Here is a 72,089-nt window from a genome sequence, read left to right on the forward strand (position 1 = left end):
GCTAACTCCCATTAGCGCGCACTAAGCAGAAAAACAATTTTTTACTAAAAATAAAATGCCGATCTGCAGGAAAATGAGATTTTCCCACGGCCAGACAAACCCGAAAGCGCAAACAATCGGGTACCCGATGCACATCCCTAATAGAGGTATGGGCAATGGTGGTCATGGTTGTTTCCCATAGACAACTGAGAATGGTGATGTTCCAGTAGCAGTGGCGATGTGAGAGTTGTGAGATAACTCTGCCCAGGATAGGAGGTCAGACCAATTGTCTTGTCTGCCATTGATGTAAGCACGCAGGAAGGCCTTTAAGGAGCAGTTCATTTTCTCAGCTTGCCCGTTGGCTTGGGGATGATAGGCAGTCATTAAGCTAATGTTAGTACTGAATTTTCGGCAGAGGGCGCACCAGGTCCGGGCAACAAATTGAAGACCTCTGTCTCAAACAATGTCCTTGGGTGGTCAGTGCAGTCTAAAAATATGGTGGAAGAATAAACGTGCTAGCTCTGGAGCCGATGGTAGGCCTGGTGACAAGTGAGTCCACGGTTCTTCGGGTGCTGGAAGTGTTTGTAGAAGAACCCAAGATTGACCAACCGGGTGTTTTTGCTGTGCACAGATGTTACAGGATTTGACATACGCTTTCACATCAAAGACCATAGTGGGCCACCAGAAGAACCGCTGGAGCAGTGCTAACATTCATGCTCATCCTGGGTGACCAGCGAATTTGGAATCATGTGCCCATGGAGAACTCTTTCTCAGAGTTGTCGGGGCACGACTGTCTTTCCAGCAGGAACTGGATGAGTGGCAGATAAACAAATACAGGCTGGGTCTATTATATGAGTAGGTTCTTTCGGAGTGTCTTCAGGCTCGAAGGATCATGATAGGGCATCTGCCCGGAGATTTTTGTCGGCTAGGCAATAGCGGTTCAAAATCGAATCTGGAGAAAAACAAGGCCCATCGAGCTTGACGGGTGTTGAGGCGTTGTGCTTGACTCAAACTCCTATGATCGGTGAACACAGTGAATTTGTGTTGTGTGCCCTCTAGCCACGGACGCCATTCTTCGAGAGCCAGTTTTATGGCTAGCTGCTCACGATCCCCGATGGTGTAATTTTCCTCTGCAGATGAAAATTTATGGGAATAAAAAGAACAGGGAACCATGGTACCAGAAGTGGTGTGTTGACTCAGAACTGCCCCAGTCCCAATAGCGGACTGGGGCATTTGGATCAGGATTTGGATCAGGATGGTGCAGACAGGACCCTTTCTGGAAGGCTTCCTTCAGATGATGGAAGGCTGTAATGGCCTCAGCGGGCCAATTTTGTGTGACTTGACCTTTACGAGTCAAGGCCGTCAATGGAGCAGCCAGGGTAGAATAATGTGTGATGAAGTGACGATAGTAGTTGAGGAATCCCAAAAAGTGCCGGAGTGCCTTGAGGCCCACCGGCTGTGGCCAATCCCAAATTCCCTTTAGTTTAGCTGGATCCATGGAGAATCCTTGCCAGGAGATGATATAACCCAGGAAAGGTAGGCTGGATTTCTCAAACAAGCATTTGTCCAATTTTGTGCTGAAGAACAGTTCAGACATCGGCACAATGGGTATCAAGGTCTTTGGAAAAGACGAGGATATCGTCCAGGTAAGCCACGACTTTGGTGTACAGAAGAACTCTGAAGATTTCGTTCATCATTTGTTGAAATACAGCGGGCGCATTACAGAGGCCAAAGGGCATCACCAGGTATTCGTAGTGCCCGTCCCGTGTGTTAAAGGCAGTTTTCCAAATGTCATCGGGACAGATTCTTACCAGGATATATGCTCCACATAGATCCAATTTTGTAAATATGGAAGCACCCTAGAGGCAATCAAATAATTCGTAAATTAATGGCAAGGGGTATTTATCCTTACAGGTGATGGCATTTAGGCCGCAGTAGTCAATACACGTCCTAAGTGACCCATATTTCTTGGTCACAAAAAAGGATCCCACCCCAGTGGGAGAAGTAGATGGACAATAGAATCCTTTCGCAAGATTTTCTTGGATATAGGCCGTCAACGCCTTTGTCTCGGGCAGAGACAGAGGGTAGGTGCGTCCTCGAGGAGGCATGGTTCCTGGAAAGAGATAGATTGGACAATCAAACCTTTGAAGAGGCGGAAGGAGGTCGGCCTTTTGCTTGGAGAACACGTCCTCAAAGGCTGCATAAGGAGCAGGTATGCCTGAGGATATGGTAGTCAGAGGAACCATGGATGGTGGAATCACTTTCTGGAGACAGGACTGGTGGCAGGCGGGACCCCATTCCATCAGTTGCAATGAACCCCAGTTGAATTGGGAGAATGCTTCTGTCGCCAAGGGAATCCAAGAACTATGAGATGGATGGATTAATCCAAAACTAGCAATTCGAGTTCCTCGGTGTGTAAGGCGCAAGTGTGTAACTGGTCAGGTTCCGTAGTCAGGGAAATTTGGCCGGGTAAAGGCTCTCCGTAGATAGAAGCAGTACATAGAGAAGTTTCAAGCGAGTGGGTCTTTATGCTCAAAAGCTGAACAAGGTCCTTGAGAATGAAATTACCTCCTGCTCCGGAATCTACCAGAGCAAGAACTGGAAAGGACCGGGAATCCCAGATCAAGGTAATGGATACAGATTACTGAGGGGCCGGAGAGGTTGCGCCCAAGTTCAGTACCGCTACTGAACTTTGGCCAAGGAGTTTCCCGGATGGATAGGGCAAGTCTGTAGATGGTGGCCAGTTGCTCCACAATACAGACACAGACCGGTTTGTCTCTGCCGGAGGCATTCTTCTGGTGTCAGCCACCCATGACCCAACTGCCTAGGTTCTTCCATCTTGACCACCTTAGTATCACTACTGAGAGCAGGGTGGGTAATAGGTGGTGAACGGGAGTGAACCTGCGAAGGCTTCTTGGGCATCCAACTCTCCTGGTGATGCTCTTGGAGACAATGGTCGATTTGCCCTGCCAGGTCTATAAGGGCTTCAAGAGAGAAAGGGAGTTCCTGTGCAGCCAACTCATCTTTCAGCTGCGAGACCATCCAGGTAGATAACTCAGAGGCAGTCTTCCTGCCAAGCAAGCTCAGAAGCCAAAATCCAAAACTCGATGGTATAGTCGAAGAGACTTCTTTGACCTTGACAGAGATGTAAGCTGGTGCTTTCCATGGCATGTCGCCCAGGATCATCGAAGGTCCGTCAAAACACGGAGTCAGTTCTTTCAACAAGGAAGCCCAAGCCAGCACCTTCCCCTCAAGGTGGGTTAAGATGAAGGTGACCTTCATCAATTCGTTTGGAAGACAGAGAGCTGTAGAGTAAATTGCATATAACATTGGTTAATAAACCCTCTGCAGAGTCCGGAGTCACCATTGAAGCACGGGGGTGCTGGGAGTCCCAAGGCTCATGGCATTGATAGAGGTGGATGAGGAGGAGCCAGAAGAGGAACTGGATTATTAGTGAGGGCATCAAGCCGGGCACAAAGACTATCCATAGAGGAGGCTAAAGCCTCAATAAACTGCTGCTGTTCTTGTACCTTGGATGCCAGGCCTGGTATGACCTGGAGGGCACGCGGCTCCACCAAGTCCATGGCCATTGCAACCTGTTGCATCGGAGGTGTACCCTTGGGCCAAGGTGGGGTTGACACAACCCGTAGTTGAGGACCTACGGGTCCCCACCATCGGCAGGTGAAGTGAGCTGAAGGTAGAGGCCACTGGAGCTTCACCTATACCAGCCCTCGTTCCCCGCGGGTTGAGCCTTTGGGTGCCGGGGCTGGCAGGACTTAGGTGGGCCTCGAGGTTGGTTAACGAGAAAGGTTGGTTCAGCCCAGAGACAGCAGATGATAGGTGGCGTAGTCCTATCCTGGACTGGGTACAGTACTAGAACTCAGGTGCCAGTGGAACGGAGATTAGCTGGGGGCGCTGGAGCAAAGGTAGGTCGGAGCCTAATAAGTTCATGTCCAGGGAGTAGGCTAGAGGAGTCATCAATGTCAGGCTTGGATCAGGGCTGGCGGTAAAGCGGAGGTCGTGGCAAGCAATGCTGAGTTCATATCTCTGAGAAAGTCAATAGCGTTAGTCAGTCAAGGCAATGGTCTGATCACGGGGAAGTAGATAGCGTTAGGCAATCAAGGCAAGAAATCATTATCATTAGTCAGGCATAGCAGAGGTCTGGCTCTGGAGATAGGCTGTAGCATAGTCAGGCGTAACGGAGGTCTGGGTCTGGAGATAGGCTGAAATGTAGTCAAACAAAGCAAAGTCGATAACTGTAGAGTCAGTCCAACACATAGACAAGGCAGGAACAAAGAAGACAGGATCCGGGAACAAGGGACATCAGGAACGAGGAGTAGAGAGGATTCTCTAGCAGCCAGCAAGCCTTTGCAACAGGTCTCCTCTGATAGCGAGGAGACCTGTTGCAAAGGCTATGCTATGGAGCAAGGCCTGAGTTTAAATACACTGAAGAGTTTGACGTCATCATCGTGGCTGCGGCCAGGTTCCCGCCGTGGGCTCTTCATAAGGATCAGAGATGTGTGCTGTACCCTTAGGGAGGAGCGCAGCGTGGGTAGTGGCTTCTCTTCTCAGACCATACGGAGAGGCCCGACGAGCAATGGCATCTTGAGTACTGGGGACCAAGGCAGAGCCAGAGGTACCAGGGGAGACCCGAGGTCGAAGCTGGCGGCCCACCGCTGCTAGTGAGAAGGAACCAGGAGCTGGAGTCTGTGTGAGAAGATGAGGGGACCGCGCCACGGGTCTGCCGCGGATGGTATGCGTAACAATTCAGATCTTCAGATATCTGAAAGGCTTTAATGATGCACAAAAAGAAAGGAAGCAATAGAACTAGGGGTCATGAAATGAAACTCCAGGAAGGATGACTCAGAACCAACATCAGGAAATATTTCTTTTCAGAGAGAATGGTGGATGCTTGCAATGCCCTTCCGGAAGACATGGTGAAGACAAAAACAGTAAATTAATTCAAAAGGTCATAGGATAAACACTATGGATCCCTAAAGGCTAGAAGCTTAAAATGAAATAAAAGATGCATAAGATTAACCTACACCAAGCGCCAGTTACTATCCTTAATAGAAAGCATGGGGATTACTATCCTTAACCAATTAGCTTTGAAGCTTTTAATGCAACTGCAATATAGCTCTCCGCTTCAATGGTGGGAGGAAAAAGGGGAATTGTATTCAGATGACAGCCAACACTGAGCCCCGACTTTTACAGTCCAGGTTTTGATACACAGATATTAAGGAAAAAGCACAAGACTTCTTCAATGGCCAAGTCCAAAAGTAAAGCATGTCCATGCAGCATTGTCTGAATTATGAAGAAGGCTTCTCACCCCGCAAAATAGTTGCTAACAATTTTCTGATGGGTTTGAGAGTTCCTTGGTTTTGATTGTAGATATTACTACCCTTAACATAAGGCTTGGAGGTAACTGGCACAGAGAGACAGTTACTACCCTTGGCAGAAACAAGGGGTTAACTTGCACAGAGCGGCAAGTACTAACATAAGAAACTTGATGGGCAGACTTGATGGACTATTTGGTCTTTTTCTGCCATCCTTACTATGTTTCCAACTGATCCCACTTTTGAGACCCCTACTAACTGATCCAACTCTCAAACTTCTCCTGAATCTAATCCTTTAAAAAAAAAAAAATTAAAAAAACCCCCCTCCAAATTTCTCCCTGTTCAGGCTCAGTGGTAACATTTTCTTTTGGGCTTCTGGCCAATGGTAGATGATAACTGATAGGAGTTTAGGACAGATTGATAACAGGGACAGCATTTTTCTCTTTGGTAGGTTCAGTAGTTTGTAAGGAGAGAGGAGCAGTGGCAATCTCTACTTGCCCATGCACATGTAACCTTCTTTTCCCCTCATGGCTGGTCCAGAGCACAACAGTGATCTGCAATGGCATTAATAATAAAAGTTAGTATGGGGCCTGTGAGCTAGTTCCAACTAACACGGTTTTCAGCATCCCCAATTAATCCTCATGCTGGATTTTCTGTTGCCAAAGAAACAGATGTAAGGGCAAGGCCACTGCAGGGCCTGTGAGTGTATGTTGTTGGCACAAAGGCCTGAATGCAGGCTTTCACTACTAATGCTGCTGCTGCTGGTACCTGAAGAGCACTATTATTTGAGGCATTTGTGACCCTATCTGAAAGTTTTGGGACCCTTTTTGGGCAGGCCTGTTCTAGATGTTTTTTCCCTATTCATACATATGCATCTGAGGTGTGATTTGCATATCATGACTGCTACAAAACCTTATCCAGGGTTTTCTACTTCAGATCACAGTTTGAGATGATTTTCCCCTCAAATGATGATTTGAAAGTTTTAGCAGGGGATCACAGCTCTTCATATCACCTTGACTAAAAAAAAGAGGTACTTCTTCTCTTTAGAGAAGGTCATCTTCTTTGACTGAGTGCTCAGCTTCCAGAGGGACAAGCATGGAGCAGTGAGGGAGGAAGAGGCCACCACTCACCTACTCAGCCAGATCAACTGAATCAAGCTTAGTGATCAATGTGGTGACAGGTATTACAGGCAAAATACCCTCACTTTCCTCTCATGTTGACTTGGTCCATTCAAGCCACACTTGTTGGTACCCTTTGCCCTTCTTTTGGAGCCTTGGGGTGTTCTTGCCAATCTTGGTGCTGGTTTGCTCCTCTCATGGAGTCTTGGAGTATTGATGCCTCTGTGTGGTATTCTTTGACCTGTTGCCATGCTTTGGGCAATGTATGGCACTTTCGGTGTCCCTTTTCCTTAGTCTTTGGTGTCTTGGAGTGCTCTTTCCTTTGCTGCTATCTGCCTGAAAATTTCATTGAACCTGAATAGAAAACCCCAATTTTGGAGCCCCAAAAGGATACATTTCAATTCCAATTTACTTTCATGAGATACAAATGAAAAAAAAAATATTTTTTTTTTTCATTTCAAATGAACAAAACAAATTATGGTGGCAAATGAAAGAAATTAATGATCCAAAATCAAAATTTTTTCCTTGCACATCCCTCTTCTGAGCATAAGTCCACAGGTAAAAGTACCCATAGACTTTAGCCCTATATGTGGGGTTATAAAATTACCCTATAAGATCTTATTTTTTTGCTATGATCATTGATTTGTATTTCTTTCTTGAGTAGATATTAAGGGTTTACATATTTTGAAAGCTCTTTAACAAAGCCACTCTCATCAATGTGAATTTAAATAAATCATGATACTGCTGTGCTGATTCTTACCAAACCCCACTGAGGTGTTACACTGATTTGTGAATAAGACAGCATAAATAATATGTAGGCTCAAGGAATAAGAATATTGAGAAAGACTATCCATACATTTTATTTTTTTAAAAGCCATAAAATATATTACTATAGAAAATAAAGATGACTTAGGAATAAAACCAACAAGGGAAGCTAGAGAGCTAAGAAATAGGGAATTTGATATTTTGAGAAATCTTACTGCACTGCAGCTTTAACCAGCAGCTGTAGAATTAGTATTTTATCTAGAAAAAAATAAGTAAATAAAAATTATATATATATTCTTTCATATTATGTCACAGTTACACAGTCAAACCTGATGTATCTAATGGAAGTTTAGAAGCTTAGAGACATCTTAACATTTCATTAAAATATGCAATCTTAGCAAAATGCTTATTACTGACAAACATCTTGAACTTTCGCGATAATAAGAAAGAATGTCCCCCTGAGGAAGCTGATAATGGTGAAACAATTGGGCTGAGAACCATTTGGTTCTGCTACATAAGAAGAATGTTTCAGTCCAATGATTTGCCACTTTACTGGATTTGTTTAGAAAAATGAACACTCCAGCTTTCAAATAGTTTGAATAAAATCGATATGAACCCATGGGCACGAAAGCATTAATGTTTGAGGAATCTTTTTGAAGTGTTTTATGCAGTATATCGACAAAAAAGAATATTCATGGTGCTGTTTCTAATAAGTGAACAATTTTTAAGAACTTTGTTTTGCACTATTGAAATTTATAGTAGTAATGAAAAATATTTGCCTTGCGTCAAATATAAATATTTCTATTTTTATTATAAGAATTGTTTATATACTGGTAAATAAAAATTTTTTCATATAGTTTTAGATAGATGATATTGTTCCTTTTTGTTTCATTATATATATATATATATATATGAAATAGTCACTGTTCATGAGACAAATACCACATCCTGTAAATTATCTGACAGTCTACTCATATCTGAATAAGCTTCGTTAGACTAGATTTTATGCTTTGGCTAGCAGAAGCATTTAATAAAGACACAAACACATAAAGAATCTACTTCAGGCTTTAGCAAATGGATATTAAAATCATTCAAGTGAAAGTCTATTCTCAAAGCAACAAATAAATTATGCCTAAAGGATTGGAAAACCAAATGAGAAGCAAACTGCCAAGTGCTAAGGAGCATCAGATATTCCAAAGTGTGCATTTGTACACTTTGACTCAAGTTACATTTGTAGGTATGTAAAAAATAAACAAATAAAAACAACCTTTTTATTGGACTAATTTAATACATTTCTTCACTAACTTTTGAAAGAGTAAAAGATGACATTACCAGAAATTATAAAATAGTGTGGCTGCCATAAATGAATGATAAAAGTTATTCCAGTGAAAAGTTAAAAGGAGATAGGGGAGATGGATTCAGGAATGGTGGGGTTTGATGGGTGATGAGAAGATGAAGGGTAATAATTAATGCTTCAAAATGCAGAAAGAAACCTAGTTCTTTGCAGAGTTCTTTTTTGTCATTTCCAAAGTATATAATTATTTTAATTTCAAAAGTTGCATTCCTGGATTGTTTTAAATTTTCCATCGATTGTCCTGATCATAAGGTCATTGATGCAGTAGACGGCAACCACACTGTTTTGTCAGAGAAAAAGTTAGCAATGGCACAATGATCTTGAAGAGCACCTAGAGTCAGAAATCTTTGATTAAACTTTTCAAAGAAATAATGAAAATCATTTTGTATGAGCAGAGTCATTTCTTTATATCCTTTTTTTAATCTATAGCTATTTAGACAAGACAGGATTCCTTTTCTCTTTCAATGATTCATCTTCTTTTAAGTTGAAAAGGATTGCTGTCTTTACTTACAGAGCCACACTTCACAACTGACTAGGAAAGATGGATTTTAGTTTTGTCAAAGCAATATTTCTCAGATGCTTTCAGGAATAAAATTGTATTCTTTCATGCCATGGAACAAAGGTCACAAAGTCATACTGACTCAAATTTCCTAGAAGATCATGACTTTCTCAAATTTTTTTAAGTAGTTAAATGACAATTTTGATTCTTGTTGCATTTGACAGCAAGGAGGATAGTAGATTGAATGGGTTTTCTTTTAGAACAGGGGTCGGGGAACCTTTTTGGTTAAGAGAGCCATGAATGCCACATATTTTAAAATGTAATTCCATGAGAGCCATACAAGACCTACCAAATTAATTTACTACAACCCCCTACTCTCCTGATGCCCCCAAGACCTGCCAAATTAATTTACTACAACCCCCCACCCTCCTGACCCCGCCCTCAAGACCTGCCAAAGGTCCCTGGTCGTCCAGCGGGGGTCCAGGGCTCGCAGACAAATCTTTAATAAAAAAGTAAAAATCTAACAAAACCCTCCACCCTCCTGACGCCCCCCAAGACCTCCAAAATTAATTTACTACAACCCCCCACCCTCCTAACCCCCCCGAAGACCTGCCAAAAGTCCCTGGTGGTCCTGCGGGGGTCCAGCAGCGGTCCGGGAGCGATCTTCTGGACTTGGGCTGTCGGCTGCCAGTAGTCAAAATGGCGCCGATGGCCCTTTGCCCTCACTATGTCACTGGGGTCGACCAATGGCGGCGGTAGCCCCTGTGACATAGTGAGGGCAAAGGGCCGTCAACGCCATTTTGATTACTGGCAGCTGACTGCCCTTTGCCCTTTCTATGTCACAGGGGCTACCACCGCCATTGGTCGACCCCAGTGACATAGTGAGGGCAAAGGGCCGTCGGCGCCATTTTGACTACTGGCAGCCGACAGCCCAAGTCCAGGAGATCACTCCCGGACCGCTCCTGGACCCCCGCTGGACTTCCAGGGACTTTTAGCAGGTCTTGGGGGGGGGGTCAGGAGGGTGAGGGGTTGTAGTAAATTAATTTTGGAGGTCTTGGGGGGCGTCAGAAGGGTGGGGGGTTTTGTTAAGATTTTTACTTTTTTTATTAAAGATTTGTCTGCGAGCCAGATGCAGCCATCAAAAGAGCCACATCTGGCTCGCGAGCCATAGGTTCCCTACCCCTGTTTTAGAAGAACACAAGCATATGATTGTACAGATGTTCTTAAAATGGGACTCGTATTAAAAAAATATTGTGAATTGGGAAATAAGTTTTTATAGAATGAGTTGTCTTGTAACAGGAGCTTTAATGTATTAAGCACAATCCATTGCTTGCCTTTCATATATTTTGAAGGTTTGTTATTATTTCTTTGGATTTACATCAGTCAACTGTGAGATTACAGCTCAGAGTGGGTGAAAGGGATTTTCTGTTGGATTTCAGAGTTTATTAACATTTGTTACATTGACAGGGTCTAAATATTAGTGAATGTCTGAATTCCCATTCTACTATCTTTCACAAGTGCTGTCTCAAACTAAACTTTTACCAATGATCTAATGCCTGTTTACCTGTACCTTTTCAGGAAGTTCCATACAAATACTCATTTGGGAATTAATAAATGTAATAATGACTATGGGGCGGATTTTCAGAGCCCTGCTCGCGTAAATCCGCCCAAAACCGGGCGGATTTACGCGAGCAGGGCCCTGCGCGCCGGGAAGCCTATTTTACATAGGCCTCCCGGCGCGCGCAGAGCCCCGGGACTCGCGTAAGTCCCGGGGTTCTCCGAGGGGGGCGTGTCGGGGGCGGGCCCGGTCGTCGCGGCGTTTCGGGGGCGTGTCGGCAGCGTTTTGGGGGCGGGTACGGGGGTGTGGCTACAGCCCGTGGGCGTGGCCGCGCCCTCCGTACCCGCCCCCAGGTCACGGCCCGGCGCGCAGGAGGCCCGCTGGCGCGCGGGGATTTACGCCTCCCTCCGGGAGGCGTAAATCCCCCGACAAAGGTAAGGGGGGGGTTTAGACAGGGCCGGGCGGGTGGGTTAGGTAGGGGAAGGGAGGGGAAGGTGAGGGGAGGACAAAGGAAAGTTCCCTCCGAGGCCGCTCCGATTTCGGAGCGGCCTTGGAGGGAACGAGGGTAGGCTGCGCGGCTCGGCGTGCGCTGGCTATACAAAATCCATAGCCTTGCGCGCGCCGATCCAGGATTTTAGTGGATACGCGCGGCTCCGCGCATATCTACTAAAATCCAGCGTACTTTTGTTTGCGCCTGGAGCGCAAATAAAAGTAGGCTATTCGCGCGCCTTTTAAAATCCGCCCCTATGGTTCCAAGCATTTTGATAACAAGCTGCTGGTGTTGCTATTATGAGTTTATTGTATATCTTCAGTGTTTTAATAATTTATGGATTTGCATTTCAGCATATGGAAAAAGTGGAAAAATTATTGAATATACATTAACGCTATTGTACATATATGGTCAAGTTAACATATTTTCTCCATTAAAACTATTTGATTTGATTAGAAATAGGCAACTACTATGCAGTCCTTGATGTAGCCCTACTTTTAGAATTGGCTAGGAAGGTAGGAATCACATTCAGTACCAGGGCTCAATTCTGACAAAGTCTCACCTGAACCTGGTATGGATTCTCTGAACTGGGAGTGGGGATAGGATTGCCAACTGGCTCCAGATTTTCAGGACAGGTTAATCCAATCCTGGTTTTACCCCATTGAATGCTAGGACTTATTCTGATTTCCCTATTGCATTCCCTAACAAAAGAAAGACTATAAGTACCTGCATACCGGGAAGTAAAACCAGGATTTGATAAACCAGTCCTGAAAATCTGGAGCCAGTTGACAATCCTAAATTGAGCGGGTGTATCTCCAGGGCTGAGAGCTCTGTATAATAGTTTTTTTAGGGGTACAAGCTGAAAGCTTAAAATCTTGGCAGTTATTGTGCCAAAACAAATCAGATTGGCACTTGGATTGGGTATTCCAAAATTAAATATTTAAAAAGACCGTACGTGCGTCCATATGCACGCGGTTCCCGGCACATGCACATGGACGCACCAGGACGTGCATATTATAAAATCTGATGACATGAGCACATGTGTGCCAGATTTTAACAGCTGTGTGCGCATATGTGGGTGGACGATGATTCTTGTGCGCAGAAGAAAATTTTCAAATTCTGCATGGCGACACAATCGGCATTTTTACCAGTTTATTTATTTATTTTTAAAACGTTTATATACCGCTGCTACAAACAAAAAAGGAGATCAAAGTGGTTTACAACTAAACATACATAATAAGGTGACATAAGATGAACAGTTATCACAATATCATCAAATCATAAACATATTAAAAATAAAAAAAACTTTAAAAAACAAAATCTTAAAAATATAACAAGGTAAGATAGGAAACAAAAAAGACAAATTTACATACCAATTGGGAGGGAACTTCCCTACCCCTCTGCCTAACTTTTCTTCCCTCTCCCCTCTCTACCCCAACCCCTAACCCCTTCCTACCTACCCCAAATTATTTTATTTCACTACTTAGTGCTCCTCTGAACCAGAAGTAGTTTCTGCGCGCTGGCCGGCTCGCACTTCCCCAGGACAGTGGCCATTAGCTGCACAAATACCGGCAATTATGCGCATGGTAGGGCCCTGTGCATGCCATGCGCATTTTCTAAAGAGCCCGGCCATGCATATAACCACCGATATATGCACAAGTGCCATGGGCATGATTTGGGCAGCCCTTAGCCGCTGGGAAAGCAGCTAATGGCTGTCCCAGCTGGACTCCAGCCCACCCTTTTTTCAGGGCCTGGCACTTGTGCACACATCGGTGGTTATGTGCATGGCTGGGCTCTTTAGAAATTGTGCATGGTGTGCACAGGGCCCTACCACGCGCATAACCACCGGTATTTGTGCTTGTAGGCCTTTGAAAATTTGGCCTTTGCTATAGTACTTGATCTAGAATAATCAACTGGCACCAAACACACTTTCTTGTAGCTACATCTATGATCGATCTCAAACTCTAATTCTAACAAAATCTGTATATGTGTCCCTTAGTATTTGGTCTGGGGTTTTCTCTTTTCCAAAGAGTTGGAAAAAATAGGTGCCCAGAATGGCAGGGAATCTAGTATCTCCTTCAAAAAATACATTTGGTCTACTGCTTGATTCTACAAATTTTACTCCTCTCTGTCTTGTTCTTCTGGGGTAGAGACTCTTGTGAGGGTCTCCAGATTCTCCTCTTCTTTCCAGATATCTTTCCCTGCTCAACTCTTGGGCAGATATCTTTCCCTGCTCAACTCTTGGGCAGGAAGGGAAAGAACAAAAACTTTCTCCCACAACAAACTTCACAAAACCTCCAAAAATCTCAAACACAGAGATTCCATAAGCCAACCACTGGGTATGTCAGAAACTGGTTTTGTCTTCCTATCCTTACTTAGCACAAGAGTGCTTCCCGCTCCTTGCAGGCCAATGGGAACCAGCAAAAACATGAATAAAATCACAGAGTCACAGTCCACCAGTCACAGCTTGTAAACCAGCAAGGTGTTTTCTCACTTCCTGTCCTACTCAGTCAGAGTTTTGAATCTCATCTGACTAGGAATAAGAGAGCCAACAAAAAAAATCTCCAACTTCCAACAAAAAATCCCACACTCATCCCAGGTATCATCTGCTTTTGAGCGTGCAGGAACCTTCTAATGCTGCAGCCTCCAAGTAGAAGTGGAACATACCATGTGGAGCCCACCACTGCAGCAGCTTTCTCATGGTTTGCTCCATACCCACTTCAGTACAGAGAGTAATTCTAAGGCCAGTTACTAGGGGAGATCCCCATTGACAATTGTAAACAATATGGATATAGATCTTACATAGACTGATCCTGATTCTCTTTTTTAAATAAGAAGATGTGACAGCTCAGTTTTGTGATGAGAGCAAAGATGGGCTACCTGGAGAGAGAAGTTTCATTCTGTTATCCACCATGTCCTCTGTAAACTTGAGCAATTCATTCAAATTCCTTGTTAAAAAATTTAAACAATTCAAAATATACTTGTCAGAGTGGAATTGAGCAAGATAGAAAAGAGGGAATGTGTAAGCCAAACCAAACAGTATACTATAGTGAAATGTACATATTGCAATAAAGTCTTCAGTTTCAATTAATAGTTGCTGACTGCTATATTTTTTTTCATTGTTTAGTTTTCATTTAGGTTGTAAACTCTTTGGAGTAGAAACTTTATAACAATGTAAATTATCATATACATTATGTTGCGGAGGTGGACCCTTGGCCCAAGGTGGAGTTGGCGCTACTGGTGGGGAAACCCCCACGGGTCCCCACCATCAGGAGGCGGGGTTGAACGGGAGGCGGAGGCCGACTGGAGCTTCGCCAATACCAGCCCTTGTTCCCCGCAGGTTGAGCCCTTGGGTACTGGGGCAGGCTGGTCTTAGGCGGGCCTCCATGTGGTTGATCCTGGAGAGAATATCCAAGACAGGGTGCCAGGTAGCAGTGGAGACGAAAGGGCTGAAGGAGCAAAGTCGAAGACAAGGCCAGGTTCCAGAAGCCCAGACAGACAGAAGCAGGCAAGCGAGTACTCAGGTGCCTAAAAGAAGGCCAAGTCCTAAGTCAGTCAGCTGGAAACAAGATCAGGTTCAAGCTGGAGTCAGAGCAGGTGGCTGAAGACAAGGTCAGGTTCAAGCTGTGGTCAGGGCAGGCAGCTGAAGACAAGGTCAGGTTTGAGTGAGGGTCAAGCCAAGGAATCCATCCAGAGAGTAGTGGGAACAGGAAGCTGGAACTGGAACACAAGTACTGGAACAGGAACACGAACGCTGGAATAGGTATTGGAACAGGAACATGAACAAGCAGCAACTAAGCACATGACAGGATGTGTAGAGACCTGTTGCCAAGGCAAAGACTGAATGGCGGAGCCCGCCTTACATAGTAAGTCTGAGAGTCGCCATCATCTGGGACTGCGGGAGGGTTTCCCTCTGCGGCCCCTTTCAAGTCAGCGAAGGCGCGCACGCGCTCACCTAAGGCAGGCAGACCAGAACTAGGAGATGGTGGCATCTCCCCTTGACGCACGTGGGGAGACCCAACCGGGAATGGAGGAGGCCGCAGAACTGCCGGAGTTGCCTGGAGCATGGCAGGAACACGAGCGTGTAGGCGATTGCCCACCACTGCTAAGGAGGAAGGGCCAAATCCAAGACCCAGGCATTGGGTGTGAGTGGAGCCGGCCGCGGGCCTGCCGCGGCCGGGAAACAAAATACATTAGTGGTACTTTATTACTATTTTCATTAGTACCATTGCTAATTGTAATTGTTACTAGTAGAATTTCCTGTAAAAAATGATGGAAACTAGAAATCATTTGGAAAACAGATATAAAGAGAAAAGAAATGGATTTTGCTTTCATATGAATATGAGGTAAATCTGAAAAATACATAGATTGAATTATGAATGTAATATGAGAGATACACAAGTGGATAATTGGTGCTACTGCTCACAAGTTTTAAACTTGTGCTAATTAAAGCTATTTTTTTGTGTCTGTCAGATAGTGAGTGATCGTATCACAGAGTGAGCATTCTAGTATGAGGTATTGTGCATGGGTAATGCATATAGAGGTAAGTGTGAGAGGTAGAGATAGTGAATGGCTGTGTCATAAATCAAGGTACTGTGTCTTGGGAATGTCTGTGAAAGTGAATGAAAATTGACAAGTTAGTGACAGAGAGACAGCAAGTGAGTCAATTGTTGAGAGAGGGTGTTAAAATGCAGTAATGGTACTAGTGACCGGGCTAACAAGAAAGAGAGTGTGTAAGGTCCCACGCTATATTAGTTCAATGACTAATTTCTTTGTGTTTATTTATTGCTGTTATTTTGAAAGTTATTTTTACTATGGGTGCTTTAAGCTAATTTGATTATTAATGTTTATTTTTAATGGAAGTTTTAATTTATTATATGTTTATGCATATGGGGTAGATTTTAAAAGCCCTACGCGCACCGGGTCTATTTTAGAAAGGCCCGGTGGAGCACGTAAAGCCCTGGGGCTTCAAAAAAGGGGGGCAGGGAGGGGGCAGGGAAGTCCGGGGGTGGGGCAGGATCAGAGGCTCCCTGCAGGTGCAACAGGTAGGACAAAGGTCTGGGGGGTCTAGATCAGGGCTAGGGGGTGGGCAGGTTAGTGGAAGGGAGGTTAGGTTAGGGGTGGTCTAGGAGGGAACGGGGAAGGCTACGATTATCGGCACACCCAAGTTGCACAATTGTGCACCCCCTTGTGCACGTCGACCCCCGATTTTATAACATTCCTGCGCATGTTATAAAATTAGGCATCCATGTACGCGCACGCTAGTTTTGAAAATCTACCCCATAATCTTATCCTGTAGTTCAATTTAATTATGGGTATTTTATTCTGAACCACCATTTCAAATTCAATGATTTCTTTAAGTCATTATAGTCAATGGACTCCTAGAAATCATAGGGAGAACAAGAGGTACACACTTAGAAATTGATACAAAGTTTAGAGCAGGCAGTCAGGAGACCTTGGTAGGATGGACATATTGTCAAGGAATCAACAGGTGTGTCTGGATGTATCTGCTGTTTGAGCTCTGTCTACTTTTCCCAAACAACTTTTTGGCTGTAGCCCGTTTTACAGTTTGCCACTGTGCCAGTCAGTCCACAAAAGTGGAAAGCAGTGAGGCAGTGCCGCATCCGAAACTCTGTGTTTCAGATCAGACTTGTAGAGCTTGCTGTTTTCTTTTTTTTTTTTTCCTTCTTAGTGACTGGTGGTAAATTGTTGAGTGTTTGCAGAGCTGGTACTGATTTTGTCATTGCCTGGGCACTGGGCAGAAGGGAGTAATGAGAGCAGGCTAGAGACTGAATCATACCAGTTAGTGTTAGAGAACAAGTGTCAGTGGTGTGACACTCATTGCACCAGTGTCTGTGTTGCCCACACATATACATCAGCATGGCACTGGCACAGTCAGTATGAGTTACAATACCACTGCAGAATATTAAATCATTTTAATTCTCACTTTCCAAAATCAATCCTGTCAGGGATAGGGAAAGGCAAAGAGGCAAGAATCCAAAAAGCAGTGCTGACTTAGGATGCTATTGCCACTTTGGGTGTCGATTTGCCACTTGAGATGCCACCAGGGATCTTTTCACTGTTGCTAGTGCCCTCTTTGGGATCCTTGAGGTGATCTTCCCACTCTTGCTTTCTTCTTGTTTTGTCCCAAGAAAATGGTTTTTTTTTTAAAAAGTCAATAAAAGACTGGTTTTACTACCAGGGCACAATGGCACTTGTAACTTCCATAGTTCTTCCTTTCCTCCTAAAATCTCAGCCTAGTTCTCTTACCCCATTGAGAATGATTGATTATACTGGGGTGCTTTTTTATCCAAAAAAGTCCTCATTCTGAAGGATATTATAGCAGCATATGTAAAAAAAAAAAAACGCTCAAAACTAATCATTTTGATGTTCTGAATGTGATAGCAGAGTAGTTTCAGAGATTTCATCGAAATCAGGAAATGGATCATCCTGAGGTCAGCTAAATATTGGTAACCTTGGGTCTTTGACATATGTATAAAATCCATCTGCTGTTGCACAAATGGGTCCCATGGTGTCCATTCAGCCTGCTGAGAAAGATTAGTTCCAATATTAGTTAGCACTATTGTGTTTTGCATAATTAAACAGTCTGCACTAACTTTGCTGCTATCCGCCCAAACCTCGAGCCATGACATTTATTTATTTATTTATTTATTTATTTATTTACTTATTAAGTTTTATATGCCGGTGTTCGATTTGACATATCACATCTGTTTACATTAAAATAAAATATGCAGGAAATCATGCTTTTCCTTTGTCAAATACATTAAACCTTTGTAATATGGGGATTGTTACTAAGGGAAATAAAGAACATGGGGAACGGTTAACACTACAGAAGGATGAAAGCATACCATTTTTCCCACATGTGCCATAGTATATAATACATAGGAGCAAGATAAGGTAACAGAGATTGGGGGGTAACTGGCCAGCCATTGTAATATCATCACCCTCTATTTGGATAAAGTTTACAATTATTGTTCATCCAGTACCATTTTTCATTACTGGGGACAATTTCCTGCAGATCAATTATATCTTGTGCCATAAAATAGGCAATAGGGATGTGCAGCAGGGACGGATTCGTCCAATTCGATATTCGTATTCGTGGTGAGCCAAATCTGTTGCATCCGTTCTTGGGGGACCTTGATCCGTTTATTAGTTATGTATTTATTCGTCTTCCAAAAAAAAACCCCATCCCAACCCTTTAAATTTAATTAACTACAACTCCCCACCCTCTTGAGCCCCCCAAGACTTACCAAAAGTCCCTGGTGGTCCAGCGGGGGTCCCGGCGCAATCTCCTGCACTCGGGCTGTCGGCTGTCGGTATTCAAAATGGCGCCGATAGACTTTGCCCTCACTATGTCACAGGGGCTACTGGTGCCATTGGTCGGCCCCTGTCACATGGTAGGAGCAATGGACGGCCTGCGCCATCTTGTGCTCCTACCATGTGACAGGGGCCGACAAATGGCACCGGTAGCTCCTGTGACATAGTGAGGGCAAAAGCTATCGGCGCCATTTCGAATACCGGCAGCCGAAAGCCCGAGTGCAGGAGATCGTGCCGGGACCCCCGCTGGACCACCAGGGACCTTTGGTAAGTCTTGGGGGGGGGTCAGGAGGGTGGGGGTTTTATTCGTTAGATACTTTGTATTTGTGGGGGTTCGCCATACGTTTCGTGACCCCACGAATACAACAAATAGGGACATATAAGTTGCGGAATGCCAATACGTCGAAATTCAATGCACACCCCTAATAGGCAATAGCTGCCAGTGTGAGTTGGGGGCTCACCTCTAAGACAGCATGTTTTGCAATGGCATCAGCATAGACATTTCCCTTTGATGCTGCCTCTTGTATATTTGCATGAGATGCATTTTTAACAAAACAAAAGCAAGAAATAACACATTGTATCCAGGAATGAGTAGGCCATCATGAATGGGGATGCTTGCAGAGGTAAGAAGTCCCCCCTCCCTCCTCAAGCTCCCAAACTCATGGACCACCCCCATATATACTGGAAACAGGATAAATGTTAAAACACTTACCTTGTAAGTATTGGAGTACACTGGTTAATGCCAGCAATTCAGCAGCTTGAGCTGAAGTCTCAGGGAACAAAGGAGCAGATTTGATAATGTCATATGGGGTGACCATAGCGTATCAACAAAAACTGAACCATCTACAAATAATTCAAGATCAGGATTAGGTGGTGGCTCATTATGGAGATCTGTCCAGGGAAGGATTGGAATCAGATACGAGTAATGTAATCTTGAGCTGGAATGGGGTCATTATCCTGTGGATCCTGCAAGAGAATGGCAGGGTTGAAGGTTAGACAATGGACTAAATTCACAGATCCATCTAGTGGGCCTAGTTCCCACTGATCAAAAAGACTCAGTAACATATTTGGTACAGCCTTGTGTGACAATGGCATGAATAGTAAGAGGGGTGAACATAGTGAGGAGGTATAACAGAACAATGTTGGCTGTTGTCTTAATGGCTATTACATTAGTAACTACTACACACAGGTAAGAGAACATGTTACATACAACAGAGTCTAACTTAGAGAAGTAGAACACAGGGCATTGTTAAGGTTCATGAGATTGGGTTAGGACAGAAAGAATACAACCATTTAATTCATTAACATACAAATTGAAGGGTTTGGCATAATCACACCAGTTCAGGAAGATTATTCCAAGCACACAGCTTGGATTAGTCTTCATGTATCCTTATTAATTGGTGTGTCTTGCTCTCTCTGTCTCCATCTTTAGATCCCATCTAAAGACCCACCTTTTGAAGCTGCTTTTAATCTTAAATCTGATTGTCTGCTTTTAGTCTCATCAACTACCTTTCTTTTTCTTTTTTTTTGTAATCTTTTTATTGTGAAGTTAAATGATCACGAAATAGTGAACAGTACAACTTGATCAAAAAAATACAGAACCATCAATAATGCATAATACCTGTCCTTGTATTACTTTATAAAATGCCCCAAGACTCTTGTTCTGTATGTTTGTCTTATTAGATCATAAGCTCTATTGATCAGGGACGATCTATTTTGTTTGTTTGTACAGTGCTGCGTATGTAGTGCACTGCCATAGAAATGTTAAACGGTAGTAGTAATAGTACAATTCAATCTGTCTTCTAAAAAAAGTTCCTTACCTTCATCTTTGGGGAAAATTATTGACCAATTTCCAACATACCTACTATGGCTAAAATACTTGAAAAAATGTGTCCTGAAACAGCTGGACAAATTCCTCTTACCATTTACTATACTAGACAGATATTGAAAAGCCTGTAATACAGAATCTCTTTTGTACTGTTGTTGGACAAATAACTTGTACAATTGGGTCATAAGAACATAAGAAATTGCCATGCTGGTCAGATCAAGGGTCCATCAGGCCCAGCGTCCTGTTTCCAACATAGGCCAAACCAGGCCACAAGAACCTGGCAAGTACCCAAAACACCAAGAAGATCCCATGCTACTGATACCAATAACAGCAGAGGCTATTCCCTAAGTCAACTTGATTAATAGCAGTTAATGAACTTCTCCTCCAAGAACTTATTCAAACCTTTTTTGAATCCAGCTACACTAACTACACTAACCACATCCTCTGGCAACAAATTCCAGAGCTTAATTGTGCGTTGAATGAAAAATAATTTTCTCTGATTAGTCTTAAATATGCTACTTGCTAACTTCATGGAGTGCCCCCTAGTCCTTCTATTATTTGAAAGTGTAAATAACTGATTCACATCTACTCATTCAAGACCTCTCATGATTTTAAAGACCTCTATCATATCGCTCCTCAGCCGTCTCTTCCCCAAGTTGAACAGCCCTAACCTCTTCAGCCTTTCCTCATAGGGGAGCTGTTCCATCCCCTTTATCATTTTGGTCTCCCTTCTCTGTACATTCTCTATCGCAACTATATCTTGACATTAGCTCAGCTTTTGATACTGTTCATCATGATATATTATTATGTAGACTGAGTCAGACTGAGATAAAGGATAGAGTGGTGAAATAGTTTGTCCTATCTACAGTATCTAATTGATGGTTATGTGTCAAAATAGGACAATGTACTCTGACTGCTGTTTTACTACTATTGGCATTATAGGAAGTACTGTAAAATGTATATTTTTACACTTTGTGTTATGCTTAAATCTCTGGGCATATTTTATCTTTTTTATGCTAATGATTTGCAATTTATTTTTACCTTGTTCTATCGATGGGATTTTCCCTGCTTTAACATTCACCTAATGCATACAGAAGGTGAACGGATGGTTAAAAGAAAATAGTTTGATTTTAAATATTAGTAAAACCACTATACTGTAGCTTGATAGACATGCCTCCCTTAGCTAGTTTTGAATATCTGACATATGAGAATCATCAGATACCAATAGTGTTTGAAACAAAGAATTTGGGAGTCATTGTTGACTCCAGAATAACTCTGAAAGTCTATGTTAGGAAAGTAACATAATCAGCTTTTCATAAGCTGAAAATGTTATGTCTTCTAAAAATGTTGCTCCCTTTTGAATCTTTTAGGACAGTTCTGCAAGTGTTGTTATTTGATCAAATCAACTATTGCAGGACCTTGCTTATAGTCATATTGTACTATCTCCTTAGAGTAATACGAGTGCTACAAATGCTTCAGCTCTCCTATTAATGGATATTCTTGTGCATGAACATATTACTCCTACTTTAAGTAGACTCCATTGGCTCCTAATAAGATAATGAGTAAAATGTAGGATCTTTCTCATAATTCATTAACTCTTACATGAGGATAATCCTAGCTCTTTAAAAGATAGATTGCAGAACTGCATGCCCCTTCAAGCTTTAGAGTCTCAGGGAGCTAATTTGTAGGCTATCCCTTAATTAAAAAACTATAGGTTTGCTACTACATAAGCCTGTCATTTTCCTTCTCAGGACCAGTCCTCTGAAAGAGTTTGCCAGAAGAATTACGTGGAAAGATTGATATTAAAATTTTTGAAAAATATCATAAAGCACTATATTTCACTGAGGCTTTTTCTTAATGTTTTATTTTTGTTTTAGTTGATGATTATTTTAATGAATTTCTTGTTTTGTATTATGAATGTTGAGCTTGAAACCTGCTCCATAAGGAAGCAGCAGATTATAACCATGTTACATACATAAATAAATAAGACCAGGACATATACCTTTACCCCTGACCACTGGCCCCTATTATTTTCAAAACACCACTTGCAAGCATAAAACAAGGTTTAATGTGTTCATGTCACTTTGAAAATCAAGCCTTTAGAGCCCATCGTTGTGTGTGCTGGCACTTCCTTTCTTTGTGACATGTGTGCTTCTGAGCAGAGGTTGGGCCACATGTGCAGAATGTAGTGTGCACTTCCCGGCTGCTTGCAGCAGAGCAGTGAGAAAGGAGTAGTATAGTAGGAAGGGACATCCAGGGTGGAGGCTGAATGTGGTGAGGGAGATGCAGAGAGAAGAGGACCATGAAGGCAAGGGGTGTGGAACATGTTGTGGATGATGAGAGAGATGTGACTGTATATTTGTTCATAGGAGATCTCACATTGTTGTAGGTTCTTTTTGTTGTTTTTTTTGCTTAAAATCATTGGGGCGGATTTTAAAAGCCCTGCTCGCGTAAATCCGGGCGGATTTACGCGAGCAGGGCCTTGCGCGCCGGCGCGCCTATTTTCCAGAGGCCTGCCGGCGCGCGCAGAGCCCCGGGACTCGCGTAAGTCCCGGGGTTTTTTGTCGGGGGCGTGTCGGGGGCAGGGCCGATCGACGCGGCATTTTGGGGGCGGGACGTGGCGTTTTGGGGGCGGGCCCGGGGGCGTGGTTTCGGCCCGGGGAGGTCCGGGAGCATGGCCGCGCCCTCCAGAACCGCCCCCGGGTTGCGTCTCGGCGCGCCAGCAGCCCGCTGGCGCGCGTGGATTTACTTCTCCCTCCGGGAGGCGTAAATCCGTGGACAAAGGTAGGGGGGGTTTAGATAGGGCCGGGGGGGTGGGTTAGGTAGAGGAAGGGAGGGGAAGGTGAGGGGAGGGCGAAAGAGAGTTCCCTCCGAGGCCACTCCGATTTCGGAGCGGCCTCGGAGGGAACGGAGGCAGGCTGCGCGGCTCGGCTCGCGCCGGCTGCCTAAAATCGGCAGCCTTGCGCGCGCCGATCCTGGATTTTAGAAGATACGCACGTATCTACTAAAATCCAGCGTACTTTTGTTTGCGACTGGTGCACCAACAAAAGTACGCGAACGCGCATTTTTTAAAAATCTACCCCATTATGGGGTCAAAACTATTTTTGGGATAGTGTGAGGCAAAGTGAAGGAAGAGAGAAGAACCATCAGAAATGTTAAAATGGTGAGAGAAAACATGAGTTTTTCAATGTCACCGATGGTGTGACAGAACCTCTAGTAAATTATATTTATAGGATTAAAACGGTAATTATTGAATAGATGATTTTATACATACTGAGATATATCTATTTTATAAATTATCACACTGACGCATTTTGCTATAAGTTGATCAATAATAAATCCTGAAACACAGCTATCAGAATTGACTGAGCTGAGAATTAAATAAATAAAAGAGGACAGATATTAGTGCATAGTGCCATCTGGCCACCCAAGCATGAAGAACTGATTAAATGTTGGTAAAGAAAACAGGAATCTAAGACAATCCTGAGATGGGAATGAAATCCTTTAATTCTTAAGCCTGGCATGATTAAGCCCCTTTTACTAAGCTTCTTCTTGCACATATATTTTTTTATTTTAAAAACTATGGGGTGAATTTTAAAATGAGTTGCTTGTGTTAAAAAGCCCATATACCTGAGTATATATGCACATATATGCACATGAATGAGCAACCCAAATGGCCGCACACTATTTCATTGATGCAGGATGTTTGAACAATAGGGATACAGTATTACTGTTTTTCTCCAATATCACAATATCCACTTTTCATGAGCGGTGAAGACATTTCCATGAATGTTGAAGATAAGTACATAGTTTTTATATGCATATTTAAAAATATTTTTAAAAAATGCAAGTATAGCAGATCTGTGGTTATTCACAAAAGGCAAGCAACAATGGTTGCAGATGAGCTGATCACTATGTTTATTACCTTTTAATATGATGGTCATGCTTTCCTAAATTTAATTGACATCATCTTCAAGTGAACAAAAACACAATACGGGGTAGGAAAAAAACACTCTATGTCCATAAACTTATGTTTCAAAAAAGTTTTTAATACAAAGGATCCAGATATATCCAGAGATATACACATGTCGGTTCCCGAGTGGTTTGCCTTCCGACATGCTGTCTCTGTTTTTGGAAGAGAGTAATGAATGCTTGATTGGATGCCTAATTGATGATTCATAATCCTTATCCATTTTGCATAAGTTGAATGTTGGGAATCTGTTTCTTCACTGACATATTTGACAAGTTTGAGATTTGGGTTGCTCCCTGTGCAGTTTTTGTATGAAACATGGTCCATGTTGGGGAACCATTTAAATTCACTTCTAAGTTTGGATACATCTGGACTTTTTGTATTAAAAACATTTTTTGAATCATAAGTTTATGGACATAGAAGACTGGATTTTCAAAGGCCCACGTGCATAAAAACGCGTGTGGCTGGGCCTTGCGTGCCGTGCACATTTTAAAATGGGCCCGGCCGTGTGCTTAAACCCCGGTACGTGCACAAGTGCCAGGCCTCTCCAATGAGGCGGGCAGTGTTTGGGTGGGGAAGGGTTGGGCAGGGGCAGGCCAGGACAGTGCCATTCTACACTGTCCTGGGAAGTATGCGCCGGCAGCTGGCCAGCATGTGCAGATTACTTCTGTTCCAGAGGAGCAGTAAGTAATAAAACTAACCAAAAAGTAAGAAGATAGGAAGGTGTTAGGCGTTGGGGAGGAGAGGGGAGGAGGGAAGAAAGTTAGATAGGGGGCGTAGGGAAGTTCCCTCCCAGTCTGCTCTTTAATTGGAGTGGACTGGGAGGAAACTGGGGGCGGCCCGATTGTGTCACTGCATGAATTAATAAAAAAATTCCCCCCCCCAGGACGTGCCGCCTGCACAAGCATGTGTGGATTTTAAAATGAGCCACACATGTGCACATGGATATTGTATTTTATAACACGCGCACATGTTATAAAATAGCCACATCCATGTGCACGCGCCGGGAACCATGAACACATGGACACACGTGTGCTCCTTTGAAAGTTGACTCCAGAGTGTTTTTTCTTGCCCTATATTGTGTTTTTGCTTTGTGGCTTGGGCAGTCACCTTGTTTTGCTTGATTGCATCATCTTGAAGTGTACAGCACCCTATATGTATAGGAGGAGTATTGCAGTTATATAACTAGAGACTACATAATCAACTGGGACCTCAGATATACTCTGTCTTTCAGAGTCCTAATGATACTAGCAAAAAATACATTTCTTGATTGAACAGTATTCAAAATCAATTTTCAGAAAAGTGTGTTCATGAGAAACTAGATAAACTTAAAGGGAGAGGGTAGTGGATATGAATGGGGATTGTTGAGTATTACATTGTGGTGGAGTATGCATTGTCAATGATTGCTGAACTATTCTTTGGTCCGTATTGTTGAAAAATGTAATAAAAATGTTAGTATAAAAAGAGATAAAGCTATGGGGCCAGAAGGGATACATGTGAGGATATTAAGGGAACTTAAAGAAGTTTTCACAGCTCTGCTGGCTGATCTTTTCAATGCTTCTCAAGAGATGGGAATAGTTCCAGAGGACTGGAGATGGGTGGATTGGTTTCTACTCACACAAGTGAGATGGAAACTAAAGGCTGGATAGTCTGACTTATGTGGTGAGCAAAATTATAGGAATCTCTTCTAAAACAGAGAATAGTGCAGTTTCTGGAATTCAATGGATTGCAAGATTAGAGGTAGCATGGTTTTACCAGAGGTAGACCTTGTCAGACAAATCTGATCAGTTACTTTGATTGGGTGACCATGACCAGAGAGTTGGATCACAGGAGAGCACTGGATGTAGTGTACTTGGATTTCAGTTAGGCCTTTGACTTGGTTCCACATAGCTTATAAATAAATTGTTCACCCTTGGGATGGGCTCGTGAGTGACTGACTGGACTGAAATTGATTGAGTAGGATGCGACAAAGGGAGCAAATGCAAATCACTCCAAGGAAAGAGGCCTTCCTAGGGCTATGACTTAAGGATTGGCCCTTGTACTGGTTATTTTCAACATTTTTGTGAGTGACCTCTGGAATTGAAAGGTAACCTATCCATCAAAACAGCACACCGCCTAGGCGTTAAAAGGGTGGCGGAGAGGAGGCCGAGGATAGTGATAGCCAAAATCTTAAATTTTGCCCAAAAGGTCAAGATTATGCAGGCCTCTCAGAAACACCCAGAACTATCCTATCAGTTGTCTCACATTTGTTTACTACAAGATTACTCAGCCAAAATGGCTGTTCTACAGAAGACATTTTTGCCAGCCTGCTCTCTTTTATTCCAAAAACAAATCAAATTTAAGAACATAAGAACATAAGAAATTGCCATGCTGGGACAGACCAAGGGTCCATCAAGCCCAGCATCCTGTTTCCAACAAAGGCCAAAAGCCAGGCCACAAGAACCTGGCAATTACCCAAACACTAAGAAGAACCCATGCTACTGATGCAATTAATAGCAGTGGCTATTCCCTAAGTATAATTGATTAATAGCCATTAATGGACTTCTCCTCCAAGAACTTATTCAAACCTTTTTTGAACCCAGCTACACTAACTGCACTAACTACCTTCTCTGGCAACAAATTCCAGAGCTTTATTGTGCGTTGAGTGAAAAAGAATTTTCTCCGATTAGTCTTAAATGTGTTACTTGCTAACTTCATGGAATGCCCCCTAGTCCTTCTATTATTCGAAAGTGTAAATAACCGAGTCACATCTACTCGTTCAAGACCTCTCATGATCTTAAAGACCTCTATCATATCCCCCCTCAGCCGTCTCTTCTCCAAGCTGAACAGCCCTAACCTCTTCAGCCTTTCCTCATAGGGGAGCTGTTCCATCCCCTTTATCATTTTGGTTGCCCTTCTCTGTACCTTCTCCATCGCAACTATATCTTTTTTGAGATGCGGCGACTAGAATTGTACACAGTATTCAAAGTGCGGTCTCACCATGGAGCGATACAGAGGCATTATGACATTTTCCGTTCTATTAACCATTCCCTTCCTAATAATTCCTAACATTCTATTTGCTTTTTTGACTGCTACAGCACACTGAGCCGACGATTTTAAAGTATTATCCACTATGATGCCTAGATCTTTTTCCTGGGTGGTAGCTCCTAACATGGAACCTAACATCGTGTAACTACAGCAAGGGTTATTTTTCCCTATGTGCATCACCTTGCACTTGTCCACATTAAATTTCATCTGCCATTTGGATGCTCAATCTTCCAGTCTTGCAAGGTCCTCCTGTAATGTATCACAGTCTGCCTGTGATTTAACTACTCTGAATAATTTTGTATCATCCGCAAATTTGATAACCTCACTCGTCGTATTCCTTTCCAGATCATTTATATATATATTGAAAAGCACCGGTCCCAATACAGATCCCTGAGGTACTCCACTGTTTACCCTTTTCCACTGAGAATATTGACCATTTAATCCTACTCTCTGTTTCCTGTCTTTTAACCAGTTTGTAATCCACGAAAGGACATCGCCTCCTATCCCATGACTTTTTAGTTTTCGTAGAAGCCTCTCATGAGGGACTTTGTCAAACGCCTTCTGAAAATCCAAATCCAAACATCTACCGGTTCACCTTTATCCACATGTTTATTAACCCCTTCAAAAAAATGAAGCAGATTTGTTAGGCAAGACTTCCCTTGGGTAAATCCATGTTGACTATGTCCCATTAAATCATGTCTTTCTATATGCTCTACAATTTTGATCTTGAGAATAGTTTCCACTATTTTTCCCGGCACTGAAGTCAGGCTCACTGGTCTATAATTACCCGGATCGCCCCTGGAACCTTTTTTAAATATTGGGGTTACATTGGCCACCCTCCAGTCTTCAGGTACAATGGATGATTTTAATGATAGGTTACAAATTTTATCTAATAGATCAGAAATTTCATTTTTGAGTTCCTTCAGAACCCTAGGATGCATACCATCCGGTCCAGGTGATTTGCTACTCTTTAGTTTGTCAATCTGGCCTACTACATCTTCCAGGTTCACAGTGATTTTGTTCAGTTCGTCTGAGTCATCACCCCTGAAAACCATCTCCGGAACTGGTATCTCCCCAACATCCTCATTTGTAAACACGGAGGCAAAGAATTCATTTAGTCTTTCTGCAATGGCCTTATCTTCCCTAAGAGCCCCTTTAACCCCTCTGTCATCTAATGGTCCAACCGACTCCCTCACAGGTTTCTTGCTTTGGATATATTTAAAAAAAGTTTTTATTATTAGTTTTTGCCTCTATGGCCAACTTCATTTCAAATTCTCTCTTCGCCTGTCTTATCAATGTTTTACACTTACCTTGACAATGCTTATGTTTTATCCTATTTTCTTCAGATGGATCCTTCTTCCAATTTTTGAAGGATGTTTTTTTGGCTAAAATAGCCTCTTTCACCTCACCTTTTAACCATGACGGTAATCGTTTTGCCTTCCTTCCACCTTTCTTAATGTGCGGAATACATATGGACTGCGCCTCTAGGATTGTATTTTTAAACAATGTCCAAGCCTGTTGAAAACTTTTAACCTTTGCAGCTGCACCTTTCAGTTTTTTTCTAACTAGTTTCCTCATTTTATCAAAGTTTCCCTTTTTAAAATTTAGTGTTAGAGCTGCAGATTTACTTATTGTCCCCCTTCCAGTTATTAGTTTAAATTTGATCATGTTATGATCACTGTTGCCAAGTGGCCCCACCACCGTTACTTCTTTCACCAAATCTTGCGTTCCACTAAGAATTAAATCTAAAATAGCTCCCTCTCTTGTAGGTTCCTGAACCAATTGCTCCATGAAGCAGTCATTTATTACATCCAGGAACTTTATGTCTCTAGCAAGTCCTGATGTTACATTTACCCAGTCAATATTGGGGTAATTGAAATCTCCCATTATTATTGCACTGCCAAATTGGTTTGCTTCCCTGATTTCTCTTAGCATTTCATCATCTGTCTGACCATTTTGTCCAGGTGGACGGTAGTATACTCCTATCACTATACTCTTACCCAACACACATGGGATTTCTACCCATATAGATTCTACTGAGCATTTACTCTCTTGTATGATCTTTATCCTGTTGGACTCTACACCCTCCCGGACATAAAGTGCCACACCCCCACCAAGTTGATCCTCCCTATCATTGCGATATAATTTGTACCCTGATATAGCACTGTCCCATTGGTTATCCTCCTTCCACCAAGTCTCTGTGATGCCAATTATGTCAATATCATCATTTGCTGCTAAACACTCTAACTCTCCCATCTTACTTCTTAGACTTCTGGCATTGGCATACAGACATTTCAAAGTGTGGTTTTTACTTGTTTTAACAACCTGCTTTTCAGTTGTTTGAGATAATTTGGTAATCATTAGCTTTGATGATTTTTTACATATAGGCATATGAACTATGTTTGCTTTTGATGGAACCTCTCTGTTGGGATGCCCTAACTCTCCTGTTTCATTAGTATCCGTCAAGGATACATTTCTCCGAACCATGCACTGCTGAGTGACTGTCGGCTTTTCCCCTTGTTCTAGTTTAAAAGCTGCTCTATCTCCTTTTTGAAAGTTAGTGCCAGCAGTTTGGTTCCACTCTGGTTAAGGTGGAGCCCGTCCTTTCGTAAAAGTCTCCCCTTTCCCCAAAAGTTTCCCCAGTTCCTTACAAAGCTGAATCCCTCTTTCCTGCACCATCGTTTCATCCACGCATTGAAACTCTGGAGCTCTGCCTGCCTTTGGGGACCTGCACGTGGAACAGGAAGCATTTCAGAGAATGCCACCCTGGAGGTTCTGGATTTCAGCTTCCTACCTAAAATCCTAAATTTGGCTTCCAGAACCTCTCTCCCACATTTTCCTATGTTGTTGGTGCCCACATGTACCACGACAGCCGGCTCCTCCCCAGCACTGTCTATAATCCTATCTAGGTGACGCGTGAGGTCTGCCACCTTCGCACCAGGCAGGCAAGTTACCAGGCGGTCCTCATGTCCACCAGCCACCCTGCTATCTACATTTCTAATAATTGAATCACCAACTATGATGGCCGGCCTAACCCTTCCCGCCTGGGCAGTAGCCCTGGGAGATTTGTCCTCAGTGCGAGAGGACAATACATCACCTGGAGAGCATGTCCTTGCTACAGGATCACTTCCTGCTACACCAGGGTGATGTTCTCCTACTGGGAGACCTTTATGATCCAAGGCAGCACTGGGGCTGCCAGAATGGATTTGGGACTTGGCTACTATGTCTCTCGGATTTCCAGCAAATTTTTTTGTAAACTTCAGGGCCTGAAGTTTACAAAAAAATTCAGAGATGATATTGATTCAGGCTTGGTCACACTTCTTGGTATCTTGCATTTTCTGGTCACTGGCTCTTTCCAGCATGCAAAGGCTACAGTGGCCAATATGGGCCAGTTGACCCTGTAAAGGCATTTCAACCAAGTCATGATGAAATGGGTAAGGGAATACTTAATTTACCCACAGATGTTTAATGAGTCTCAGGAGATCAAGCATGTTTTCTTCAGTATAGCTTGCATGCTGAAAGTAATGAGTATTAGACCTTATTGGCTATGAATAACAAAGGGCAAATAGGAAAATAGAAGCAAGGGGTAGCAGCAGGTATCCCAGTGGCAAGTGGCAGGCTATAAACCAAGGAAGCCAGGGTTTGTAATGTGCCTGTTCTTTGTCATTGATCTGATGATGTGGCAAAGGTCTACAGAATCCTGCCGACTATGCCAAATGTATACTGTAGGCTTCTGTGGAGGAGTTCTGTATTGTGGCTGAGGAATATGATGCTACTTTGTAGCTGTGTGCATAGTCTCTAAAGGCAGGCTCTTTATTGGAATACCACAGTTGTGCAGTTAAATACCATCCTTCAAACTGTTTCCCTGCCCAGGAAAGGGGTTAAAATCCCACCTAGCAATGCCAAGGCCCTGGTGACAAGAGCTAGCCTCCAGGCGAGGAACAAACATCAGGCTAGCTCCAGGTTGTTGCCCAGCCATCGGGGCCTGGATTCTTGGCTGGGCTACAGGTCATGTCTGGGTCCAGACTCTGGCCTAGGCTGAGGCCCAAGCATCAGGACCTGACCTCCAATCCATGCCCTGGCATATGGCCTGGGTTGAGGCCCGGCCTAGCCATCCAGATAAGGTAAGAACCTATTCAGGTGTTCAGGTTGCCTGAAGCTCCGATGTCAGCCTGGACCTAGGCCAAGACCCCGGCATCACAATTTGCCTAGGCTGAAGCCCCTGCTTTGGGCCTTGGCCTATACCCTAGGTGAGGCCCTGGCTACAGGGCTAGGCCTAGATCTAGATGGAAATGCTGGTGTCATGCTCAGTCATAGGTCAAGGCCCCTACTTTGCCCTAGGCAAGGCTTTGACCTTGGGCTTAGGCCTAGGGCTGATGCATTCATTTCAAACAAATGCAACAAATAAGGTTTGTTTCATTCATGGAGGCCCCCCTAATTCATTTTGTGGCCCCTCTGAATAAAACAAATTGTTCTTATTTGTCATGTTTTTGAAATCTGTTTGATATGAATGCATGTCCCTACTACTTGTGTGCCCTTCTGCGAATGGCTTGAACCAGGACACCCTGCTCCTCTTGGAACCTCCTTTCTTCTTCTGTGATAAAGCATCTTTTTTCTTTCTTGTCCTTCTCTTTTCTTTGCTTTAAAGCTTCTGCCACTCTAATTCTTTGGCTCATCCACAAAATGTACCAGAGCATAAAAAAAATGTAATCCATGTTTGCCACAGAAAATTTCAAAGAAGCACCTACACACTGCACCACAATGGACTAAAATGGCCACCACAAATGTGTTAACTCTTACTCCTACCCTGACCAAGGCATTAGATTTTCCATATAAAAAAACAAGTGCTAAAATATCTCCCTGCTAATGTGGCTTTCTACATTGCGCTATAATAGCTAATACTCTTTTTTACATGCAATTTGCATGCACCCATGCTAAGCATAGCATGGGTTTTTTTTGGTGCTAAAGCCCATATTACATACAGTTAGTGCTGAAAACCCACACTAAAACCACAGAAAAAACCCATAGTAAGTTCAGCATGGCATTACATCATCCCTTATGTTTGCAAGTTCTTGACTTGGGCCTTCATAGTTTTGAAATCACAGATGTAATGTTTGGGCAGCATACAGGAAGAGAGTAAAGATGTTGCAGAATTATAAGGCTTGTTAAAGTGATGTTCTGGTTAAAACATAACATCTATTTATGCTGTCAGTGGTACATTTCAAGGTGAGATAACTCCTACTCACTGTGAAGAAGGGTGACTGGGTGGTGAAAAAAAAAAAGATAAACAATCCTAATTAGAGGTATTCAGAAATACAGCTTACTGTGACTAACAGAACCTCAGCAAGCAAAAATAGAATTAAATTATGCACAAAACTAACTTAGAAATAAGATATTTAAGAAAATGACCTTACATTACTTGGATACAATTAACTTCAGCAACTGAAACAACTTGATTGGCCATAAAATCACTATTTCCTTTCTTAGTAGCATATTTCACTACATATTTTTCCAGTGGGCTCTTTCTTCTGTGTTTCAGCATAACTGTTTTTATTGCTTTATGCAGCATTTACAATATGTAAAATGTGTATTAACAAAGTAATACACTAAATATTCATACATACAGTAACACTTTTTCAGTTCTCAATAGCAACCCACACGCTGTATAACATCAGCTAATTTATTCATTAGACCAATGTCCAGATATGGACAATTCCAGATAGCGAGAGCCTTTAGAAAAATATGCCCCGTGGTTTCCCTCCCCCTCCCCTATAATCCTTTTCTTCCTGCCAATATGAAAAAAAAAAAACTTTTGTAGGAGATCAGAAAGACAGGGGAGATATAGAGGAAAGGGAGAGAATTGAAAGAAAGAAGGATGTGACAGAGGAGACTGAAGCCCTGCATGTTTGTCTTGATTAGATTATAAGTTCTAATGAGTAGGGGCTCTGTCTTATGTGTTTTGGACAGGGCTGCTTGCATCGAATAGTGCTATAGACGTGATAAGAAGAAGTAGAAGTACTAATTCACTTGAGTACCTAGATGCAATTTTGTAACAGCTCACATTGGTGAAAATTTGCATGACCCCTACTCACTGTCATTGCACCAATTTTCAGAGGGAAAAAAAACCTATATTTTTCCCTTTAAAATTTATCTTAACAAAATTACCTGCACACATTTATTCTTACCAATGTATGCACAGTTTTTTAAGCAAATGTAAGTGCATACTTTTTAAAATGCAAAAGTATGCATGCCAGTGCAAACCCATTCCTCACCCCATCTCCACATTTTCCTCTGCTTCCTATGGGTAAAAGTATACAACTATAGGTCCTATGTGCATGCTCTTACCTGCATATCAGGAAGGCAATTTTGTGATAGGGGTATATCAAGTATGAGGGCTAAGCAACCAGCCATCCCGGAGCCTAAGGGTACTCTGGGCCCTACTAGAGTCAGGGTCCGAATAGACCACCAGATATGCCCTAGGAGAGAGCAGGGGGGGGTGTCTAAGCTGGATCAGTGGAATGACTGGTTTCTACTAGGAGGGCCTAATTTTGAAAGGGGGTGGCATTTTGATAGGGGATGGGGTATCACTGTGTGACTTTCAAATTTCTTTTTGGCTACTTTTTTTTTTTTTTTTTAACTTGTGTGCTACCTCCAGAGACAATGGGGGTCTCTCAAGACCCTGGGGAAGATTTTCACACATTGGGAGGGGGGATCATTTAAATAACCAAGTTATTTTGGTCAAATTATTGCACATTATTTAAAATATGATGTGATATTGCTGTGACAGCAGTTTATTGCACAATAAATGCCTATCAAGGCATAGTAAATGACCCCCATCGTAACATTCATTTCAGGCATTCAAACTAAGAAGAAACCAATATTCCATACAAAAGAATTACTTGTATATCAAAAAATTGTCCTCCCATGTAACAATAATGTCCAAAGTTCTGATTTTTAAAATAAGTAGTTATAATAGTAGTAGTAGTAGTAGAATTTTGGCCACATCATCTATTGAAGGTGAATAGCTATTGACTTCCTATATTTACATATCAAATAATGTCACACAACAACAGCTACCAATATCTTCTTGCTGCTCTTGACTGGTTTATTTTATCCTGCCCAGGTTATCCTTCATTCACTGCTAAAACTCTTTTATTACATTTTGCCAAACTCCCCTTTCACATCTTTCATTCCAGTTATCTCTGTCTTCTTCGTTGGTTTTTCTCAAGTTTCACATCAAATTTACTATTCTCATGCCAGTTTTCTGCTGCATCCATTTCATTATCAGATCTTTTGATCTTTCCTATTCCTTGCCTCTCTTTTTAACCCTTCATCTGCTCTCACCATTTCCTCTACATTTACCATGCTCCCCACTATGCCTGAAAAATGAAAGATGGTAAAATATATTAAAGTGGGATTAGCGAAATAATGCCAAGAATATTAGCTATCCCCACATTGTTCTACCTTCTTTACTTTGATCTCCACAGACATAAAATCAAGAGAAATGATTCCAGCTGCCATCATTTGATAAAAAAAAAATAATAGCTATTAACAAGTTCAGTAAATCACTAAATTGTTATAAATTAAGTAGTTATCCAGCTATAATTTAGCTGGATAAAACAGGGCATTTCAGGAGTGTTACGGGGAGGGGTTGAGTTATCCGGCTAACCTAGCTGAATATCAAGTAGATTTGGCTAAGTCAGCTGGGTAACTTTGGACATGCTTCTGAGCAGGCCTAAAGTTATCCGGCCTTGAAAGGCTGGGTATCATGTTACTTAACTGGATATCTTTAAAAGATATCCGGCTAATAGCACTGTCATAAATAATAAAACCAAACAAATAAAGGGCTGCAGGCTAATCCCCTCCCTCCCCCCCAAATGTCTTATAAAGGCCCTGTCGGGTTGTGCTTTCCTCACCCCTCAAAACCTTTAAATGCTGCCGAGACCACGTGTCACGGTGTTTTATAAACTAAAAATTCAAACTGTCCCCCCCCCCCCCCCTCCCTTGCCTCCTATCCACCCGCAAGGATTAAATAAATGGCACAGTGTGTCCCCTCCCCTCCCCATCCTCCCTGATACCTTACCTTTTATTGCCGGGAGCAAGGGACCCTCTGCCCCACTCCCATCACCACTAGCACTGCTCTAATGGAGGCAGCTCTGGGAGGGAAAGCTTACATTAAGCTCACGCATCCAGCACTGCCTCTCTTAAAGCAGCGCTGGAAGTGCCAGGAATGGGACAGAGGGTCCCTTGCTCCTGGCAATAGATGGATAACTTTAAGATAATATGTTCAGCAGGATGTTTATCCTGCTGAAAATATGGGGACATTATCTGGTTAACATTAGCCAGATAACTTGTCCACTAAATAGCCCATTGAATATTGACCTCCCTGTTTATCTCTTTCACATGATTTCACCTTCACACACAAACGTCTGTTGTACATATACATTTTGTATGCATCTACAGCCTTTCAGGATATTTCAAAGTATCATTTGTTATTATTATTTATTAAACTTGATATGTTGCATGTAAAAACAAATTATCCATGGCACAGTATATCCACAGCACATTACAGAAAATACTATCATACAGTACATGTACATACATAACTACCATAATATACCCACAATGGCAACCTACATAGCTTGACAGTGTTTTTATATAAGTTCATTTCTCTAGCATTAAATACTGGTCGACATCAATCTCATATCATGAAATTATAATAATACATCTCACATTCACATTGATATTGCCAGTCATAGATGTATCAATGAAGAAAATATGGCATTCAGAAAAGCATTAAATAAATTGTTCATTTGGGTTATGGGACAATAGTTTCTGGGCTCCTGCAGCAAACAATTTGGCTCCTCAAAGCTCACTATTTTCATGCTGCCCTGAATGCTTTCTGCCCCTTATACTAGCAAAAATGTGGCAAGTGAATGTGATGTGCTGCATGCTGTATAGCACCGATGTCCAGTCTCATCTGCTTTGGCAAGATGAAAAGGCTGTGGAGACTGAGGTGTGGAATCTGTCAGATACAGAGGATAAAGTGGAGCACGGGCAGCATCTTGGAGAGACTGCATCATTTGTCAATATTTCAGCAGAGTCCTAGTATGGAGGTGTGAAGAATTATTGAGCAGAAGTGTTGGAGAGATTCTTTATTCAATTAAATCGGTGGCAATTGCCTTGGGGATGACATGGACAATCTAACTAGTCAATTGCATCAATCTTCCAAATTTACATAGAAAAAAAAATAGGAAGTATAGTTAAGAATTAAAGGAACAAACAATGGTAATTTAATAAAATAAAGCAATAACAGTAAAAATAATTATATATATGTATATACACACACCCACACCCACCAAGAAGTGTAAACATTTTAGCAATTAAAGCAATTAAATTCAATTTGCGTTTCTTGATATAACACAAAGTTTTCTAAAAATAAATACATACCTATACCTTTTTCTGTTGACTCTAGCAAATATTTTTAAAGGGTGATTGCTGTATAAAGGATTGTTAGTTTCAAGCAAGAAGATATGCCAGTGAATTCTCAGACCATAACACAAGACCTGAAGGAGTTCTTATCTAGTCTGGCAGGCTATGAGGGCGTTCTTGCAAAGTATGATTTGCAGATGTGTGACATGCAGTTATTATGTTGCCAGTTGCTAACGATAAGAATGGAAAAGGTTCTGCTTCAAGTCAAGTTTTTAATTTTTTTCATATTTCTATGCATATTTTAATACAATTACAACCCTTGATTTGATCCAAAATATTATGAGGAAATTTACACAAATATGCTAGCAAAATTCCCTCACTTACTTTAGTATGTTTATTTCTGTGTATATATATATAAACATATACATAAATTGCAATCAAATTGAAGTCAGTTTTTGAAGGAGCTAGCCACCTAACTTCAAAAGTTAGGAGGCTATATTGATCCCTATGAATATTTTCAGGAGTTGGGCTGACAAATTTAGTTTACTAGTTTCACCAGGGAGCTAAATTCAGCCTCTGTAATGGGTTTATTTACTAAATAGTGTTAAATCCAACACAGATATTAGCCCAAGTATTTTGTTATTTTACTGCTTAACGCTCATTAACACGGTAATAACTTAACTGCCTTAATGTTCACTTTTAGATTTTACCATTATCATGGATGGATGTGCAAAAAATTAAAATGAGCTGCTAATATACCACATCATGCAAAGCAATGAAATGAAATACAAAATGGATCACGTTAAGGCACAGTTCTGTATCAAGGCCAGCATTAAAGCCCAACTTTAACTATACCTCTAGACGTGCAGTTAGTGATTTTGAATTAAACATCTGCACAAACATGCATTTTTAATTTGCATTATTGCAATGCTCTTAACATGTTAGTCACTAAAGGGCATACAGCTGTTAATGAATAGCATGCTAAATGCACTGCACAAACAGGCATCAACACCCCAAGGCGCTGTGAGAGGAGGAAAGGATCACCAACAAAGGCAACAATATCCTGAGGGCTGGAACATTAAAAGAGGGGCAAAAGGTTACCATGAAAGAGGCAAAGTAGTACTTGCAGTGGCAGGTGAGCCCCTATGTACCATGAGAGGGCAGAAGCAGGCCAGGTAGTAACAGTGGCAGAACAGCAAAAGAAAGCACTGAACTGGGAGAGAGGCAGAGTAAGAGGAGTTTTTTTAAAAAACATTTTTCTTCTTTATAATATTTTTTTTGTTTGTGAAGTCAAAACACCCCATTATAATGAAGTGAAAGGCAGGGTAGGAGGTGCAGGCAGGGCAGCACAGCAGGGATCAGAGCAAGAGAAAAAACAGGGCAGAAGGAGTGGCCTGGGTCAACAAGAGTGGCAGCTGGCAGCAACACAGACAGGTGCTGAGGAGGGCAAAAACTGTGGGTATTGATTGTAGCTGTGAACTGAGTCCTGATGCCTCTCTATGAAAATTCTGGGAAATCTATTAGCAGGAAGTTTATTTTAAGCAAAATAAACATTTCTACCAACTCTGGTGCCAGCAATGAATGAGGTAGACTCTCAATGTCTCCTGCCATTGAGAATACCTGTTTACTGGGCACACTGGTTGGTGTGTAGAAAAGGAGAAGCTGGAACATCTTGCCCAGGTATGACTAGACTGTGATATTGTGTGCCAAGTATGCCAAAAGGTCTATGACCACATCCTCTATTGGCTCTGTGAGATAATGCATGACTAAAATTTTTGCAGGGGTCTCTTATACTATGGGTTAATAGTCTCTGTTGCAAACCACTGTAGCTATCGCCTGTGTCAGGAAACCACTGAGGGGTTTGATAGATAAAGGTGGTAGCTGGCAGGGTGCTGCTCATGCTGACACTACTCTGTAGGGTGTCCCAATCTTTCGTACACTGCATCCTTAACTGCACCTCTATCTTTGGTGTTTCCGTTTCAACACCTTAGCCATCAGTATTTCTTTCCAGTAAATTAGAGCATTGGACCCAAGGGTGATAATCCCTTTTACCCATAAGTTACAGAGCATGTCTAGCAGGTAAGTATCCTTCTCACTGAGAGGATTGAGTATATTTTGAAGGAACACCTGTAGCACCACTCCCTGTTCCTAATAGTAACCCTCTACCGTCTGCTCCAAGAGATTGACTATGGAAATAATCTCATTCAGGGTGGCACTTGTGGAAGGGAAATCTTTGCGAAATCCTTTTTGTGCTTCTCAGCTTTTACAATCTGCCCCACTTGTAAGCAATCATGATAGGCCAATAGGCAATTTTACTTAATTTGTGATGAATTTGTCAATTCAAAGTTGAAATACCGCTTTTTACTCTAGGCAACAAATTGGTATACAAAAAATGCAGCGCATCCTATACAGCTATAGATGCAGTTCAAAATCCTGACCTTAATTTATAAAACATTAACAGGTGAACTTTCAAAGGCTTACGCTTGATAAAATTACGTGTGCACTAACTCCTGTTAGTGAGCGCTAACGTAAAAATGTTAGCGCGCACTAATCCGAAATTCAGGTCCCCCCGAATTTAAAAGGCCCGAAACGCAGGAAATACAAAATTTCCCATTGCAGGCTGAAAATGAAGCCCAAACCAAAAGATTCAGGCTTTGCACATCTCTATAAAATGGGCATATAGGCACGTACATGGCCCGTTCGCATGTAATGTATATTTTAAAAAGGGACCACACACACGTGTTTGTATGTCTATAAGTAAAAGTAAACACGTAAAAAAGGGGCATTCTAGGGATGTGTCAAGGCAGGGTTTGTATGTATGTACATAATGAGCTATTCTAAAAGCAACATATGAGCAAATGTCATCAAACTTACATGGATGTGTTTACTACTGCTCATTTACGCCCACAAGTGCAAACTTTCCTTTTTGAATTTCAACTTGGCCTTAGATGGGCTAGCTTCTCCGAGTGACTGGACACAGAAGAAGGCTAGGGGACAGGAGAGAGTATACCTGTGACCTAGTGGGTCAGACAGGGGTGTCACTGGGAATAGACTAAGTCATATAGGGTGTGGGATTATGTATACCTGGGATAGACTGGGCTATTGAGGGTGGTAACTAAGACATGCAGGCTATACAGGATGGTGGAATTGTAGAGATTCCCTGTTCATTATGACTCTAATGGCCTGATGGATACTTATGTCACAACAGCTGAAGAGGGAGAGAGAACAGAGGAGGAGGAGGAGGAAAAGGTACCCTTAGAGAGAGTTTAAAGAACTTGGGCTCAGGTTTTGGATCTGTCAGAGGAGCAAGTTCTGCATAGGCTCAGGTTCAACAAAAATCTGTACTGTACTTTAGCCGTTAGAGCAGAACCTCCAACCTGCCATCCGAAGGTACCATCCTTGCCAGTTCACATCAAGATCATTACCCCTTTGGCATTCTTAGCCACCAGCACCTTTCAGACAACTCAAGGGATCATGGCTGGAATCAGCCAGTCTGCCACCTCCAAATGCATCAAACATTTCCTGTCAGGGTTACTAGAAATCAAACCACTATATTTTCTTCCCTCAGAACAGACATCAACAACAAATCATGAATGATTTCTATGAAATAGTAGGGATGGATATTCGGGAGAAACGAAAAGGGAAATGAGACAAAATTTCCTATTTCATTTCAGATCATTTTCAAAATGGAATGAGTTAAATTCTGATGAAATTTCATCGGAATCTCATTTCTTTTTGAAAACCTAATGAAAAAAATAGTTGCAGATCAGGCCTAGCCTAGGCTTGAAACTGGGGCCTTGCATGGTGAGTAGGCCAGGAGCCAAAGAAGGGATCTCAGCCTATGCCCAAGAGCGACTCCGGCACCTTGCCTAGGCATAGGCCATGATCTGATGAAAGGGGGTTGCAGCCTATACCTGAGTGCAACACCAGGGTCTCCGCCTAGGTTCTGGCTTATTGCCAGGGCCTAGGCCAAGACCTGAGCAAAGGCCCAGGACTAGGAAATTTCCTGACTCTTTCTCCCATACTTACCAAATCTGATGCTATATCCTGGCCCAGTCCTGATACAGGGGCTTTGACCCAGCCTCGGCCCAGTTAGAGGCCTGATGCTGGGGCCCATTCCATAAACCAGGAGCTAACACCTGGGCCCAGGCCCTACACAGCAGCGCAGCCCAAAGGCCAGGTCCTGATGCCTGGGCCTCAGCTCGGACACAGGATCAATGCCGGTGCATGGCCCAGAATCCAGTTCCCAATGCCTGGGACTCGGCCCAGGGTCAGACCCAGGCCTGATGCCCAGCCCTCAGAGCTCCTCTTGGTTGTTTTCTTTATTTGGCTCTTCTTCAAATGATGTCATCTGCTAAAGTTGTTGGGCCAGAATTAATTAACGGCAGCACAGTCTCTCCATTAGGCACCATTTTGATGTGCGACAATTTATTTAGCTGCAGAACATCAAAATGGTGCCTTCCACTGGGGAGAATGTGCAGGATTTGATTAACTCCAGAGCAACAACTCCAGCAGAAAGCATAAGCAACTTTCTGATATAAAGACATTTGTACATTTATTTACATGTTGTGCTAAATGTCATGACTAATATATTAAATCAATTTAGTGTTTTCTTGGCAGCACTCTTTTTCATGGTGAGGATAATCTATTGCCTTGAATTGTCCAGTTCTGGCACTCCTCTGCAATGGTGTCCTGTTGTAGCTGATGCTGTGCTCAGATGGCTCGGGACCTGATAGCAGTGGCACATCAATACAGTTGCTGGAGGTGCCTAGAGGGCTCTGAGTTAGTTTGAGGACAGGCTGGCGGCTGTGGTGGGCCTTTACTTCTCAGCCACTTGGCCCCTTGGAGAGGTGGGAGTATATCTGGTAGTGGCAGTGGTGATGCAGGCTGCATGAGTGGAGGAGGTGGTGGTAGCATAAGAGGAGCTTCTGGGCAGTGGTGGAAGAATAGGTGGAGCTGGCAACGGTAAAGTTGGTGCATCTAGTGGGGCATGATGTAGAAGATAACTGGTGGAAACTGCGGCTGCCAGAGGGCATTTTTGCAGCATCTACCTCGACATTGCCATCTGGGCCTGTATTCCATGCTGAATGCCTCATAGCTCCTGCTGCATGCATCTCCTTCACAACATCCCAGAGGCCCCGCATTCCCTCCTTGAGGCCATTCATCTCAATCCTGAGCCCTGCAATCTCTCCACCACTCAGGATTTAATGTTGATGATGCACCTTTCCAAAGGAATGGCCTGCATCTCCTCTTCTCCATGAGACATGAACATTTTTCTGCTGAACAGACCTCCTGCTGGTCACCCAAAGCTGCTAAAGAATAGGTGTGAGGAAAGAGTAGCAGCCTGCTGGGTAATCTCCTTTTCTTCCTCCTTCTCCATCATGTGCAGAGAAGGAGCTTCTGTGAAGAGATCACACACAGCTGCTTGCTTCAGCAAGCTGTCCCTGAGGTGAGGATGGAGATTCCTGATCCCTTGAGCTGACATCATCTAGATGAGTCCAGGCACTCCTTAAGAACTGCATCTTGCAGCAGTTAACTGAGGGGCTGTGGAGATCACACAGAACTGTGTGCTTAAGCAAGCTGTTCTTGATCCGAGGTTAGATAGTGCTGAACCCCTATGCTGATGTCATCTAGCTTAGCCCAGGTACTCCTTGTGTTCTGCAGCATGCAGCCATAGGCATGTGGCCGATGGAGCATATCAAAGGAGCAGGCTCCTTCTAATCTCCTTGAGGAGATCCAAGGAATAGAGTGGGGATAAAAAGGAATCTTTGGCTCTGTTTATTCAAGCTGAGTATCTCTTCTCTGGTGTTTCTTGCTCACCTTACTCTGTGGGTAAGAAGAAGAAGGGGTGTATTCAAACTGCACTGTCAAAGTCTGCTTCATTTTATCAGTTGATACAGATAACCTTGGATGGGTTAATGACTCATTATTCAAGGCTTACAGTTGGGAAGGCTTGAGTTCAGGGTATATGCTCTTCATCAGACACTTGTCTGTCTCCATGGCAACTAGGGAGATCTGAAACGAGATCTCAGATAACTGGAGATTCATCCAGGTTCTATGTTGGAGAGACCCTGGATGAAGGGTTGGCACCTCATGTAGAAGAGGGGAGCTAAATTACCCATCCAGCATCTGTATCAAAGCCTATAGTTTAAGATTCTTCCTACTAAATCATTTGTAGTGACCCAGGATACATTATGGACAGCTATTGTTCAAATGCTAGAACTGATAATGCTTTAATATCATTAAATGGATTACATACTCAAGTTAATATTCAGACACAGGTGGTTGAGAACCAGGTACTGAGATTGGTGTCTGGAAACTCAGAAAAAGAAGATGCAGGGATGTGAAGCTGTATTGATTAAAGACAAGAACATAGTGCATTGTAAGTTGCAGTTTTTAGAAAATCAATGTAAGAAGTTTAACCTTCAGCTATAAAATTTTCCAAAACCACCTATTACACCTTTAGATACATTGAAAAAATTATATCAATAAATATTAAAAGTTCCTTTAGATTCTATACCATCTATTGCTAGAGTTTATTACTTGCCTACAGGCTCTGGAAAATCCTCTGAAATAAATGTTTCTGGTAGATATTATGAACTGCCTGCTGATAGTTTAAATCTCACAGCTTTTCTTTAAGATTCTCAAGAGAAGGTTACTTTCAGAAACACATTACTGGCAGCTTTTGCTCTTGAACCTGATGAAATTTGGACTCTTAAGAATGGTTTTTTTCTTAGTAAGCAGAATATGTTTCTAGGTCATAGGTTAGCAATGTTTTCAGATGCAGCTAAATCTATGTAGTCTAGACATAAATTGATTGTAAGGAAAAATCAGGGGGTGGCATCCATAGGAGGCAACCTTTGTGCTTAGATTTCCATGTAAATGTGAAATTAGATTTGAGGATGAGAAAATAGGTTTCCTATGAACCAGATCAATAACATTTCTTCTTGCAGTCTAGGATTAGGTCCAGTGAACAGACTATTGCAAAGAGAAGATTCAACATTGGCTAGGATTTGGTGTTTTGAATAATGACTGTTTTAGAAATTTCCTTTTTATTTTCTTTAAAGGACCCTCCTTTGAGGTCTAATTAACATGGCTTCATTGTTTAAATGTGAAATTTTGCTTTCATTTCTTTTTCTATACCATTGGAGTTTCTGATAAATTTGCTGTCCTGATGATACATGAAAATCATAAATAATAATAATAAAACAAAAGTATGCCTTCTCAGTGTTGGCTTCCCCCTCCCCCAACCTCCTCTGTGATTGTGTAAAATATAAAATTTGGTACCCCTCTTTCTTTCACCTCCTCAACCACACAATCCCCTAGTAAAGGCCAATCTGGTCCTAGGATCATGGCACACAGGTACCACAATCCCCACAGCTTCTAACATTGCTCAGACACATGAATCTTCTCATTATTTAAAACCTCTGGCACTTAACCAGTTAAAATAAAAGTTAGCCGCTTCAAGGCAGGCCTAAAGATGTCTGGCTGGCTGCTGGATACAAATGAAAGTTTGCTTTGTTAGCTGGATTACAAAGGCCCATCTCCAAAATATCCCTGGAATTCCTCTTTTTTGACTGGCTGGATATGAGCTGGATTATGACTTATTTGGCTAAAATACAGCCAGATAACTTATTCAGTATTGAAAATATTTCCATTTAGCCAAATGGAAATGAGAAATGGAAAATATACTTTTTAGCCTGCCCTTTAAGTAATGTTTAAAGAAGTTAACAGTAATAATTTCCTGTATTATTTCACTTATAACCTTTGGAAGTAATGAATTTGAATCTTAAGGCAGCAGGAAACACACAGGATCATTTATCAAATAGCGTTATGGCATTTTTGCATGTGTTAAGCACCTTTACATGCAAAAACCCCTTAATGCATAGGAAAACACCTTTAACGCATGTGATAGCACCATAATGTATGGTGCGATGCAAATCAGAAAAAGAGGGGCAGGATTCACTGTTTTGTGAAGCCCTATTGTATGGCTTTCTGATTTTAGTAGTATTGAAGCTCCCGGAGCACCAGCCTAGCTATAAAAGCTGGGAGAGAGGGAGAGAGAGAGAGACTAGCCATAATGCCCTAACATAAGAACATGCCATACAGGGTCAGACCAAGGGTCCATCAAGCCCAGCATCCTGTTTCCAACAGTGGCCAATCCAGGCCATAAGAACCTGGCAAGTACCCAAAAACTAAGTCTATTCCATGTTACCGTTGCTAGTAATAGCAGTGGCTATTTTCTAAGTCAACTTAATTAATAGCAGGTAATGGACTTCTCCTCCAAGAACTTTCTCCGATTAGTTTTAAATGTGCCACATGCTAACTTCATGGAGTGCCCCCTAGTCTTTCTATTATCCGAAAGAGTAAATAGCCGATTCATATCTACCCGTTCTAGACCTCTCATGATTTTAAACACCTCTATCATATCCTCCTCAGCCATCTGTTCTCCAAGCTGAAAAGTCCTAACCTCTTTAGTCTTTCCTCATAGGGGAGCTGTTCCATTCCCCTTATCATTTTGGTAGTCCTTCTCTGTACCTTCTCCATCACAATTATATCTTTTTTGAGATGCGGCGACCAGAATTGTACACAGAATTCAAGGTGCGGTCTCACCATGGAGCGATACAGAGGCATTATGAGATTTTCTGTTTTATTCACCATTCCCTTTCTAATAATTCCCAACATTCTGTTTGCTTTTTTGACTGCCGCAGCACACTGAATCAACAATTTCAATGTGTTATCCACTATGATGCTTAGATCTCTTTCTTGGGTTGAAGCACCTAATATGGAACCTAACATTGTGTAACTATAGCATGGGTTATTTTTCCCTATATGCTTCACCTTGCACTTATCCACATTAAATTTCATCTGCCATTTTGATGCCCAATTTTCCAGTCTCACAAGGTCTTCCTGCAATTTATCACAATCTGTTTGTGATTTAACTACTCTGAACAATTTTGTATCATCTGCAAATTTGATTCTCACTCATCATATTTCTTTTTTTTTTTTTTAATCTTTTATTTATAGAATGTTTTAACCTTTCATACAGGTAAAATCACAGGAAAAAAATACAATGGGATTATGCAGTTATCTATCTTTAAACATTTGAATATTAGAAAACAACAATACTACTTTGTACATAATATAAGTTAACTGCAACATTTCTCCATGTAATACTAATGAAACGAAAGACAACTCCTATCTTGAGCGATAAAGGAAATTTAGTAATTTACTCTTTTATAATATTGGAAACAGAGAAATTAGTGGCTTTTATCCTTCTCTAACCGTAATTCAAGCTATACCTTGACTCGGACTTACCCGAGAGCTTGAGTTTAGGAAAATCTGTAGCTGATCAGGTTCATAGAAAACATTCTTAACCCCTTGCTTATTCACTATACATTGGCATGGGAACCTAAGAGTGAACTTGGCTCCCATGCCTACCACTTCATTACGCAATAAAAGAAACCTTTTTCTACGCTCCTGAGTAGAACGTGTAACATCTGGAAGGACCCATATGGACTGTCCCAAAAAAGGTGTCTTTCTATTACGGAAGAAAGCTTTTAGTATCATTTCTCTATCTTGTGCAAATACACATTGAATAAACATAGTTCCTCTTTTAGTAGGTTTTATTTCCCCAGATGTTTCTAAGAATTGTGTTAATTCCAGATCTAAATCAGGCACTTGATCGTTTGATGTTATTGGAACAGTTTTTGTCATATAAATTTTTGCCAATGTAGGCATCAATTCTTTAGGGATTTTTAATACTTCCATCAGATATTTTTTAAACATTTCTAAAGGAGAAACCTTTTCAAACAAAGGAAAATTCAGCAAACGAAGATTCAGATATCTAATTGAATTTTCAATATTTTCTATCTTTCTTTGCTGAATTATATCAGATTTTATAAGTTGTACTTGATTGGTTTGTAAAGTAGAAACCTTTTGTTCTAATTGAACTATATTTTGCATATTTGTGGAAATACTTAATTCCATGGGGTGAATTTTCCCTACTAAACTAGAGGTAACATCTACAAGAGAAGATACTGACTTTTCTAAAACCATTATTGCAGTCCATATGGAGTCCATTGTAATTTCAGTGGGTTTAGGAATAGCTGGGCGTAGAATAGTAAACTCAGTTCGATGGGTATCCACAAGGTTACTTGATTCCCCCGATGTTAGTATTTTCTCTCTAGGAGTAGAGGCTTTAATTTCCGGGGAAGTCGAAATTTCATTCCCCCGGATAATGCCCTCCGTGAACCCCACAGCACCTGGTTCCGGGATAGACTCACTTATGACAAGAGAAAATTCTCTGTCAATACTTTGTCCTTCTGATGTATTTAATGCTCCTGAGGGAAAGGGGGGAGTAGACGGCGCTCCGGGACTTAAGCTGACTTGTATGTCCGGCGAACAATCCAGACGCTCCTCTGGATTGGATGCCAAGGACTGCCGCGGAGATGTCATAGCCACTAAGGGAAGCATGAAACCTTCAATCGTAGGTTGCAAGGAAACTGGGGTCTGGGGTCCAAGCCCCAACTCCCTAATCCTTGCTTTCCTTTTCGTATGTGGCATATGTTTTCTATAATTTTAAATCAAGGGTTCTACCTTCCCAAAGTCTCTTGAATCCAATAACTTATTTATAGGAGTTGGCAGACGAGGGTACACAGAGAGGTATGGAGAGAGAGAGGTTTTTTTTTTTTTTAAGAATAGTACTTACAATTGATGAAACAACGAAGAAACCTTGGTAATGCTCAGGCAAAGCCGCGCGCCCCTTTGGCGCGCGCGGCTTCGACAGCACGCCGGCGGCAGCTCCGCGCCGCAGAAGGGGGCGGTTTTAAGGCCTACCGTCGCCTTTCTGATGACGTCAGAGGTAAGTCCAGTCAGGCCGGGACGTATCCTCACCTTCCAGAAACAAGAAAAATATTCAGGCCGGGACGTGTCCTCACCCTCGTAGGAGGTAAATTCAACAGGTTAAGCACCTCTCCGGGTCCTCTCTCCTCTCTGCTTCCGTCATCATATTTCTTTCCAGATCATTTATAAATATATTGAAAAGTAAGGGTCCCAATACAGGTCCCTGTGGCCCTCCACTGCCCACTCCCTGCCACTGAGAAAATTGTCCATTTAATCCTACTCTCTGTTTCCTGTCTTTTAGCCAGTTTGCAATCCATGAAAGGACATCACCATCTATTCCATGACTTTTTATTTTTCCTAGAGCCTCTCATGAGGAACTTTGTCAAACGCCTTCTGAAAATCCAAGTATACTATATCTACTGGTTCACCTTTATCCACATGTTTATTAACTTCTTCCCTATTCCACGCGCAGGTCACCAGAGGCAGGCAGAGCTCCGGAGTCTCAATGCGTGGATGAGACGATGGTGAAAGGAAGAGGGATTCAGTTTTGTTAGGAACTGGGGAACCTTTTGGGGAAGGGGGAGTCTCTGCTGAAGGGATGGGCTGCACCTTAACCAGGGTGGAACCAGACTGCTGGCGCTAACCTTTAAAAAGGAGATAGAGCAGCGTTTAAACTAGAACAAAGGGGAAAGCCAACAGTCGCTCAGCAGCTCATGGTTCGGAGAGAGGTATCTTCAAAGGATACTAATGATGCATTAGAATTAGGGCATCCCGACAGTGAGGTTCCAATAATTAGAAAAATAGTCCAAGTGCCTGTAACTAAAAACTCACCTGAGCTAAAAAATTCTAACTTATCCCTATCAATTAAAAAGCAGAATGAAAATACAAACAAAAACAAACTTTGAAATGTTTGTATGCTAATGCCAGACGTCTAAGAAGTAAGATGGGAGAATTAGAATGTATAGCAGTAAATTATGACATAGACTTAATTGGCATCTCAGAGACATGGTGGAAAGAGGATAACCAACTGCTATACCGGGGTACAAATTATATCGCAATGACAGAGAGGAGCACTCGGGAGGAGGTGTGGCACTTTATGTCCGGGATGGCATAGAGTCCAACAGGATAAACATCCTGCATGAGACTAAATACAAAATTGAATCTTTATGGGTAGAAATCCCTTGTGTGTCGGGGAAGACTATAGTGATAGGGGTATATTACTGTCCACCTGGTCAAGATAGTGAGACGGACAGTGAAATGCTAAGAGAAATTAGGGAAGCTAACCAAATTGGTAGTGCAGTAATAATGGGAGACTTCAATTACCCCAATATAGACTGGGTAAATGTATCATCGGGTCACGCTAGAGAGATAACGTTCCTGGATGGAATAAATGATAGCTTTATGGAGCAATTGGTTCAGGAACCGACGAGAGAGGGAGCATTTTTAGATCTAATTCTCAGTGGAGCACAGGACTTGGTGAGAGAGGTAACGGTGGTGGGGCCGCTTGGCAATAGTGATCATAATATGATCAAATTTGATTTAATGACTGAAAAAGGAACAGTGTGCAAATCAGAAGCGTGGTCATTGTTAAAAAATACCATTCTAGAAGCACAGTCCAGATGTATTCCACACATTAAGAAAGGTGGAAAGAAGGCAAAACGATTACCGGCATGGTTAAAAGGGGAGGTGAAAGAAGCTATTTTAGCCAAAAGATCTTCATTCAAAAATTGGAAGAAGGATCCAACAGAAGAAAATAGGATAAAGCATAAACATTGGCAAGTTAAATGTAAAACATTGATAAGACAGGCTAAGAGAGAATTTGAAAAGAAGTTGGCTGTAGAAGCAAAAACTCACAGTAAAAACGTTTTTAAATATATCCGAAGCAGAAAGCCTGTGAGGGAGTCAGTTAGACCGTTAGATGATCGAGGGGTTAAAGGGGCACTTAGAGAAGATAAGGCCATTGTGGAAAGATTAAATTATTTCTTTGCTTCGGTGTTTACTGAAGAAGATGTTGGGGAGGTACCCATAATGGAGAAGGTTTTCATGGGCAATGATTCAGATTGACTGAATCAAATCACGGTGAACCTAGAAGATGTGGTAGGCCTGATTGACAAACTGAAGAGTAGTAAATCACCTGGACCGGATGGCATACACCCCAGAGTTCTGAAGGAACTAAAAAATGAAATTTCAGACCTATTAGTAAAAATTTGTAACTTGACATTAAAATCATCCATTGTACCTGAAGACTGGAGGATAGCAAATGTAACCCCAATATTTAAAAAGGGCTCCAGGGGTGATCCGGGAAACTACAGACCGGTTAGCCTGACTTCAGTGCCAGGAAAAATAGTGGAAAGTATTCTAAACATCAAAATCACAGAACATATAGAAAGACATGGTTTAATGGAACAAAGTCAGCATGGCTTTACCCAGGGCAAGTCTTGCCTCACAAATCTGCTTCACATTTTTGAAGAAGTTAATAAACATGTGGATAAAGGTGAACCGGTAGATATAATATACTTGGATTTTCAGAAGGCGTTTGACAAAGTTCCTCATGAGAGGCTTCTAGGAAAAGTAAAAAGTCATGGGATAGGTGGCGATGTCCTTTCGTGGATTGCAAACTGGCTAAAAGACAGGAAACAGAGAGTAGGATTAAATGGGCAATTTTCTCAGTGGAAGGGAGTGGACAGTGGAGTGCCTCAGGGATCTGTATTGGGACCCTTACTTTTCAATATATTTATAAATGATCTGGAAAGAAATACGACAAGTGAGATAATCAAATTTGCAGATGACACAAAATTGTTCAGAGTAGTTAAATCACAAGCAGATTGTGATAAATTGCAGGAAGACCTTGTGAGACTGGAAAATTGGGCATCCAAATGGCAGATGAAATTTAATGTGGATAAGTGCAAGGTGATGCATATAGGGAAAAATAACCCATGCTATAATTACACAATGTTGGGTTCCATATTAGGTGCTACAACCCAAGAACGAGATCTAGGTGTCATAGTGGATAACACATTGAAATTGTCGGTACAGTGTGCTGCGGCAGTCAAAAAAGCAAACAGAATGTTGGGAATTATTAGAAAGGGAATGGTGAATAAAACGGAAAATGTCATAATGCCTCTGTATCGCTCCATGGTGAGTCCACACTTTGAATACTGTGTACAATTCTGGTCGCCGCATCTCAAAAAAGATATAATTGCAATGGAGAAGGTACAGAGAAGGGCTACCAAAATGATAACGGGAATGGAACAGCTCCCCTATGAGGAAAGACTAAAGAGCTTAGGACTTTTCAGCTTGGAGAAGAGACGACTGTGGGGGGATATGATAGAGGTATTTAAAATCATGAGAGGTCTAGAACGGGTAGATGTGAATCGGTTATTTACTCTTTCGGATAGTAGAAAGACTATGGGTCACTCCATGAAGTTAGCATGGGGCACATTTAAAACTAATCAGAGAAAGTTCTTTTTTACTCAACGCACAATTAAACTCTGGAATTTGTTGCCAGATGATGTGGTTAGTGCAGTTAGTATAGCTGTGTTTAAAAAAGGATTGGATAAGTTCTTGGAGAAGAAGTCCATTACCTGCTATTAAGTTCACTTAGGGGCAGATTTTAAAAAGTTGCGCGAGCGCGTACTTTTGTTCGCGCAGCAGGCGCGAACAAAAGTACGCCTGATTTTATAAGATACGCGCGTAGTCGCGCGTATCTTATAAAATCTGGGGTCGGCGCGCGCAAGGCTGCGCAAAATTGGCAGCCTGCGCACGCTGAGCGCGCAGCCTGCCTCCGTTCCCTCCGAGGCCGCTCCGATTTTGGAGCGGCCTCGGAGGGAACTTTCCTTCGCCCTCCCCGCACCTTCCCCTCCCTTCCCCTACCTAACCCACCCCCCCGGCCCTATCTAACCCCCCCCCTTACCTTTGTCGGCAAAGTTACTCCTGTCGGCCGGCAGCCCCGCTCCTTCCTCCGGTCCCGGGGGCTGGTCCGGAGGCCTCGACCATGCCCCCGGGCCCGCCCCCGAAACACCACGGGGGCGACCCATAGTCGGGGGCTGGTCCGGGGGCTGGCCCGGGGGCTGGTCCGGGGGCTGGTCCGGAGGCCTCGACCATGCCCCCGGGCCCACCCCCGAAACACCACGGCCTGCCCCCGAAACGGGGGCGGGCCGTGGTGTTTCGGGGGCAACCCATAGTCGCCCCCGAAACACCACGGGGGTGACCCATAGTCTTTCTACTATCAAAGGCCCGCGCGCGTAAATCCAGAAGGATTTACGCACGCGGGCCTTTGAAAATCCGCCCCTTAGAGAATAGCCACTGCCATTAGCAATGGTAACATGGAATAGACTTAGTTTTTGGGTAATTGCCAGGTTCTTATGGACTGGATTGGCCACTGTTGGAAACAGGATGCTGGGCTTGATGGACCCTTGGTCTGACCCAGTATGGCATTTTCTTATGTTCTTATGCTCTTAACCAAAAGAGAACTTCCATTTGCTACTCTGCTTCTTGAATTGCCATCAGAAAAATCCCCCCACAACTTCAGGAGACACAGAAAGTGCCACTTTGGAAACACTGCCGACATCAATCATAGCTATGAAATCATTTCCAGGCAACAGGAATCCCTCCTGCGATCAGCTGCTGGATCATCAGACCTCTTCTTCTCTTCCTGACTCAAAGTTGTTTCTCCTGCCTGGGAAGCCAGTGAACTCTCTGCCATTGTCACGGTCTCCAATGACAGCTCCACAGAGGAAACTGAAGTTGTCTTTCCTCTCACAACAAATTGATCTCATAACAAATTGATTCAAAGAGATAGGTGTGTGTTTTACCCTTTATCTTACCCACCGCAAGCAATTTATTTCAGGAAAAAATTAAAAGAATGGGTGCATGACTAGAGCATGGCAGCCATCCTGCAAACCTCCTCTTTTATTCATTAATAAAGAATGATAATTTGTTCAGAAACCATAGCACAAGAAACTGCTAACATTCATTGTATTTTCAACGTGTAGTCATTAGTAGCCTTTCCGATCCCTTACTGAGACCTACACCAGACATCTTAACCACACTATCCAAGCTCCGTTCGCTGCCATCACCTCCAAGATCCATTCGCTGCCAGCACCTTCACATTATTAACATTATCATTTACTATACAAATCACATTTAATCGGACTCAATCTTGTAACCTTGTAAATAAGTTGCTGTAAGTTTAATCCCCCTCTTCCCACCTCCAAGTCCCAGTTATTTATTTTCCCTGTTTTATTGTAACTGTCACTCTCTTTACAATGCTCTTGTTACAGTTGTTGGAGTTATCTCTTATCTTGCACACTTTGTTAAATGTAAACTAGTTTGATGTGATCCATGTCATGAAAGCCGGTATAGTAAAAATAATAAATAAATACATAAATAAAATTAGTATTTTAATCATATTTCTCTCTTATATTTTGGTTTTCAATGGATTGAAATGTATTTATCTATATGTAATTATTGCTGTGGCCTCTCATAAACAACATTTAAACAACCTAATTACCTGATATGGCATCCGAGTTTCAAATCTGCATGTGCCTCATGACTTTTTTATATCAGGTGATCACCAGAAGGAAGTCTGCATAGAGAGTAGAGTCTTTTAAACTCGCAATTTAGCTTAGCAACCAATCAGATTTAGGGATATGAATTTAAAACACTAATATATAAGGTTATACTTCATGCCATAATATTTTTCATTTAAACCATTAGGTTGTAAAGTGTCAAATTTAAAAATCCAATATAATCCTCTGAGAATACTGCATTCGTTACAGAGAGGTTTGCTTAATATTCTCTCTCTGTAAAGGGGCATGCTCATCTTGTGGATATTAATGAGAGAAGACATTCTCAGTTGCCAGACCAGTTCTGTGGAACTCTCTGCCTATGGAGTTAACATATGCTTGAATGCACCAGATCCTTCAAAAAAATTGCTGAAGACTTATTTATTTATTTCCTGTGGCATTTCGGGATTAAGATGTCAGTAATGGCCTGAATAATTATTGCTTTTGGTTCCTGCTCTGTTGTTATATTTTGTATTGTATGATTTGTTTTAGTCTTTTTATGTATGTTTTATGCCACTGCATTGGTGGCATAAAAAAAAAATCATAATTGTGACATGAGAAATGTCCTCTTTGTTCAACTGCAGGCTCTATTCCAGGTAAAAAAAAAAAAAAAAGACCTGACAACACATTCCTTAATGTTCCATGCACTTGAATGCTCAATAACCAGAAGTTGTCAGAATACATGATAGTGCTTATATAATATTTGTGATATTACAAATGTCTTATGTGAATATCTTAACACACATACCGACTGTGCCTCAAACGTTTTGTACGATACTTTACTACATACTCTTTATGGGCAAATCTAGCTCTTTTATAGACAACCTGAATATTCTTAACTGTATATTATCAATTTTTAAAGTGAATGCATTATAACCTAATGATTTAAATGAAGAGTATTATGGCATGACGTATAACCTTGTATACTGTATAATGTTTTAAATTTGTATCCCTGATTCTGATTGCTTGCTTAGCTAAGTCACACATTTAAAAGACTCTATTCTCTGTGTAGACTTCTTTCCAGTGAGCAGTTGGTGTAAAAAATCCCTGAGGCAGATGCTAATTTGAAACAAGGATGCCATGTCAGGGAATAAGGATATTTACGTGATGCCAATGGGAAGCCACAGGAATAACTACATACAGAGATAAGTACATTTTAATGTCAAAAATAAAAAATAAGAGAAACATATGAATAAAATGCTGTTGAAAATAAAATAAATGTTAGCAGTCTCTTGTTTATGATGGTCTCCGAGCAAATTATCATTATTTATTAAAGAGGAGGATTTTCCTGTCATTTTTGACTGTTTTGTATAATTAAAGAAGGAAGAGTTGAATAGCTTTTTTTGTTTTATAAGGGATCATGTGTATGTGAGGGCAGAGGAGACCCCAGAATTCCGTGAATGGAGTGCACATTGTTTATGGCGAAGATGAAGCCCCAGTGAGAGTGAATGTGTGTAGAGAGCTGTGTGTGTGTATGTGAGAGGAGGGGGGTGTGAGGGAGGGGAGGAGGTGTGAGAAAGAAAGCAGGGGGAAGGGGTGAGAGAATAGCTGGGGGTGCGAGAGCAGGGGTTGAGCAGGAGGATGTGAAAGAGAGCAGGGGAGGTGCAAGAGAAGGGAGTGAGCAGGAGGGTGTGAGAAAAGGGGGGTGAGAGAGAGCAGTGTGGGTGCCAGAGAGAGGGAGCTTATATGAGGAAATTGTGAAAGAGTGTGTATGGGTGTGTGAGAGATTGGAAGCTGGTGTGTATGAAAAAGGGATCATGTGTATGGGAGGGTGCTAACCTGTGTGAAGGGATTGTCTATGTGTGAGAGAGAGCCTGTGTGAAGGGGTGCGTGAGAGAGAGACATAGGTAGCCTGTGTGAGGATGTATGTGTGAGAGAGAAAGGGATATTGTGTGTAGGGATGTGAATCGTTTTTTGACGATATAAAACAATCGTCAGATATATTTTAAATCGTCAAAAATCGTTAGAGCCGTGATACAATAGCAATTCCCCCGATTTATCATCAAAAAATCGTAAATCGGGGGAGGGGGAGGGCGGGAAAACCGGCACACCAAAACAACCCTAAAACCCACCCCGACCCTTTAAAACAAATCCCCCACCCTCCAGAACCCCACCAAAATGTTTTAAATTACCTGGGGTCCAGTGGGGGGGGGGGGGGGGGGTGTCCTGGCGCGATCTCCCGCTCTCGGGCCATGGCTGCGTTAATAGAAATGGCACCAGTGGCCCTTTGCCCTTACCATGTGACAGGGCAAAGGTAGCGCCGGCGCCATTTTAGTTCCTGGCACCCGACGTCACGAGTGTAGGAGATCGCTCCCGGACCCCCGCTGGACCCCCAGGGACTTTTGGCCAGCTTGGGGGGGCCTCCTGACCCCCACAAGACTTGCCAAAAGTCCAGCGGGGGTCCGGGAGCGACCTCCTGCATGCGGGCCGTATTGCCAATCTTCAAAATGGCGCCGGCGCTACCTTTACCCTCACTATGTCATACGGGCGACCAAAGCCAGAAGGGAATGGAACAGCTCCTCTATGAGGAAAGACTAAAGAGGTTAGGACTTTTCAGCTTGGAGAAGACACAGCTGAGGGGGATATGATAGAGGTGTTTAAAATCATGAGAGGTCTAGAATGGGTTAAAGTGAATCAGTTATTTACTCTTTCGGATAATAGGAAGACTAGGGGGCATGCCATGAAGTTAGCATGTGGCACATTTAAAACTAATTGGAGAAAGTTTTTTCACTCAATACACAATTAAACTCTGAAATTTGTTGCCAGAGGATGTTGTTAGTGCAGTTAGTGTAGCTGTGTTTAAAAAAGGATTGGAGAAGTTCTTGGAGGAGAAGTCCATTACCTGCTATTAATTAAGTTGACTTAGAAAATAGCCACTGCTATTACTAGCAACAGTAGCATGGAATACACTTTGTTTTTGAGTACTTGCCAGTAGGGATGTGCATTTGTTTGCGACGAAATATAGACAATATTTCCTATTTCGTCACAGTTCGGGGGTCCCCGAAAATGATAGGAAAACCTCAGAAAATTTCTTGTGGTTTTCTTATCATCATTTTTTTTTTTTTGGGGGGGGAGAAAGGGCACATAAAAAAAACCCCCAAACCCACCCCAACCCTTCACATTTCTTTAATTACAATCTCCTACCCTCCCCCCCAAAAAAACTTGCCTAAAGTCCCTGGTGGTTCAGCAGAGGTCCCAGGAGCGACCTCCTCCTCTCGGGCCATCAGCTGTCACTAATCAAAATGGCGCTGATGGCCCTTTGCTCTTACCATGCAACAGGGGCTATTAGTGCCATGGCCAGCCCCTGTCACATGATAGGAGCAATGGAAGCCCGCACCATGTTTTAAGATGGCGCAGGTCACGAGTCCCCCCCAAGACTTGCCAAAAGTCCCTGGTGGTTCAGCGGGGGACCTGGAGCGATCTCCTACACTCTGGCCATTGGCTGCTAGTATTCAAAATGGCGCCAATAGCCTTTGCCCTTACTATGTCACAGGGGCTACCGGTACCATTGGTCAGCCCCTGTCACATGGTAGGAACACAAGATGGCGCCGGCCATACATTCCTCCTACCATGTGACAGGGGCTGACCAATGGCACTGGTAGCCCCTGTCACATTGTAAGTGCAAAGGGCACTGGCGCCATTTTGATTCATGGTAGGCCCGACGGCCTGACAGGGAGACATCACTCGCGGGACCCTGCTGGACTACCAAGGCTTTTAGTAAGTCAGGAGGGGGGGGGTTGTAATAAAGTAAAATTGAAGGGTTGGTGTTTTTTTGTTTTTTAAAATAAATGTGCCCCTCCCCCCCCGCACAAACCCAAAAAACAAATTTTCACCGAAGTTCGGGGAAAATCTGTTTCAGGGTTCGAGTCCCCTGAACCATGACAAATTAGGCAATTTCTTTCAAATTGCCTAATTCATGATAAAAGAATGCACATCTCTAGTTAGGAGTGCTTTGTTAGCTGTTCTCAGGTTCTATGTGGGACATGTACCCGTAGTGCTGTGTTCAGCCATTCTGCTTTTTCATCATGTATTAATTTATGTATTGTGCATAGTGTTTTGTACTGTTTTCTGTGCTCTATGGGTAACCAGTGTAATTCTGCTAGAGTTTCAGTATTCTTGCTGCAGTGTTTTGTAGTATTTGAAGTGGTCTTAATGTTGTGAATGGTAATCCTAATAACAGGGTGTTGCAGTAACCGGTGCTTACAAATATTAGTGCTTGTAGCACTGTTTGAAAGTTTGTAGGTGTTAGTAAGGGTTTTAGTTTCCTGAGAACTAGTTTTACTTTCTGGTTGTTTTTAAGCATTATTGGAGTTTGAATGACCTCAATATTTTACAAAATAGTAAACATTTTACAGTGCATTTTTGGAAGCAGCTAGCCCTCAGTGTCCTGCAGTGTAAGCATTGCAGTGTAAGGGTTTTTGCTACATTCATGTGATGAACCAATTTGGAGCTAAAGTATAAACATTTTTCTTTGACTGCTTATAAAAGATCTCCCCAAGGATTTCTTAGAATAGTAGATAGGAATGTATAATATGTAATTCTTGATTTAATGAAAATTTCTTTGTTAATGTTTCCTGATCTACGCACGGTAATAGGCAGTTTATTGCAATTTGTGCTAATACCTATACAAAGTGCTATCTTAACACAAATTGCAATAACTTTTTCACACTTTGCGATAAGTACCAGAATTGTTGTATTTCCTACATATAACCACGGGGGGGGGGGGGGGGGGGGGGGGGGGGAACGACACCATGTTTAGTAGGTTTAAGCTCCTAGAGAGCCAGCCTAACTATCAGGGCCCACCTAGTAACTCGAGGTGAGGTTTAGGTATTAGTGTAGGGGTTAGGGGCCACTTTGACATTCAAAGTGAGACGTACGAACAGAACAGTGCTCTCTTGTGAAGATTTGATGACCTTTGGAGTGAGGAAACTCACCCAAAGATGAGATTTATGTAATGGTCTCTCAACCTAGCTTGATGTTACCCAGGTAGAGAGTCCATCAAGCTACGTTGAGAGAACACTGAACAAATCTCATCTTTGAGTGAGTTTCCTCACTCCGAAGCTTATCAAATCTTCACAAGAGAGCACTGTTCTGTTTGTTTGTCTCACTTTGAATGTTAAAGTGGCCCCTAACCCCTACACTAATACCTAAACCTCACCTCGAGTGAGTAGGTGGGCCTCCCATAGAGATATAAATACCTATCTAGTGTGAGGGCATTATGGCTAGTCTGAGGGGGAATGTGATGGAGGTCTTTAAAATCATGTGGGGGTCTAAAATAGGTAAATTTGAATCAGTTGTTTAATTTTTCAGATAATAGAAGAACTAGGGAGTACTCCATGAAGTTAACAAGTAGCACATTTAAAACTAATTAGAGAAAATTATGTTTTACTCAATGTACAATTAAGCTCTGGAATTTGCTTCCAGAGGATGTGGTTAGAGCAATTAGTGAAGCTGGGTTTAAAAAAGGTTTGGATAAATTCTTGGAGAAGTCCATTAACTGCTATTAATCGAGTTATCTTAGGGAATGGCCACTGCTATTACTTGTATCAGTAGCATGGGATCGACTTAGTGTTTGGGTACTTACCAGGTACTTGTAGACTTGGAAATAGGATTCTGGACTTGATGGTCTGACCCAGTATGGCAATTTCTAATACTCTCATGTTCTTAATGATTCAAAACATTTATTTAGTTATAAAATATGTAGCCTGCTGATCCACAAATCTCAGCGGGGACCAACAATACATATATAATTATAACATGAAATCAAAAAAAGACAATGCAGATTTCATAGCAAAGCAACACAAACATTAAACTAGCTATTGTCAACTCTAACTTCAAAATAATACAGGCTAGCAAAGGCCACTGTGAAGAGTCAGGTTTTAAGCTGCTTCCTAAAGCTAAGCAAGCTAAGGGGCTCTGGGATCGCATTCTAGAAAAGCGAACAGATAAAGTGATTTTTAGAGACCACAAATTGGCAGCACACAGCATCACACAAAGCAGCAGGCAGTGAATGACTATCAGAGCAAACTTAGGGGCCTGTGTATCAAAGGTTTTCTTCCATTTTGTGTCTATGAGAAAAATCCTTAATAAATAGGTCCCTTAATCTTGCAATAATAGACTACTGCTGAATGGACTAGTAGGAAGTGGGTACTGTATTTTGTCTGATGTGTGCACTGCAATGAGTATAGACTCAGCCACCATAGATAAACAGAAACCAGATTCACACATATAGAAACTGCCAGCTCAGCTGTGTCTCATGCAGAAGCAGCAGTGATACTGACTGCCTAACAAAACAGAGTATGACATAAATCAATCACTTAATTCAATTATTAATTTATATATATATATATATATATATATATATATATATATATATATATATATAGCTTTCTCAAAGCACTAGTGTGCTAATGCTGTCATCTCTTTCTCCAAAGCAATGCAACAGACTTGGTCAGAGCACCTTTATATATTGTCATGGTCTCAGATTAGATTAAAAAAAGAGCAAACACATGACTGGCAAATTCAGACTATGCGTTTGCCACTTGCCTTACTCCTTGCATACAAACAAAGCAGGATTGGCAGACTCAAATTTATTTGCTTAATTATCAGGCACCTTCTTCCCCAAGTGCCCGCCCACCCCATCCTCAAGTTCACTCAAAATGGCTTGTATATCCTGAAGAAAGATCTAAAGAATGGCACGAACCTAGGCAATACTAAATATAACAGGAGACAGCAAAAATACTATACCCCCCCCCCCCCCCCCATTGGTTTAAAGCTAGCTGTAACATTTTGGTGAGCAATTTTGATATTAATGTGTGCTACTGATTTTAGTACTGTTATGACTGCGCTGCCCGCGGGTTTCCCCGCGAGCAGGCTCACTCACCGCATGCTGCTCCTGGCCCGACGCGGCAGGTACGCCACCGTCGGGCCTGCACTTCGCCGCTGGAGCCACGGCTTGAAGTTCCTCATGCGGCCCAGAAGCCGCCCGTGCTTCTCCTCTTCACCGCGGCTGAAGCCGCAGAATTTCCTGCCTTCTTCGGGGCTGGGACCACCCCCGACACTGCCTTCCATCTTCGCGGCGCTAGGCCGCAAGCCCCGGTGCCATCCGGCGGCTGGAGCCGCTGCCGATGTCAGGGCCTGCTCCTCAGACCCTGCCGGCGTCTGACGCTGTGCAGGCCGCTGGCCATGGTCCTGCACAGCCCCTGTTTCCTCTCCTTAGGTGCCGGCGCGCGCCTTTCTTCAAGATTTAAAGGGCCAGGCACCGGAAGTGTGCTGGTCCCACCTCTGTGACTGTTTCCTGCTTCAGCCCTATAAAGGGCTGCTCAGTCAGTCTGTTCTTGGCCTTGCATCGTGGTGACTTCACTCTGGAGGCTCCTGCCTGCCAGAGCCTTGTAAGGTCTTCTGCCTTCGTGGAGCTCCTCGTCTCGTCTCATCTGCCTTCGACTACGTCTTCATGTCTTGGTGTCCTGCCTGAGGTCCCGGTCCATGTTGTGATGTCTTGCTATGTTCCTCCACGTCCTGATGTGTGTTCCTGCGTCTCGTCTGCTACGCTTCTGAGCCTTCTGGTCCTGTGGGCTGGACTCCCTCGGACGATGTCTTTCCTGGGTTGGAGTGGCCTGCAGGTGGACTGGTGTCCTGCGCTCTCGAGCCGCCATGTCCTGGATTTTTCCTGCGCTGTCCCGTTCTCCTCGTGGTCCATGATCAGCCTGCAAGGGCTGTGTAGGGAACGCAGTTGGACAGGGTGGTACGTGACTCAGTCCCGCGGGTGGCCTGAGTAGGGCGCCCTGAGAGACAGTGCCAATATCCATGCCTTGTGTGTTGCCTATTTGGATGTCAAGTTCTTCGTCATGGATGCTGTTGCATCAGCCATGTGTCTTCATCATGGATGCCGTTGCATCAACCCTCTGTCTTCGTCCAAGGATGCTGTAGCATCAACCCAATGTCTTGTCAGGATGCCGTAGCATCATCCAAGTGTCTTGTCTGCGATACCGTCGCATTGTCCAACGTTATGTCAACGTGTCAAGGCCATCTGCCCTCAACCTCAGGCCAGGCCTGCTGCTCCATGCTGTTCGCAGCAGGTCCGAAAGGGCTCGGAATGGTCAGAGGACCATTCAACTTCCAACATCCTCGAATGTTGGCCTTGGGAGCTTGCCGGCCTGGCAGAGGGTAAGACCGTTAGCCATGCGGAGCCTCCGTCAACCCTTGGCTCGGCCCTGAAGGTCTGGGTCCGGGCTGAGGCCCATGGGCACACTAAAACACCCCGTTCTCAACAAGTACCTAATTTTCCCATTTAGTCTGCGTTAACTGAAATAGCGCTCACTAAAATCAATAGAACATACTAAAACTGAAAGAAAATAAACAAAAACACAATTTTGCATTTTTTACTGTTTACAAAATGACATAAAACAATATAGACTGTCAATTGAAACAGAAAACACATTCCTACAGTACATAATGCATCATGACAGAAAATAATTCATACAGAAATTGACACTACTTACTAGAAATAAAACAGCAGTAAAATTGTCCTCCCACCCTTTTTCCCTCCCTCCCGCTTCTTAGTTGTTTTAGTGGCCACTGTTACTTCTTCCTACTACTTCAGCCTGAAGATAAGCTGATATACTGCATGTCTGGAGGAGGAAGAATTGCATTCTGGATTCTCTGCTTGCTTCAAACATTTGTTTTTATTTTACAAACTGATAGCCTTACTATCTTGCCAATTTCAAAGATTCCTTTCCCTCTGATAATTTTGCTGTTTCCATCAAAGGATTGTTACCCTCACTTCTTGCTGCCAAGACATGACTGCACTCAAATACTGTTGCATGAGTTTTCATACCAAAATTTATAATCACATCCTTTCCTTATCTTCAGAGGATTTCATGGGCACCCAATCATTTTTCAAGATTCACTTTTAAATGAATCTTCTGGTATTGAAAATGTGCTGGAGTAATGGTCTTGCATAATTCTCTGACCTCACTAGTCATTCTATCCCTTCATGTCTCAGGCTTCAGGCTCCTCACTAATCTCTATCTCAACCTTGGCAGGAAAACATCCTACTTTAAAATATCTTTGCTAGACTTCTTTATCATCATCCACATGTTTGATTTTCTACGTTTAAATCCCAGTTGAAACATCTTTTTTTTTTCCTTTACATTTATTTTTCGCATCACTTCTCTGGCAAATCTCCATCATTTTGATCACATTTTCCCAGGATCTGGTGTGTGGCTTGTCTCAAACTCCAATGTGCATACTTGTATTATTTTTCCTTTCTGCCTAAATTTCTTATAACAGTGCACTCTCTTTCTCAAAGCAACTGTGTAATGATTTTCAAATACACTTATATGAAAGATGCTATAGAAAATATGTTTGTATTGTGACTGTATTAAATAAGGCCTCATAAAGCCAATTCTCTCAGCTCAGGTACTCTACTCTCCCCTAAGGTTACTATCCATTACGGATATACATTGGTTTAAAACAGATAAGCAATTTGAACTGAATAAGACACTTTCATTTTCAATTTTTGATCATTTATATAAAAGGCTAATGCTTCAAAAATTTGGGGGTTCATTTATTTCATAAATAGTGCTCACAATTTGCAAATAGCAAACACTATTTTACAAAACAAATCAAAATTGAAAAACAAATGTAAAAAAACTCCCACCAAATGAAAAAAAGGAATTAAAAAATGATCCAAAAACAAATTAATAAACCAAAATTAAAATGTTTCTGTGCACATCCCTACTATTCATAGTCCCTGAACCCAGGATTCAAAAGAGCTGTAGCTGAAATAATTCTTTCCTCCTTCAGAATCGAAACTAGTAGATTCCATTAGGGACACTTAGTTCAAGCTCAAATGTGGTAGAAGCCAGGCAGGAGACATAGCTAGAGGGCGATTACTTTAAAGTTATATCCATTCCACAATCAGAGTCATGGGAGAACAACCTCCTATTGTTTCATGCTGTTTCAGCCCTACCTGTTCATCCTCACGGGGAATGTTTCACCAAGTTCTTTACCTTAAAATAGGCTTTTCAAAGGCATTTCAGCTGTAGTAAAATAGGTAGCAAGAAACATTCTTGTATCCTAGAGATTACTAAGTATTATTTACTTGGAGTGTAGTAAAGTCCCCCAAGAATAAGCTTTAAAGCTTTATATTCCCAGTAAGTAAGGCTACCAACACATCATTTTCTATCTTAAGAAGTACTCTAATTTTCCATAAAACCATTATAAAAAAAATGATGGAAAAGAGCAAAGAGACATTACTTGTTTCTCCACAACATTTCTTTTACATTGTCACATACAATACCAACTTTAGTTTTCTTCACTACTTTGAAGTACTTGAAAAGCAGAATATAAATCAAAGATAACAGACATTTATTGTAAAAAATCATAGAGTTAAACCAAAATATCAATTCATATTATTCCATCTGGAAGGTATAATAGGCATTGCCAGGGCTTAATTTGTGGGGGAACAGCCTAGAATGGAGTTACACCACTTTTTAGATTTAAAAGACAGAACAGTGTAGGTGCTCTGCTCTAGCCCTTCCACTCCAGGCAGGCTACAGGAAGGGGAAGAGGTAAGCCTGAAGCAGACAAAGCAGAGAACAACAACGCTGTGCCTTAGTCAGGCCTGCCCTCCTATTCTGTTAGGAAGAGGAGGGGGAAATGATCCTCAAGCAAACCATGCAAAGACCAGACACAAAATGGATTTAAATTAGCACCAGTTTGGAACTGGTGAGCAGCACAGAACCATAGAAACATGATGGCAGAAAAAGACCATTACGTCCTATCTCATCAACCAGCTACCTTTAGAAATCTACGATGTTTTCTCTATCCCTCGGAAAAAGAAAAGAGGTGGCGGCATACTCTTGGCTGTAAAAAAGGAATTTCAACTACTATCCCAGAAATGTGATATTCCAAACCAGTACAAAATTGGCTTTTTCAAATCTAAGTCACTCCAACTGTGTCTCATTTATACACCCCCAGGTCTCCTGGAGAAAGATTCATCTCCTCTTATCGAATTTTTTGCAAACTCTCTATCCCCTGACATACCCACAATTCTCCTAGGAGACTTTAACTTACACGTGGATACCTCCCCGCAATCCCCAGCATGTGAAGCATTCCTCTCCTCCCTTGAAGCTATGGGCTTCCAACAAATAGTGAACTCTCCCACACACAAAGCTGGCCACACACTTGATCTTATCTTTGTCAATTCCCCCATCAACATAAGCAATCCCCCTTCATCCATTACAGTACCCTGGTCTGACCACTACCTGATTCAGACTAAACTCTCACTCCCGCAAATCTCCCCTACCACGCCCCATCAGCCCATTTCATTTAATTTCCGCAAACCATGCACTATAGATACCATCTCACAAGCATGCACTGACATAGACAGTCACATTGACGTCTCATCCCCAGACAATGCTATCTCTACCTGGCTCAACCTCACCCTCAGCATTGCTGACAAACACTGCCCTCTTACAATAAAAACTATCAACCCAAACCGTAGAAACAGAAAACCCTGGTATATGCCTGAACTTAGGAATCTTAAAATCCAACTCAGAACAGCTGAGAGGTCATGGCGCAAATACCAATCCCCCGCAACTAAAACATTATACTACCAACGAATGCATGAATATAGAAATTCCATCCTCCAGATTAAACGTAATTACTATGCTAAAAAAATACATGGTATGCAATATAACCCTAAGGCCCTATTCACCATGGTTGCGGACCTCACTTCTCCTACCCTCAAACAACTACCTGCTAATCCCTCTAAAATCGTTGCAATGAATTAGCACAATTTTTCAAAAACAAGGTCTCCTCCATCACTGCACAATTTTCACAGAATAACAGCAATATCTGTCTGCCCACCATCAACTCTCCAGTCTCCCTCTCATCTTTTGACTCTTCATCCTCCCTTGAAGTACAAAACATCCTTAAAAAATTAAAACCATCATCTCATCCCTCCGAAACCATCCCCACTAAACTCCTGCTAGCTATCCCCGAGGTGATTGCCAAACCTCTCTCAAATATCCTTAACTGTTCCCTAGAGCATGGCACAGTTCCTAATGTTCTTAAACAAGCAGTAGTAAAACCCCTACTCAAAAAACCCAATCTTGACCCAGACACCTTATCTAATTACAGACCCGTCTCTAACCTACCCCTCCTAGCTAAAGTTATTGAAAAAGTTGTCAACTCCCGTATCTCCGATCACCTGGAACAAAACAACATTCTCCCATCTACACAACACGGTTTCAGAAAGCACTTAAGTACTGAAACCCTGCTGCTCTCCCTTCACGATACCCTCATTAGAGGAACCGACTCAGGTACCTCTTATCTTATTGCCATGCTTGACATCTCGGCGGCATTCGACACAGTCAATCACGATGTCCTCCTCAACATCCTCAGGAGTATCGGGATCACTGGCAATGCCCTATCCTGGATACGATCGTATCTCCAGGATCGCCTTTTCACTGTATTAGTAGATAACAATGAATCTGACCCCATCAATCTTCCCCAAGGTGTTCCCCAAGGTTCCTCCCTCTCCTCCACTTTATTTAATATATACATGCTTCCCCTCACTACCCTCCTCACTAACCTCCACATCAAGCATTTCATTTATGCCGACGATGTGCAACTCATCTTCCCATTCTCTGACTCTCTCCATACTGCCCTTCTTAACTGGGAAGCCTGTCTTTCCTCTATCAACAAATTACTAAATGACATGCAACTAGCTCTAAATCCCAGCAAGACTGAACTCTTAATCATATCTAATAGGCCACCGCTCCCAGACATCCCACCTGCATACTCGTCCACATCTTTCCCATCACACGTTCGCAACCTTGGTGTCCTTATTGATAACCATCTTACTTTCAAACCCTTCATCAAATCTATCATCAAGGAATGCTATTTTAAGCTCCAAACCATAAAAAAACTCAGACCACTGCTACACTTTTCTGATTTCCGCACTGTACTCCAGTCTATCATTTTATCTAAGGTAGACTATTGTAATGCACACTTTCTAGGCATTCCTGCCACCTATACCAAACCCTTACAACTACTATAAAACGCTGCCGCTAGGATACTATCAAATTCAAAAAAAAGAGATCACATCACCCCCACACTTATCGAACTTCATTGGCTCCCTATACACTCTCGAATTCTCTATAAAGCCCTTTCCATCATCCACAAAAGTCTGTTGAACTCTAACCTCAATTGGATTAACCCCCCACTCCTCCCCCGTACCTCGAATAGACCCACACGTACAGCCCTCCAAGGAACCCTACGTGCCCAACCCATCAAATCTTTCAAATTATCATCTACCATAAGCAGAGCTTTCTCTCTCGCTGGCCCCTCCATATGGAACTCCCTGCCTCCCGATATACGCCTGGAAACATACATACCCACTTTCAAGAAAAAACTGAAAACATGGCTCTTCCAGCAAGCTTACCACACATCACCCTCCATTACATAAACCCCCACTGTTTAACTAAAAATTGAGTAACTAAGAATTTGCTACATGACTAGGAATCTCTTTCTCGGAATACGTCTCATGCCCATCGATTTTGTACTTTGACTCGGCTACTTATGTACTTAGCTTTTGTAAATAGTTGTGATTTTGCTGATTTTGCTGTATCTATTTATTGATTTCACGGACGCTGCTCGGTATAGTCAGCTCTATACCCTATCCTAGTTTTAACCTCCTTGTTCTCAGTTACATGTAAGGGCCCTGCCCAAAAGTTAACCTGTTTTTTCAATGTTATATGTAAGGGTTCTGCCCAATTGTTCCTTTTTAACTGTAAACCGATGCGATGTGTAAACAGTCATCGGTATAAAAGAAACTTTAAATAAATAAATAAATAAATAAATCTAGTCTGCTTGTCAACACCAACTATTCATTTTTTCAATCTCTACCATGCCCATAGAGTTTATCTGTGTTTAAACCCATGCTTTCTAAAATTCAGATAGTGTCCTTGCCTCAACCATCTCCATGGGAGATTGTTGCATGCATCCACTACCATCTCTGTAAAGAACTATTTTGTTAGATTACTCCTGAGTCTACTGACCCCTTGCTCTAGAGTTTCCTTTCCTTTGAAAGAGGACCACTTCATCTGCATGGAAACTTGGAGTTATTTAAATGTCTGTATCATATCTTCCCTATCTCAATTTTCCTTTGGGGTATACAACTCCAATCGGTTTATATCTATTTGAAGATGTGGTCTCCAGAACTATGTACAGTATTCCAAATGAGATTTCACTAGAAACTTATATAGGTTAATATCACCTCCTTTTTTTTTTTCTGCTAACCATTTCTCTCCCTATGCACTCAAGCATCTATTTGGCTTTTATCATCACTATATCTAACACTTTGATGACCTTAAGATCATCAGATATTATCCCCCTCAGATCCCAGTTTTTCTTCATGCTTAGAAAAATGTGACCATGTAAATTCATATTGTATGTTATGTTTCCTTGGCTTTTTGCGTTCTAAATGCATAACTGCATTTGTTTATTAGCATTAAATCTTAACTACCAGACCTTGGACCAGTGGTTCTCAACAGGTGTATCTAGAAACACAGGTTTGTTGTAAAGTCCTAGGAGGTGTGTCACAGAGACAGCAGGAGCCTGCTCTCTCCTCATCAGCCCAGATGGGAGTTGGGCGACTTCTCCTTTATTGGGCTTTTACAAGAGACTACTCTCATTTCTTTCTCCTCTTTCTGGCCCAGTGGGAGGCTGTTTCCTCCTTCGCCTGGAACAGAGCGACACATCTCCAGCTTCTGCTCTTCTGGACCCAATGGGACACCATCTTCTCTGGCTGGACCTGGAAGTGATGCTGCTGACACTTCTCTTCACCTCGTGTGGAGTAAAGGGAGAGAAGGTTAAGAATGCTGGGTGGGAGAGGGAAGGTAAAGGCTGCTAAGCAGAAAAAGGTAGGAAAGAGGGGGTTGCGGTAGCTGGGCAGAGAGGGGGAGAATGAAACAGAAAGCAGAGAGAGTCGAACAGGGGAGAGGGGGAACACAGGGAAGAGGATGTGGGGGAGAGGTTGGGAATTTCGGGCAGAGAAAGAAGTGTGAGGGAATGATTTCAAGGGGATAAGAGAAGGTGGCACGAGCTAGTCTCGTGCCACCGAGGTTAACATGGGCACAAGCGGCAGGGAGCACAGGCAGGGAGGGGGAGGGGGTGAGGTAACTGACGGCAATGGCAAAATTATAAATTGCTGCATTGCCATTGGTTGCCCTGTTGGTAAATCGGGGTTTCGGCGTGATTAGAAGTAGTCAGGAATCAGCAGCAAAGCAAGCGGCAGATTTCTGCTTTTTGTTCCGGTGGTGATTGTTGGTTGCCTTGGCGCTTTTTCGGTATTTTCAGAATTTTTCCCAGCAGTGCGGTTTTGGCGGTGATAGAAACCATGAGGAGAGCTCGGGCCAAGTCGTCAGCCCCCCCCCCCCCCCGGGGCGGCCTCAGAGCGACTGCAGGTGGCTGCTGATTGTGAGGCATGGGTCCCGGGTCTGGCCCCGGGACCATCAGTAAGTTTACCAAGGCCCCGGTCGGCCAGGGGGAACCGTTACCCCCTGCCCTCACTTCCGTGCTTGGTAGGCGTCATGGACCGCGCAGCAGGCATAGGTCCAACCCCCCGGAGGCAGCCAAGAAGGAGATGTGCATGGGTGAGTCCTACAGCAGCCATGGGCAGAGCCGAGTGAAAAGGGGAGGAGATATGCCCTTTTTTGGAGAGCTGCAGGACTCTGTGCACCCTGCTCCCCCTGAGGGGCAGCAATCATTGAAGCCAGTGCGCAAGGAGGGGAAGAAGGGAAAGCATCCCATCCACAGAGAGGCTGTGGGAGTTAGGGAGAATAGAGCTCGAGGTACAGGGGAGGGTCTGCCCCCCCCCCCCCCGCTCTGGTCCTAAGGTTACAGCCCAGGATAGGCACGGGGTAATAGGAGATCCCACAGCCACCTTGATTGCGGACATTCTGGGACACTACGTGGGATCTCAACTCGGGGTTAGCTCCCAGGCTGCATTTGGAAGGCGCGGAGGGAGCTTGGAGGGCATTGGGGGTTGGCAGCAGTGGGTGGGAGGCCCATCTGGGGAGGAGGTTTTTTCAGCTGACGATTGGTTGAGAGATGAGCCATGGGGGGAGGGATGGGAGCTGCGTGCCCCACATGCAGCTTTTCAAGGTTCAGGATTGTGCTTTAGCGGTGTGGCGAATAGGCAGGGGATGGATGGGGCAATGGGATCTTTTCCAGATGCGGAGGAAGTGGTGGTTCCAAGGAGGTTGCAGCAAGAGGCCTGGAGAGACCAGGAGTTCCAGGCGAGGCAGGAGGACATGAGGACCAGTCGGATGGCTTTGAAGGGACGTGCAGTGGAGTCACTGAGCAGCTGTACAGCGGGAGTTCCGGAAAGCGGCGCATCGGGAGTGGGAACAGGTATGACTGCCAGGGGTGAAGCATGTGAAAGTAGAGGGTATGCCAGGAAGAAAAAGAGGTGTCGGGTCAGCAGTTCTTCCAGCTCGTCTTCATCTTCTTCGAGCTTGAGTGATCTAGGTCCGGGCCAGTGCACAGTGTTATCAGAGGGTCTCAGACAAGAATGGGGCACCCAGCATTGGCTTCTTTAACTGAATTGTGGGAAGAGGTGCCAAAACGCCTAGTTAAGTGCATTTGCAGGCATAAATTTGTAAATATATTCAAATTACTAGAGGGTAGATGGGGTGGAAGGAAGGCCAAAAAGAAGAATAAAAGAGACGGGGCTGGCCCAAAAATTTCAAAGAATATAGTTAATTGGGTCAGGGGTTTCTTACGTTTGGCCAACGTGGTGAGCCATTTTGATCTTACACTGACAGCATACTCGGGGCGTTCAAGGATTATGAAGCTAGCATTGCAGTGTACAAATCAACTCCTCTTGCGTTCCCCAGGACATAAATCTATTCCCTGCCATTTTGTCATGGAATGTTTTGTCATAGTTGAGCCAAGCCCAACCTTCATAATCCTTGAACTGACTCCTTATTTGGGGTCTACATACATGCATGGACATGCACCCTTCCCTGTTTCTTAAAATTTTCATTGCTCGTGCACACCTCATATACGCGCATATATGGCCATTTTTGCGCAAACAACACTTTTAAAATCTATTTCTAATGCCTGGGTACTATCAGTCTATTTGAATGACATGCAGCTTGTCACTAGTTAGACTCAGATTTTAGCTTGGTATACTGGATCTCAAACAAACATGCTGAATTAACTTTTCCAAGTCTGCTAGTCTTTTTGCAACTTCTTAGAAAGGAACTCACATTTTTAGTACCTGATTGCACATGTGTATTTCTTCCATATTAAGCATCCATAAAATCCAAATATAAAATACTGCATTGAAAAAAAAAGAGCCATCACTATCCAATGGATTTCTATTTCAGGCTTCTCAAGATGGAGAAAAAAAATGCTCTCTGTGCATCCTGCATTTCTTTGTTCTTGCTCTCTATTTTTCCTCCTGTTTTGCTCCTCATGATCCAGAGACTGGTCCTGCTTTGTTTTAAGGTGAAAGTTGCAAGATCCAAAACAGATGTGATATCATTCACAAATCCATGGATTTTCTGTGCATTAATCCAACTCCATTCTAGTCTGCCCACAGACTATAAAACAGGGTCTGAAAGAGACACTATGTCAAGTGACTCATTCCCTTTCATATCAGTAATTAGAGTATTTCTTTCAGAATCATGAATGGAAAGTCACAAATCATTCTTATATGCTAGTGTTTGAAAACCCATAACAGTGCAGAACAAAATCTAGTAAAGAGAAAGCAAATATACATTAATAATACAATAACAAAAATATTCATATTAAATGCAAAATCACGCAGAAAGTATTAATACAATAACAGAATAAGAACATCATGAGGTAAGATCATACATAAGTCACAACAATAGTGAAAAGCCCTCATAAGATCTAGCAGTATGTTCCATGTGCATCTGGAAAGTTGCCATTACACACATATTGAAATAATAATACATTAATATTGATCCAGTAAGAATTTGAGTAATACTTTTTAACCAGAATTTTGAGTACATATTTTAATTATTATGTTTTCTAATATATTTGAAGTTGATTTACCAGTCAGCCTGAGGACTTGGATAAAGTAGGGCTTCCTACCTGGCAATGAGGAAGACTGCTACTGAGTTTTCATATCAGCATGCTCTTTAATAGAGCAAATCACTAATGTTTAGTAGTGGGTTATTAAGAGATATGAATTTGCATTTATAGCTGATTGAGCTGTGCTCTCCAATTAAGAAGGGCTGTTGGAGACCTATGTGAAAGTATTCCTTTTTTTGCCTTTTCTTCTGCTCCTCCACCCACTGGAAAGAAATTGTGATCAGTGTGTCATTTTAATGCTAAATAGTTTTCCCAAGCAATTCTGTCTGCAGGGTACCTGTTCACTCTATGCCAAAGTAGTGATGAATGCAGAAGAAGAAAGGAACAAAGATGATCACAGACTCCAAACTGAAGCATGAAAAGCAATGAGCCACAGCAGTTTGCCAGCTGGTCAAAGGAAATGATTCTTCTATGAAAATGTCTCTTAATAAAATACTGCGTTGATAAGGTTTGGCTTCTTAATTGCCAAAAAAAATCTACCTTATAAATGGGCTCTGACCGACGGCCCGCAAATGCGCAGTAGAGAGCAGCTCTACCGCGCATGTGTGGGCGAGCACGTTGGTCAGAGCCGTGCGTGCCCGAAAAAAAAAAAATGGCGGTGGGGCCGCAGGAGCGGCGGCGAAGGTGAAAAGCTGGAGCGGCGGCAGCCGCGAAGCAGGAGCGGGAGGAGAAGCAGCGGCGCCGCGCGCGCGGAAGTGACAGCCCCCCCACCCGATATCTGCCGGCAGGAGCGGGAGGAGAAGTAGGGGCGCCGCGCGCGCGGGAGGGACACCCCCCCCCCCGAGATCTGCCGGTTGTGGATGATCAGAGAGGGGAGGGTATTGAGAGAGGGGGAGTGACTGAGG

The sequence above is a fragment of the Rhinatrema bivittatum genome, chromosome 2, assembly GCF_901001135.1.
Source record: "Rhinatrema bivittatum chromosome 2, aRhiBiv1.1, whole genome shotgun sequence".
Classification (NCBI taxonomy): Eukaryota; Metazoa; Chordata; class Amphibia; order Gymnophiona; family Rhinatrematidae; genus Rhinatrema; species Rhinatrema bivittatum.